The 72,089-nt window shown below is 40.3% G+C and overlaps 2 protein-coding genes and 1 long non-coding RNA gene across 4 annotated transcripts in view; 1 reads left to right on the top strand and 2 right to left on the bottom strand.

Moving 5' to 3' along the window:
- Positions 1–34,306: 34,306 nt before the first annotated feature.
- LOC116354500 (uncharacterized) lies at positions 34,307–36,288 on the bottom strand. 2 transcript variants are annotated; one of them, XR_004203803.1, is made up of 3 exons: positions 36,183–36,288; positions 35,402–35,511; positions 34,307–35,315 (listed from the first exon to the last, which is right to left on the bottom strand). It is a non-coding gene; the product is annotated as an uncharacterized LOC116354500 (long non-coding RNA). The 2 variants fall into 2 exon arrangements; XR_004203802.1 differs by lacking the exon at positions 36,183–36,288 and having other exon boundaries at positions 35,402–35,546.
- Positions 36,289–42,582: 6,294 nt separating this feature from the next.
- dus3l (dihydrouridine synthase 3-like (S. cerevisiae)) lies at positions 42,583–62,618 on the bottom strand. The gene is made up of 16 exons (XM_020505392.2): positions 62,542–62,618; positions 61,934–62,027; positions 54,575–54,845; positions 53,993–54,368; positions 53,472–53,554; positions 53,160–53,249; positions 52,934–52,975; positions 52,471–52,623; positions 51,551–51,667; positions 51,365–51,430; positions 51,101–51,211; positions 50,883–50,979; positions 45,012–45,087; positions 44,380–44,568; positions 43,974–44,102; positions 42,583–43,578 (listed from the first exon to the last, which is right to left on the bottom strand). Exons 2-16 carry the CDS (start codon positions 62,017–62,019, stop codon positions 43,506–43,508), a joined length of 1,959 nt encoding a protein of 652 aa, XP_020360981.1. The 5' UTR covers positions 62,020–62,027; positions 62,542–62,618; the 3' UTR covers positions 42,583–43,505.
- Positions 62,619–71,547: 8,929 nt separating this feature from the next.
- LOC116354386 (frizzled-1-like) overlaps positions 71,548–72,089 on the top strand; it is a 4,109-nt gene continuing 3,567 nt past the window's right edge. Inside the window, exon 1 of the mRNA XM_031793536.1 lies at positions 71,548–72,089. This exon is cut by the window's right edge and continues 3,567 nt beyond it. The gene's annotated coding sequence lies outside the window, so the exon portion shown is untranslated.

Below are 72,089 nucleotides of genomic sequence, written 5' to 3'. Positions count from 1 at the left end.
TGGTCTGCCAGCAATTAACTACATATTCCTATACATATTCTGTGACAGTTTAGTAGTTCATCAAAAGTCTATGGATGTTTACATATAACGTGTACATAATAACCATAATCTTCATTGTTTCAATGTTGTTGCTTTTACATTATCAATTTTGGATTTTGATCTTTTCTTGTAAGACCATTTTACCTTGTTATATTTGTATATGTATATATTTCTTTGTGCTGTGTGCAATTTATTTAAAAAAATATTTATCAAGTATTTTCCATTTACATATTCCATTATAGAGTAAAGGTTATTACTTACCTACAGCAAATACTTCAATGCCAGTCACCTATTTCTGTAATTTCTCCAAAAATCAATTGAGGAAGGTCTTGGTTAATGACAATTAACAATCACAATATCTAGCTTATATCTACTCTAAAATCTCATTATCTTTCTAGTTCTGCTAACCATTTCAAGCTTACAATTGAACTGTTCCTGTGTATACTGTCATGCCAATGTATTTCTAGTTTGTATTTATATTACTATAGGGCTGGTTTGATGCCACAAATTGTCTGTCTTTCAAGTGACGTAATATTTTGGGAGGCACCAAAGATAATAAGATAAAGGTGACGAAAAAGGGAGGGACATAGGAATGCAAGTGGGAAGTACTTAGCTTCAAAATGTTTTTGTTTTTTCCCCAGGTACTGACTGACGTGGTATGGAAAACTGGTTAGGTGTTCTGACAAAAATTGGGATGGACTAAAAATTATTGAAAAATGGGGAGAGGGAAAATAATCTGTTTGAGAGTATAATAACAGTTATGTACTGACCTTTTTTTTCTTGTAAACTGTTTAGGTCACAAATACATTTTTTAAAATGTTTTCTGTAGCCAGAATCTTGCTTAATTGTACTTAATTGACTTAACTTAACTTTGGAGCCATTAATTTAATTTAATCAGTGGCCTGAAGTAAGCAGTCAGCCTTTTTCTATGTAACAGTTCTACACTCTCAGTTCTACACTCTCACATGTGCTACTTCCCATATCTTTTTAAAAACATAGTTGTTTCTTTTAACAGTAGATTCAGTTTATGAATCTCTAACAAAAGTAATGTCAAGATTTGTTTTAATCAGCTGTTAAATATGATTGAGGGTCACAATGACCCCACATGGTGAGCCCAACAATTGAGGAATTCCTGATGGAGCATTTTCCAGATGCTAAAATCATTTTTAAATGATTGCTTACAATGAAGAATGACACCTAAACATTTGTTTGTACCTGCTGAAAAGAAAGAAAGAAATGTATAATAATATAACAAATTAATTTCGTATAAAATATTGTGTGCGAAATACCTTACATTTTTTGGACTTTACAGTTGATATATTTGGAGAAATTAATAAAAATCTGTATCTTGTGACTCGATAAAATAAATACATATTTAAAGACTTGTATCTCTCTATGATAATGAAATATGTTCAAGTAATTTTTTTATATTTTCTATTGAACATTAACATGACACTACAATAGTGTTTCAGTATTTTGAAGAGTGCCTTGGTCCTCACCATTTTGATATCATGGATGGTCAGTCCTTGCATCCATAGCTACATCTATGAATTTGAGAGTGGTTACGTTTACTAAAGTGGTGGGGTGTCAGCATTGTTGTTTGAATCCCAGATTTCCCCACTAAGGACTAAGGGACTAAGGACTAAAATCTTTAGTAAAGCTATCAAAAAGTAAATGTATAATAGTATTGACCTATTTCTGGGTGCACATTTTTCCTCTGCAAGGTTCATGGCAACACTAATGTGGATCTTTCCCTCTCCAGCTGACTGTCAGAATCACTTTATTTAGGGTTAAACCTTGATGATTCTGTCTTCCTCAGGGAGTTCCTCTCAACCAAAGGGAATATTCTGCATGCCAATGTTGCATTAGTTGATCTGAAACAAAGGTGGGTAATACATAACACCTTGATGAGTGTTCCAGTGTCATTCATAACTATTAGAACACATTTATTCAACATCATTCATGAGGAATTTGATAAATATTTGATTTATTCCGTCAAAGTACCCATCCCTCTGACATACTAATCACACAACATTCTGGGAGCACCAGGTAAGCCTCAGAGCAGTACCCAGGTAGCAGATTAGGGGTTATGTGACTTGCTCAAGGCCACAAGAGCAGAAGGGTTGGATCCAGACCTGTCTGTAAATAATATATTTCAAATAGTCTAACTGACTGTGGTCGGTGATTGAGCTTGCCTGGCACAATGGAACCATTGTAGTAGTCCCAAAAGAGCAAACCGCCATCGTTCTGGCACTCACTCCAGACAGGCTCAATAGTATTTGAACCCAGGTCAGAGCAATTGATGGCAATGTAACATGTTGAGTAACTTTGCCTGATATCTGAAAACTATTAGATCTAATCAATCAATCACATTTGCTGTAAAAAAAAAGGGCTTTATAAATTAGTGTTGGTCAGGAATTGCTTTACTGATACCGACCTAAACCCCATTGAGCCAGAAGCTTATGCCTTGGCTTTAGCTCAGCAAAGACTAATACAGGACTAACCCAGTCAGTAACACCAGCAACAATACTGTTCACTCAGACCAGACTATTTCAACTAAAACAATTTAACTTCATAATACCTTAATAACTTTCTGTAATGACAAAATCACAAATTTTGAAGGTTCCTTATAAATGATGTTAAAATATGACGGTTGTTATGCATGATACTTTTAACATTCACAAAGTGTTACCCAAACTACTTATTTAGCATTTTGGGTGAGGAGCTTCATTCTAACCAGCAACATGTGAGTATCACTTGTGAACATGGAGATTTGGAGTGTGATGCCTGACTCAACATGCCCTAGGACATCATCGAAATTAAGAATTTGTTCTTAACTGACTTGCCTAGTTAAATAATTTAAAAAAATGTCTAAATGTTACTATCTCATGCCGCCTTGACTAATAAGGACTGTTATAATACAGGATATACTGGATTTTTCCTAAAACTTAACCAGCCAGGCGCATTTATTGCCTTTTTATTTTTACTTTTGTACTATCAAAATTGGTCTGATGCGTTCCTTTATACCTCTGTGAAGTGAATTATTTCCATAGAACTCCATCCTGCTTATATAACGGCTACTTGCCACATTAAACTAAACTAACTACTGGTAGAACTGTATTCATCTTAAAGAAAATGTACTGTCATCTTGCAGAGAGCACGATCCCCAGTCCAAAAAGTGCCTCACTTGTCAGTGTTTTGACCCGTGATTTTTTTGGGCCACACATCCCAACTGTCACGTCTACACCCATTCCCCCTCTCCGGCGCTCGACGTCACCAGTATTCATTATTGTGCACACCTGCCACCTTCCTGATTACCTCAGCTATATCTGTCACTCCCTTTCGTTCTTTCCCCAGGTGTTTTTGATTCTGTTACTGTGTTTTGTGGCTTTACGCTACTTGTGTTTATTTTTTATTTTTCATTTATTATTAAATTAACTCCCTATATATACTTGCTTCCCGATTCATAGCGTCCACATTACACCAACTCACGATTTGTATTGAACCAATCATAAAAATGTATATTTATCAGATGTGAGTTGTACAACTTACACTTAACACAATTTGGATATTGATTTACTGTGATTTAATGTTTTCTAATGATTTATTGTTGTGTTAGGTGTTGCCGTCCATCAATAACTACACCGTTCTGTGACTTGCCACACCCTAAACAATCATTGATGATTAAACACTGGTTTAGCTTGTCATTAGATTACATATGATAAAAAGGAATGTTCTTTCAAGTGTTATATCACTCCCTGACGTCTTCCTGTCGTCTCCCATGACGTTGAAAGGTGTTTGAGTTTCTTGTAGAATCTGTTCTATTGAACATACCTCTACATCCATAACAAGGAACATCCTCCTTGTTTTATGTTTGAATGCTATGACATGGAAGATGGTGTTAGTGCTTAGTTTATGAAAACAGATCTAATCCAGTGTTGCCAACTTAGCAACTTTGTTGCTATATTTAGTGAGTATTCAGGCCCCTCTAGCAACACATTTTCAAAAAAGCAACTAGCAAAAAATCTAGTGATTTACATTAAAAAAAAACAATTAACCTGAATTAGGGCCAGACTAGTTACCATAATTTTCTCACATTGCCATTGACAGTATTTTATATTGTCTCTTTTTGGTCCATTTAGATTGTTAATGTAGATTGTATACAACAAAAATGTAAAAAATGTTATGGTTAAAAATGTTCATGTTTTACTGTGACTTGTTTTAGGCTCCTAAGTGGACCATAAGGTTAAAAAACAGACCAAATTAAGAAAACTAAAAAACAAACTAAAAAAATCAAGTAAAAAACATAGTAACTCCGCCAGAGGGTCACTTTTGCCAGTCCCAAGGCCGGATAAAGGAGGAGGGTTGGAAATAACAAGAATCGACAGAAGAAAGTTCATTTGTAGTTCTAAACATATTTCAGGTGTTTTTTACTCACTTTTTGTCTCTCCCATGACGTTATTCCTCTCTCCTACAGCATCCATCACAATTACATGGCCAATTATGCAAATTAGGTGATGATGTCATTTAGCGACTTTTAGGACAGCCAATAGCTACTTTCCTTACTGAGGAGTTGGCAACACTGGTATCATCCCAGATTAGGAACTATCAAAGCACAGGTCATGTTTGCCTAAATACAATGTAATTACTAGTTGTTACACAGGATTTAGCTGGTTAAAATTAAGTGTATCTTGAGGAGTACTTGTAATGAATATGCACTTATACAGTACATTACCCATCCTGAGAATCTGGCCCTCAATTTTAAAGCTTCTGGAAGTGCCATCCAAGTAGGAAAATAATCAAATCTAATTGTGGTCACATACACATGGTTAGCAGATGTTAATGTGAGTGTTCTAATTCCAACAGTGCAGTAATATCTAACAAATAATCTAACAATTCCCAACAACTACCTAATACACACAAATCTAACAAGTAATCTAACAATTCCCCAACACACAAATTTAAAGGAGTGAATGAGAAAATGTACATATAAATATATGGATAAGCGATGGCCGAGCGGCATAGGCAAGGTGCAGTAGATGGTATAAAATTCAGTATATACGTGTGATATGAGTAATGCAAGATATGTAAACATTATTAAAGTGGCATTGTTTAAAGTGACTAGTTATCCATTTATTAAAGTTTCCAGTGATTGGGTCTCAATATGGGCAGCAGCCTCTCTGAATTAGTGATTGCTACTTAGTAGTCTGATGGGCTTGAGATAGTATTAATCTTTTACCATCCGCGAACAGCTCAAACGTCATCAACCACCTGGTCCAGCGTGGACCTATTGTAAGAAGGCTCACTGTAGCAGTCAAACTTTGGCACTGTGATCTTGACGACACTGACATTTTCAGATTTAACTATCGTTTTCAAACGTTATCCTCGTCGCCATTGTTCAATCTTATACTCGTACTAAATTAAGCTATTATACTGAATTTAATCAACCAGACTCAGAGGTAAACTTCAATATAACTCCATCACTGTCTGTATCCCCTCACATTCCTTTACTGACGTGGTGACGTCCTATCTCAGTACGTCACATCAATACATGACAGCACTCCAGTCCCCTTTTCACCTCATTTAACACCTGATTTACCTGATTTACTGTGTTACTCAATCTGAATTGAGTAACACAGTATGAGTCATAATGCCCATAAAACCTAGCGGTTAAGCCTTTAAATGGTTCCAATGTTTTTTTTCCATATGGGATTTTAAAACTACATCATATACAGTGGGGCAAAAAAGTATTTAGTCAGCCACCAATTGTGCAAGTTCTCCCACTTAAAAAGATGAGAGGCCTGTAATTTTCACTTTTGGTTTCTACATGATTCCATGTGTGTTATTTCATGTCTTCACTATTATTCTACAATGTAGAAAACCCCAGGAATAAGGAGGTCTGTCTAAAATTCTGACTGGTACTATATATCCATTATTATAAAAAAACAAGTGCCATTGAAGATTCATTTAATGAAACTATAATATCAACTAGTTATATCCTGGAACAGAAAGGTAACCTCAGCAGTGTGGCGCCAGCTTGTAGAAGCCTACGGCTGTAAAATGTCTGCCTTGTTTTGTTAATTTAGCTCTTATTTACAGAGCCCTTATCACAGTCAAGATATCTATTTTATAGTAAAAACATGATGTAATATAAGGGAATAAAATGGAACAGAACAGTGTGAAGTGATTCACATCTCTCTTCTTGAACAGTTATTCTCAGAGTGATCATTTGAAACGGGGCTCAATTTGGCAACTTGAAAGACATATTTTTCAGGGTTACAAACCAAAATGTGTCTTTTCGATATACAGATGTTCAATTTAGTTTGGAATTTTGGAAATGGATTAATCAAATCTATGGTGAACACTGCATGGGGATGAATAATGGCCAACACACACCAATTCATCCGGGTCACGGCACTAAATGTTAGCAGTTGATGTTATTCTTCAATAACACAAACCCCCAAACAAATCAGAGGGAGGAAAATAGGTTTATTCAAAGAGGAATAATCATAGATGTTATGCTTGGAGGTAGATGTTCAGTCTCCCCTGTCCTTAGCCTTTCTCCACTGAACAAGGGAACAGCATGTGGTTTTATAACCCAGCCCTAACATGACAAATTAGAATTCCTTGCAATAAAACTAGCCAATTGTATCGAGTGTGCTGAGTCAGGAAGCAAGTTCAGGGAGTGAGTGTTTTAATAAATAAACATAACATAATCCAAGGGAGTGACATATATAGGGCAGGTAATCAAGGAGGTGATGAGTCCATTTCCCTTAATCCTTATTACTCTATTGACCTCTCGCCCTCTGTCTCCACGTTGTATTTATCTTCGACATATTCTTACATATTCTTACATACTGTTACAACTAAACTGGCAGACTGCCTAGATGCAATCAAGAGATGGATGCAGTTGAACTTCCTGAAACTTAATTGCATCAAAACATGTCTTGGCATATTGGCTCTAAGAGTGCATAGAGCTGGCTGAGGACATTCTCCCTTTCTCTGGATGACACCATCGCAGCTTCCCCACCACCAGAAACTTTTTTTATTTTTACTGTGACCTCTCATTTGAGCCACACATCCACATAACCAAGAAAGTATTGTTTCTCTACAGCTTTAGTTTGTAAGGCTCATATTGTCCAACCTATTCACATAGTGCAGTTAACTTCTTATGGGCAGGTGGGATGGTAGCGTTCCACCTGGCCAACATTAGGTGAAATTGCAGAGCGTGAAATTCAAACTACAGAATTATAAATATTTAACATTCATAAAATCACAAGTGTAATACATCAAAATAAAGCGTAACTTCTTGTTAATCCAGCCGCTGTGTCAGATTTCAAAAAGGCTTTACCACGAAAGCACACAATGCGATTATCTGAGGACAGCGCTCCGCATACAAAAGCATGAAAAACATATTTCATATTTCAAAAGTCAGAAATAGCGATATAATAAATGCCTTACCTTTGATCTTCTTCTGTTGGCACTCCAAAAGGTCCCAGATACATCACAAATGGTCCTTTTGTTAGATAATGTCCTTTTATCCATAAAAACTCAGTTTAGCTGGCGCGCTTCAGTCAATAATCCACCCATTTTCCCTCCATCAAAATGCAAACAAAATGAATCCCAAACATTACTAATAAACTTTTCCAATAAACGATAACATTTAAGACGGAGAATCGTTATTGTCTTTACCGGAGAAAAGTACCAAAGAATGCGCTCTCTTCCACGCGCTTGGAAACACTACAGCCAAAATGGGAGCCACTTAGAAAAACTACATTTTTCCAACACCAGCATGAAACTCTTTCTAAAGACTGTTGACATCTAGTGGAAGCGCTAGGAACTGCAATCTGGGAGGAAATCGCATTATCACAAAAGTGACAGCCGTTGAAAACAGTGGTAGGCTGACATGGTTTTTTTGGGGGGATGGTTTGTCCTCTGGGTTTCACCTGCCATATCAGTTCTGTTATACTCACAGACATTATTTTAACAGTTTTAGAAACTTTAGAGTGTTTTCTATCAAACTCTACCAATTATATGCATATCCTAGCTTAGTTTACCTTAGGCACGCTTTTCATCCGCACATGAAAATACTGCCCCCTACCCAAGAGAGATTAACAAATATCATTGTGTAATATGAAATGTCACATTCAACGAAATCTGAGATGTCCTAGTCTCAGATATCCCGGACCTTGGAGCATCGTAAGCTATTGCCTGGTTACCCATTCACATCGTTCCTGGCAACTGGTGTTTCTTCTCCTCTATGAGTCTGGATTTGCCTCCCTCCCTGATGATTTATAGAATGCAAACACATTCTGACCATTCTGATTGGTCCCAGATATCAATGGGTTGGGCCAGAGCCAGCCTAAATGATGATGTTATCAATTTTGATCCTCTGATTGGTTAGATTTGTTAAAGACCATTCAATCACTGATAAATTTGTTTTGTACAATGCCACTAATTTTGAAGTCACACAAACGACTTCTAGGATAGCAGGTTGTGACTGAATGTAGAATGTATGATGCAATCAATAGAGCAGCAGAAATTCATTTGGCGTGAGTCTTCAGCCAATGTAAGCTAGGTAACGGCAGAAGGACTGGGGAGGATGTCGGCTGCTCTCTGACAATCCGAAATGGGTAAAAAAAATATTATAGTGGAGGATCCTCTTCAGACAGATCTCTCAACAAATCAAGAGTTTGGGTAGGCAGGGTTCAAAATTCAGGCAGGAATTCTGCTCATGTTTAGCTAGGGCAAGAAGCGGCTCCGGCAGTGACCTTACCGGTGATGTGCTTCCCATTTCTGACTTGTCCTATTTTGTCCCAACTGATGCAGGAACATCTACACACGTGTTAAACTGTAGTGTTGGTACATTGCCGGAAGCAACCAGTCTGTATAGGGAGTCTAGAGATGACACAGTCCAGAGCCGAAGTTGCGCTAGCCCTGTAAGTGTCAATGGGTTTTGGTGTTGATCAATTAATAGTCCTGCATCATATTTTTTCCATCTTTTCAATGGGTTTTCATTGGGAATCCAGATTTCTAAGGGACCTTCTTGCAGTTCCTATCACTTCCACTGGATATCAACAGTCTTTAGAAATTGGTTGAGGTTTTTCCTTTGTGTAATGAAGAAGTACGGTCATCTTGAACGAGGACCACTTGAAGTGTACTGTTAGAGGCGCGTGACCAGAAAGCTAGCTAGTTTGTTTTCCTCCTGTATTGAACTCAGATCATCCCGTCTTCAATTTTATTGCTTTCGCCGAAAAGCCTTTTTGAAATCTGACATGTTGGCTGGATTCACAACAAGTGAAGCTTTAATTTGCTATCTTGCATGTGTGATTTAATGAAAGTTTGATTTTCATAGTAATTTATTTGAATTTTGCGCTCTGCATTTTCCCTTGCTTTTGGCCAGGTGGAACGCTAGCGTCCCACAAATCCCAGAGAGGTTAACCTCTCACAACCTATACTTCAAACATAGTCTGGCAATATGACAAAGGGAAAAGGCACAAAAAAGGGGGCGCTAAACAAGATAATTTGAATGAGATAGACAACAAACCAATTTCAACATCACCGACCCACGAGGAGTTAGCTGAAGATGCTAGCTCACAAGAGTTCCCCACAGAACCTACTCAAAGTGACCTACTGGCTGCTATAAACTCACTAAGCAAGAAGGTGGACACAAGGTTGGCTGATATCTCAAAGAGTATTGGGATATTGACTGAAACTGTGAAGGCAACTAAGGGCAGGGTGCATGAGGTAGAGCAGACGACAGTCGATCACAAGGCCAGGCTACAGGACATAGAGGTGACCAGTCGAGGGATCAACACGTACGTTTGACAACCCAAATGAGTCCGATCTGTTCTTGTCAAGCAAGCTCCCAGGCTGAGGATACAGAACGGCTGTCAACCGGCTAAATGGCTAAATACAGGCCAGGAATGTGTTTGAATGTCTTTTCGATCAGAAGATCAGAATTTGGGACTTATATGATGGGTGAGATGTTATGTTAAACAATGCTATATAAGCCATATCATTTTTTAGCGCCACTCACCCCCTAACTTGAGAGAAGGGTTATTTAATATTAGTTTGTATGTGGCATATCTAGATGATGAGTTAGTTCAAGCTAAGGTCTGTGTGGTAGTCAAGGAGTGCTTCGTTTGGGGAAGTCACTAAGTAATGGGACGGGAGGGGGGATGGGGTCTGTGTTTTATGTTCACATTTAATACAGGTGGTATGACAAGCTCCCACACGGCGGGACATTTTTCTTTTGGGTTTTGTATGACAGCAACAATTTGCTCTAAAATAAGAAATTCCACACAGTGACCGAGCACAGAGTAGACCTGGTGGAATAAAGATAGTCAGCTGGAACTGTAATGGCTTAGGGCATCTCATGAAACAAGCTAATGTTTTTTCTCATCTTAAATCACTGGGCACTGACATAGTGCTTCTTCAAGAAACTCATATTAAACGCTAGGCTCAGGTCAAGCTACAAGTCGATTGGATCGGTCAGATATACCAGTCTAATTTTGATGCAAAAGCGAGAGGGTTAGCAACATTTCTTTTGTTTACTCGATTTAAGATCCTAATGGTAGGTATATTATTGTGGCTGGTACACTGAATTCGAAATCAATAACCTTGGTCAATTTATATGGACCCAACTTCGATGATCTATTATTTTTTCAAAGGGTATTAAGGCCATACAAGTGTTATTGTTGGAGGTGACTTTAACTGTACGTTAGATCCTCTTTTAGATAAACAGCTATCAAGGTCACTTCAACAATCAAATGCTAGTGTCTGTATAAATACATTGATGACAAACCTTAACGTTGTCGATATTTGGGATTAGGGATTATTCTTTATTTTTGTCAGTTCATAAATCATATTCCAGAGTTAACATTTTTTTGTTGGACTCCAAACTAATTTCAGCAGCTGCGTCGGGTACCTATCACCCTATTCTAATTATGGACCACTCTCCTGTCCAACAGATTGCCTTTTTCCTCTGAGCTAACGACACGGGGGATGTTGACGACTCCACCCTTTGGGAATCTCTAAAGGCTGTGATTAGAGGTTACATTATTTCTTATACATCAGAGAGGAAGAAACGCGCCAATACTAGGATGAGAGAAATAAAAAAGAGTTAGGGGATTATAAGAACGTTTTTCAGACAACTTCCTTGAATGCAGTCCTTGAGAAGATCACAAAGTTAAAATTTTAATAAAATACCATCCTTTCGAAACGGATGGGCTCTTTACTTGCTAGAACGCAACAAAGTTGTTTTGAACTGGGTGACAAACCACATAAATTATTAGCAAGACAGCTCAGTCATGTACAGGCATCTAGAGCTTTTCACAAAATAAAAGACACAAAAGGGTAAAATAGTAACAGATCCGCAGAATATTAACCGCAGAATATTAATAAATGCTTTGCGTAGTTTTAATCAGAGCTATATCAATCAAAATGTGATGCTACTGATCCACAAACTATGGAACACTTTCTCACTGAATGTGAAATTTCTAAACTAGACAGGGGGGCAGCTACTGCACTCGATGCTGGGATAACTTTAGAGGAAATTAACACAGCGAAAACACAATTTCCAAACAGCAAGGCCCCCGGGCCCGATGGTTATGTAATAGAATTCTATAAGAAGTATTATGCCAGTCTAGCTCCACTTATGTTGCGAATGTTTAAACATTCCAAAGACAATGCCAAACTCCCGCAAACACTGTATGAGGCTACAATGGCACTGATTTTGAAAAAAAGATGGAGATTCCATGGAGATGTCATCTTATCACCACACTCTTTTGGAGAGATTGGAAACCCAAATTGGTCTACACGGACAAGTTCTGGCCCGGTTTAGATCTGATCTGTCGGAAAGATATCAGTTTGTCTCTCGGGATGGTTTGTCCTCAAATCAACTGTAAATTTCGGTGTTCCTCAGGACCACTATTGTTTTCACTATATATTTTACTTCTTGGTGAAGTCATTCGGAAACATAATGTTAACCTGGAAGCCTGTGTTTCAGACATAAGGAAGTGGATGGCGGCAAATGTTCTACTTTTAAACTCGGACAAAACAGAAATGAAATGAAATGCTTGTTCTAGGTCCCAAGAAACAAAGAGGGCCAGAAAAGCGAATTGATGCCGATATCACGGACTGTGGATATGCAATTTCTGCAATCTACCCCATTTAGAACAGTGATGGACAAGTTCACAAGCCTTGGCATTGTAGTGACAAGAGAACATGATCAGCTATTGAAAGTGAATTGGGATATGCAAATTTATCAGCTTAAATAAAATATCGATTTTTGGAAAACTCTGCCTATCTCCTTGGTTGGTCGTATAAACGTTATTAAAATGGTTGTCCTACCCAGGTTTCTTTACCTCTTCCAATGTCTACCCAATTTTATACCACAAAGCTATTTTAAGAAACTGGATTCAATAGTAATTCAATTTTTTTGGGATAACAAGGCAGCCAGAATTTCAAGGAAGCATTTATGCTTGGCCTTCCTCACTTTAAACTGTATTATTGGGCTGTTAATCTGAACATTGTGTCTTTCTGTTGCGAAAGTTTACCTGGGATGCGACACAATGATGGCTTTTGATTGAGCAGGCCTCCTGTCAACGTTCCTCACTCCCTGCACTTGTTAATAGTCCAGTATATGTGAAAAAAGCCACTTATGACTCTAAACCAGTCATTTGTCATACTCTTAGGATCTAGAAACATATCTAGAAGCAATTGTGGTTGTCGTAAGAGATGCAGTTGTAGTTGTCATAGTAGATGCTGCATTTGTAGCAGTATTAGGACCTACAGTTGTTGTAGTAAGAGATCGTCGTAGCAGCTGGTCGTAGCAGCTGTTGTGCTGGTTGTAGGAGCTACATTTATTGTAGTAAGAGCTGTAGTTGTTGTTGTAGGTACAGTAGATGTAGTGGTCGTAGGCACAACAGTTGACGTAGGAGCTACAGTTGTGTTAGTAGGAGCTGCAGTTGCGGTTGTCATAGGAGCTGAAATTGTTGTCAAAGGAGTTAGTTGTAGGTGCTGCAGTTGTAGTTGTCGTAGTATCTACAGTTGTTGTCGTAGGTGCTACAGTTGTAGTTGTTGTAGAAGCTTCAGTTGTAGTAGAAGCTTCAGTTGTAGTTGTTGTAGAAGCTTCAGTTGTAGTTTTCGTAGCAGGTGCGGCAGTTGTGGTTGTCGTAGGATTTTCACATGTAGATGTCATTGTAGGTCCTACTGTTAGGGTGGTCGTAGGAGCTGCAGTGGTTGTTGAAGTAGGTGCTGCAGTTGTAGTGGTCATAGGAGCTACAGTTGTTGTCGAATGAGCTACAGTTGTTGTTGTAGGTGCTTCTGTTTTCGTGGTCGTAGGATTTAAAGTTGTTGTAAAAGGAGCTGCAGTTGTGGTTGCCGTAGAAGCTGAAGTTGCAGTTGTCGTAGTAGGTGATTCAGTTGAAGAATTTGTAGGAGCTACAGTTGTCATTGTAGTAGTAAGAGCTACAGTTGTTGTTGTAGGTGCTGCAGTTGTAGTTGTTGAAGGAGTTACAGTTGTCATTGTAGTAGTAGGTGTTGTGGTTGTCATAGGAGCTTCAATTGTAGTTGTCGTAATAGCTGTTGTTGTAGTGGACTTTGAAGCTTCAGTTGTAGTTGTTGTAGCTGGTGCTGCAGGTGTGGTTGTCATACGAGTTTCACTTTTAGTTGTTGTAGTAGGTGCTGCAGGTGTGGTTGGCGTTGGAGTTTCAATTGTAGTTTCGTGAGCAACAGTTTTTGTAAGAGCTGCAGTTGTCGTAGGACCTGTAGTTATCGTTGTCGGTCCTGAAGATGTGCAGTTGTACTGGTCTTAGTAGGTGCTGCAGTTGTAGTTGTTTTAGGAGCTACTGTTGTCATTGTACCAGTAGATTATTCTGCTGTAGTGGTCTTAGAAGCTTCAGTTATAGTTTTCGTAGCAGATGTTGTGGTTGTCGTAGGACTTTCACTTGCAGTTTTGGTAGTAGGCGCTTCAGTCGTAGTGGTCGAAGGAAATACAGTTGTTGTAGGACGTGCAGTTGTCATTGTAGGACGTGCAGTTGTCATTGTAGGACCTGCAGTTGTCATTGTAGGACCTGCAGTTGTCATTGTAGGACCTGCAGTTGTCATTGTAGGACCTGCAGTTGTCATTGTAGGACCTGCAGTTGTCATTGTAGGCTCTGCAGTTGTCATTGTAGGTCCTGCAGTTGTCATTGTAGGTCCTGCAGTTTTTGTAGTAGGTACTGGATTCATAGTGGTCATTGGAGCTACCGTTGTTGTAGTAGGATGTAGGATCTGCAGTAGAAGGTGCTGTTGTGGTTGTCATAAGACCTATAGTTGTTGTAGTTGTAGCTATAGTTGACGTAGGAGCTTCAGTTGTGGTCGATGTTGTAGGAGCTGCAGTTGTGTGAACTGCAGTTGTGGTCAGAACTCCAAGGATAATCCACCATAAAAACACTGTGGTTTATGAGATGAATGGAGAATTTGTTTATTGTGCACAATATCATTATTTCCAAGATTACCCTTCATCAACATGGTGCAGTTTTTTACATCTTTATTATATACAATAAACAATTATAATTTATAGCTACATAAATTAAATACTGAAATGATTCCCTTGATTGTTAATAATATTACCTATAATACCTTATTGAGATTACCACACCTGAGTTGCATTTTTTTTACAGTAGGGTGGTAATATAATTCAACTAATAGATGTTACAGCAGTGTGATAATGTACATTTCTGTAGTCACTTTTCAATGGTTCATTAGAGAGAGAGCGTCATTGAAAGTGAAAAAAGGCAATTGCAAAGCTATTATTATTATTAATATTATTATTATTAAATATGTAATTTGAGTATAACTCTGACTGGTGTGTAGTTTGTAACTCTCCTCATTTGGTAAAGCAGAAAAATGCCACGACACATGTTAAGCAAATATATGCACTTGAACTCATTTTGTTGTGCCAGATCAAGAGGTGTGAATAACTATGGATGCAAGACATCTCATTGAATAAAGGTTTTCAAGGGTGTGAATAATTACACAATAGCCACTAAAACTGCTGTGAACATGGATTTATGCACCGTAGTGAAATTACAGAGTAAAATCCAGTAGCATTGCATTTTTTCCACGAGAAATCAGCCTATTACTGCATCACGTCAATCATGTTACTTCATAAAAGAGGAAAAGTCAATTCAAATGGTCTGCCAGCGCCCAGCAATTAGTTCTGAATTCTATACATATTATGTGAAAGTAATTGGTGTAGTTCATCAAAGTGGATGTATATTATAATCCACATTAGCGTTGCAATTTTTCAAGAGAAATCAGCATTTTACTGCTTAAAAAACATAAATAATCTTGGCTATCAAAAGTTTACCAATCCAATTTCTATATTCTTCAAAAGATGAGAAAAAATAAGAAACCCGCACACTGCTCTTGCTAATATCACTGCTCTGTATTAAGCTTTACATATCAGCCTCAAGGCCTTGATCAGAACTTTTTTAATTTGCTCCACCCACATCTGTTCAATGCATTGAATGGGATTGGAGTTTAAGGAAAACAAGCATGTTAGCAAACATAACAATGTGCATTTCACAAGTATTCTTATAATTCTAATAAAGTGTGTACATAAAATGTATTAAACAAGACTGTGAAACCACAATGAGGACATCGACCTATCAAGGAAGTTTTCATAAATCATTGGGTACTGTACAAGAAACACTGTCAGTGATCTGAAGTGGCGGCATTAACTCATGTTCACATTTACATAACATGCATGGGCATTTCATGTCTGTAGGGTGAAAATCCCAAAACATTCTCTTTTGCTCAGAGTATTATTCATATCAACTCCCAGGTCTGATATCTTGAATTTCTCTATGCCTCAAAATTTAAAGGTAGAAATGTCATGTTTTTGGTCATTATAATGTACTGTTGTTTCTCCTGATTGAATTTTTATGTTCACTAATTCTCTGTTTGAGAATGTTGTAAAATCTCTATTTAATCCATTTTGAATTCAGGCTGTAACACAACAAATGTGGAATAAGTCAAGAGGTATGAATGAATACCTTCTGAAGGCACTGTAAATCATGTAACTGTTACTTCAAAAGAGAGGAAGTAATTTAAAGTTTTCAAATGGTCTGCCAGCAACTCACTCTGAATCCTATCCATATTCTGTGACAGAATTGTAGGTGTAGTTCATCAAAAGTTCAATCAAATCAAATCAAATCAAATTGATTTATATAGCCCTTCGTACATCAGCTGATATCTCAAAGTGCTGTACAGAAACCCAGCCTAAAACCCCAAACAGCAAGCAATGCAGGTGTAGAAGCACGGTGGCTAGGAAAAGCTCCCTAGAAAGGCCAATACCTAGGAAGAAACCTAGAGAGGAACCAGGCTATGTGGGGTGGCCAGTCCTCTTCTGGCTGTGCCGGGTGGAGATTATAACAGAACATGGCCAAGATGTTCAAATGTTCATAAATGACCAGCATGGTCGAATAATAATAAGGCAGAACAGTTGAAACTGGAGCAGCAGCACAGTCAGGTGGAAGTTGAAACTGGAGCAGCAGCATGGCCAGGTGGACTGGGGACAGCAAGGAGTCATCATGTCAGGTAGTCCTGGGGCATGGTCCTAGGGCTCAGGTCAGTTGAAACTGGAACAGCAGCATGGCCAGGTGGACTGGGGACAGCAAGGAGTCATCATGTCAGGTAGTCCTGGGGCATTGTCCTAGGGCTCAGGTCCTCCGAGAGAGAGAAAGAAAGAGAGAAGGAGAGAATTAGAGAACGCACACTTAGATTCACAGGAGAATAGGACAGGAGAAGTACTCCAGATATAATAAACTGACCCCAGCCCCCCGACACAAACTACTGCAGCATAAATACTGGAGGCTGAGACAGGAGGGGTCAGGAGACACTGTGGCCCCATCCGAGGACACCCCCGGACAGGGCCAAACAGGAAGGATATAATGGTGTTATATGGTGTTCACATACATAATAACCATAATCTTGTTTTTGCTTTACATTATCAATTTGGGATTTTTATCCTTTCTTATAAGACCATTTTACCTTGATATATTTGTATGTATTTCTATGTTTTGTACAGTGTGCAATTTATTTTAAAAAATGTTATCAAACCTTTCCATTTATATATTCCATTATACAGTAAAGGTTATTACTTACCTACAGCAAACTTCACTGCCAGCCACCTATTTCTGTAATTTCTCCAAATATCAATTGAGGAAGGTCTCGTTTGTCTTTAACCAATCACAATATCTAGCTTATATCTACTCTAAAATCTCATTAACTAACTCGTTAACCATTTCAAGCTTTTTTAAATTTTTATTTCACCTTTATTTAACCAGGTAGGCCGATTGAGAACAAGTTCTCATTTACAACTGTGACCTGGTCAAGATAAAGCAAAGCAGTGCGACAAAAACAACACAGAGTTACACACGGGACAAACTTACAATCAATAACACAACACAAACAACACAATCAATAACACAACACAACCTTACAATCAATAATAGAAAAATGTATGTACAGTGTGCGCAAATGTAGTAAGATTAGGTAGGTAAGGCAATAAATAGGCCATAGAGGCGAAATAACTACAATGTAGCATTAGTGATAGAGGTGCAGATGATGATGTGCAAGTAGAGATAATGGGTGCAAAATAGCAACAAAAAATCAACAAAAAAAAAATATATATATATAAATAACAATATGGGGTTGAGGTAGCTTGCAATTGTTGATACAGTAGGCATACTGTCATGAAAATGTATTTCTAGTTTCTATTACTATAGGGCTGTCACGTTCTGACCTTTTATTTCCTTTGTTTTGTATTTATTTAGTATGGTCAGGGCGTGAGTTGGGTGGGCAGTCTATGTTTGTTTTTCTATAATTTGGGTATTTCTATGTTTCGGCCTAGTATGGTTCTCAATCAGAGGCAGGTGTCATTAGTTGTCTGGGTTTCACTGTGTGTTTGTGGGTGATTGTTCCTGTCTCTGTGTTTGCACCAGATAGGGCTGTTTAGTGTTTCACACGTTTCTTGTTTTTGTAATCAGTTGTTCATGTGTACGTTTACGTATTAAAAGAACCATGGACACTTACCACGCCGCATATTGGTCCTCTGATCCTTTTCGCCTCTCCTCTTCGGAAGAAGAGGAGGAAATCCCTGACACGGGCTGGTTAATTGCCACAAATTGTCTGTCTTTCAGGTGACATAATATTTTGGGAGGCACCAAAGATAATAAGATAAAGGTGACGAAAAAGGGAGGGACAGAGGAATGCATGTCAGAGTTACTTAGCTTAAAAAAATATATATCCCCAGGTACTGACGTGGTATGGAAAACTGGTTAGGTGTTCTGACAAAAAATGTGGGATGGACAAAAAATTATTGAAAGAAAGGGAGGGGTAAAGAATCTGTTTGAGAGTATAATAACAGTTATGTACTGACCTTGTTTTATTGTAAACGGTTTAGGTGACAAATACAATTAGCCAGAAATGTGCTTCATTGTACTTAATTGACTTAACTTTGGAGCCATTCATTTATTTTAGTCAATGGCCTAATGTAAGCAGTCATCCTTTTTCTATTTATCAGTCCTACACACACACATGTGCTACTTCCCATATCTTTTTACACAACATTTATTTTAAAGGTAGATTCAGTTTATAAATCTCTAACAAAAGTGATTGTTGTAATCAACTGGTAACTATGATTGAGGGTCACAATGACTCCACATGGTGAGCCCAACAATGGAGGAAATTATCTTGGATTTCTGATTTCTAGTTTTATGTGGAGTTGGACTTCATTAATTGTATTAATAAAAATAATATATTTGAATGGCACTTTTCCCAGATGTTCAAATAGCAGCAAGGTAGTATAAGGCACTAGATCTCAGTGCTAGAGATGTCACTACAGACACCCTGGCTCGAATCGAGGCTGTATCACAACCGGACATATTTGGGAGTTCCATGGGAAGGCGTACAATTGTCCCAGCATCGTCCGGGTTTAGCCGGTGTAGGCCGACGTTGTAAAGAAGAATTTGTTCTTAACTGACATGCCTAGTTAAATAAAGGTACAAATATATATATATACATTCATAACTATTATAACACATTTCATCAGCATAATTTATGAGTTATTTGTTAAACATAAGTCCCCTCGAAAAGCTCTTTTATATATCAGTACAAATAACATTTGTATTTCTTCTGTCACAGTACCCAACCCTCTGACATACGATCTGGAAGCGCCAGGTAAGTCTCAGAGCAGTACCCGGATAGCAGTTTAGGGGTTTATGTGCCTTGCTCAAGACCACAAAGGCAGAAGGGTTGGAACCAGACCTGGCTGTAAATAATATATTTCAAATACTCTAACTCACTGTGGTCGGTGATTGAGCTTGACCGGCACAATGGAAATATTGTAGTAGTCCCATAAGAGCAAACCCCATCTTTCTGGCACTCACTCCAGACAGGCTCAATACTATTTGAACCCAGGTCAGAGCAATTGATGTTATTGTAACGTGTTGAGTAACTTTGCCTGATACCTGAAGACATGTATTAGATCAAATCAATCACATTTAATTTATAAAACCCTTTTCACATCAGTGATGGTCAGGAATAACTTTACTAAACCCCATCGAGCCAGAAGCTTATGCCTTGGCTTTAGCTCAGCAAAGACTAATACAGCCTTGTGGTGCACAGGACTAACCCAGTCAGTAACACCAGCAACAATACTATTCACAATACTGATTTAAAATAATTTAACTTAACTTAATAATGACTTACTGGAATTAAAAAATAACTAATGAAGGTTCCTTGTGAATGATGTTAAAATATGAAGGTTGTTATGCATGATAGTTTAACATTCACAAAGTGTTACACAAACTATTTATTTACGCAATTTGGGCGAGGAGCTTCATTCTAACCAGCAGCATGTGGGTATCACTTGTGAACATGTACATTCCTGGGTGTGATGCCTGACTCAACATGTCTAATTGTTACTGTCTCAAGCCTTCTTGAATAATAAGGACTGACTGCCATGAATGTATGCATGTGTTTTTCAGTTATACCTGCTAGGTGTAAACACATCACAGTTTTAGAGAGTATGTTTATCGTCAAAGGTGTGATTTTCTTTTTTAGGGTGTGACTAGCTTTAAGACTCATTTTCCACCAGCCTATTCACGGAGACAGTGCTGTGAGTGCAGCTCTGTTCAGCTCAGCAATGTGAAAAGCCCTTTATCGGTTTTACAACTTTTGCCCATCCAGAGTTGGAGTCAGAATCATATACAAATATATGATATATACAGGATATACAAGATGTGTCCTTAATAAACTTAACCAGTCAGGTGCATATATAACCTTTATTTATACTATTCAACTAATGATATTGGCCTGATGCATTCCTTTACACCTCTGTGAAGTGGATTCTTTTCATATAACTCCAACCTGTTAATACAATGGCTACTTGCTATAGTAAACTAAACTAACACATGTACTGGTATAAATGTATTCAGTTTAGAGAAAACGTATTGTCATCATGCAGAGGGCAAAATCCCCAGTCAGAGCGTGTTGGCAAGTTGCTTCGTGGTTCAGTGTTTAGATCAGTGATTTTTTGGGGCAAATATCCCAACTAATGATTTGCATTGACCCAATCGTAACAACTTATATTATAAGATGTGAATTGTACAACTTACTCTTACACTTAACCCTATTTGGATGTTTGAACTGTGATTTCCGGTTTATGATGATTGATTGTTGTTTTAGGCGTCCACCAATAACTACACTGTTCTGTGACTAGCGACGCCCTAAGAAATCATGGTTGATTAAACCCTGGTCTGGTTTGTCATTCGATGACATATCATAAGATGGCATGTTTTTTTAGGAGTTGTATCACTCCCTGACGTCTCGTATGACGTTTAAAGGTGTTTGAGTTTCTTTTAGAATCTGCTCTATTGAACATACCTCTACATCCATAACAAGCAACATCCTCCTTGTTTCGAAGATGATTTCGAAGATAATTTAGAAGATGCTTTTATCGAAAGCAATGTACAGTAGAGCACGCATACATTTTTGCGTGGCTGACCCCAGCGGGAACCAAAACCACTACTGTGGAATTGCAATCGCTACACTCTACATAATGGTACACAATGCCCCTTTGAAAACTTTTAATGCTAGCTTCCATCAATTCAGACATGCAAGAATGCATTTTCTAAGTATTTGGTCCTGGGCCTATACACTGAGTATTTTTATTTTTATTTCACCTTTATTTAACCAGGTAGGCCAGTTGAGAACAAGTTCTCATTTACAACTGCAACCTGTCCAAGAAAAGGAAAGCAGTGCGACACAAACAAGACAGAGTTACACATGGAATAAACAAACATACAGTCAATAACACAATAGAAAAGTCTATATACAGTGTGTGCAAATGAGGTAAGATAAGGGAGGTAAGGCTATAAATATGCCATAGTGGCAAAATAATTACAATGTATAAATTAAACACTGGAGTGATAGATGTGCAGAAGATGAATGCAAGTAGAGATACTGGGGCGCAAAGGAGAAAAAAATAATATAACAGTATGGGGATGAGGTAGTTGGATGGGCTATTTACAGATGGGCTATGTACAGGTGCAGTGATCTGTGAGCTGCTCTGACAGCTGGTGCTTAAAGTTAGAGAGGGAGATATGAGTCTCAAGCTTCTATGATTTTTGCAATTCATTCCAGTCATTGGAATCAGAGAACTGGAAGGAAAGGCGGCCAAAGGAGGAATTGGCTTTGGGGGTGACCAGTGAAATATACCTTCTGAAGCGAGTGCTATGGGTGGGTACTGCTATGGTGATCAGTGAGCTGAGATAAGGCGGGGCTTTACCTAGCAAAGACTTATATAGGACAAGGAGCCAGTGATTTTTTAAATGTTTTTATTTCACCTTTATTTAACCAGGTAGGCTAGTTGAGAACAAGTTCTCATTTGCAACTGCGACCTGGCCAAGATAAAGCATAGCAGTGTGAACACGACAACAACACAGAGTTACACGTGGAGTAAACAATAAACAAGTCAATAACATAGTAGAAAAAAAAGAATCTATATACATTGTGTGCAAAAGACATGAGGAGTTAGGCAATAAATAGGCCATAGGAGTGAATAATTACAATTTAGCAGATTAACACTGGAGTGATAAATTATCAGATGAACATGTGCAGGTAGAGATACTGGTGTGCAAAAGAGCAGAAAAGTAAATAAAATAAAAACAGTATGGGGATGAGGTAGGTAAATTGGGTGGGCTATATACCGATGGACTATGTACAGCTGCAGCGATCGGTTAGCTGCTCAGATAGCAGATGTTTAAAGTTGGTGAGGGAGATAAAAGTCTCCAACTTCAGAGATTTTTGCAATTCGTTCCAGTCGCAGGCAGCAGAGAACTGGAAGGAAAGATGGCCAAATGAGGTTTTGGCTTTAGGGATGATCAGTGCGATACACCTGATGGAGCGAGTGCTACGGGTGGGTGTTGCCATTGTGACCAGTGAACTGAGATAAGGCGGAGCTTTACCTAGCATAGACTTGTAGATGACCTGGAGCCTGTGAGTCTGGCGACGAACATGTAGCGAGGGCCAGCCGACTAGAGCATACATACACTTAGGTTGGAGTCATTAAAACATGTTTTTCAACCACTCCACAAATTTCCTGTTAACAAACTATAGTTTTGGCAAGTCAATTAGGACATCTACATCAACTAAGTAATTTTTCCAACAATTGTTTACAGACAGATTATTTAACTTATAATTCACTGTATCACAATTCCAGTGGGTCAGAAGTTAACATACACTAAGTTGACTGTGCCTTGAACAGCTTGGAAAATTCGAGAAAATTATGTCATGGCTTTAGAAGCTTCTGATAGGCTAATTGCCATCATTTGAGTCAATTTCAGGTGTACCTATGGAGTTATTTCAAGGCCTACCTTCAAACTCAGTGCCTCTTTGCTTGACATCATGGGAAAATCAAAAGAAGTCAGCCAAGACCTCAGAAAAACATTGTAGACCTCCACAAGTCTGGTTCATCCTTGCGAGCAATTTCCAAATGCCTGAAGGTACCACTTTCATCTGTAGAAACAATAGTATGCAAGTATAAACACCATGGGACCACGCAGCCATCATACCGCTCAGGACAGAGACGTGTTCTGTCTCCTAGAGATTAATGTACTTTGGTGCGAAAAGTGCAAATCAATCCCAGAACAACTGCAAAGGACCTTATGAACATGCTGGGAGGAAACAGGTACAAAAGTATCTATATCCACGGTAAAATGAGTCCTATATCAACGTAACATGAAAGGCTGCTCAGCAAGGAAGAAGCTACTGCTCCAAAACTGCCATAAAAAAGCCAGTCTACAGTTTGCAACTACACATGGGGGCAAATATCGTACTTTTTGAAGAAATGTCCTCTGGTCTGATGAAACAAGAATATAACTGTTTGGCCATTGTTATGTTTGGAGGAAAAAGGGGGATGCTTGCAAGCCGAAGAACACATCCCAACCGTGAAGCCCGGGGGTGGCAGCATCATGTTGTGGGGGTGCTTTGCTGCAGGAGGGACTGGTGCACTTCGCAAAATAGATGGCATCATGAGGCAGGAACATTATGTGGATATATTGAAGCAACATCTCCAGACATCAGTCAGGAAGTTAAAGCTTGGTCGCAAATGGGTCTTCCAAATGGACAATGACCCCAAGCATACTTCCAAAGTTGTGGCAAAATGGTTTAAGGACAACAAAGTCAAGGGATTGGAGTGACCATCTCAAAGCCCTGACATCAATCCTATAGAAAATTTGTGGGCAGAACTGAAAAGCCTACAAACCTGACTCAGTTACACCAACTCTATCAGGAGGAATGGGCCGGAATTCGCCCAACTTATTGTGGGAAGGTTGTGGAAGGCTACCCAAAACATTTGACCCAAGTTAAACAATTTAAAGGCAATGCTGCCAAATACGAATTGAGTGTATGTAAACTTCTGACCCACTGGGAATGTGATGAAAGAAATAAAAGCTGAAATAAATCATTCCCTCTACTATTATTCTGACAATTCACATTCTTAAAATAAAGTGGTTATCCTAACTGACATAAAACAGGGAATTTGTATTCGGCTTAAATGTCAGGAATGGTGAAAAACGGAGTTTCAATGTACTTGGCTAAGGTGTATGTAAACTTCCGACTTCAACTGTATAAGTATAAAATATAAATGATGAGCAGTGACAGAGTGGCTAAGATGCAAAAGATAGTTAAGAATAGATAGTAAAGGATACAGTATACGGTATATACATATGAGATGAGTAATGCGAGATATGTAAACATTCTTAAAGTGGCATTATTAAAGTGACTAGTGTTCAATTTATTAAAGTGGCCAATGATATCAAGTCTGTAGGTAGGGAGCTGCCTCTCTGTGCTAGTGGCGGCTGTTTAACAATCTGATGGCCTTGAGATAGAAGCTGTTTTTCAATCTCTCTGTACCAGCTTTGATGCACCTGTACTGACCTCGCCTTCTGGGTGGAAGCGGGGTGAACATGTAGTGGTTCGGGTGGTTATTGTCATTGATTATCCTTTTTGCCTTCCTGTGACATCTGTTGTTGTAGGTCTCCTGGAGGGCAGGTATTTTGCCCCTGGTGATGCGTTATACAGACCGCACCACCCTCTGGAGAGCCCTGTGGTTGTGGGCGGTGCAGTTGCCGTACCAGGCGGTGATGTAGCCTGCACCTGTAAAAGTTAATGAGTGTTTTCGGTGACAAGCTACATGTTTTCAGCGTCCTGAGGTTGAAGAAGCGCTGTTGTGCCTTCTTCACCACACTGTCTGTGTGTGTGGACCATTTCAGTTTGTCGGTGATATGTAGGCCGAGGAACTTAACTTTCCACCTACTCAACTCCTGTCCCGTCGATGTGGATGGGGGGGGGGTGTTCCCTTTGCTGTTTCCTGAAGTCCACGATCATCTATTTTGTTTTGCTGACATTGAGTGAGAGGTCATTTTCCTGACACCACACTCCGGGGGCCCTCACCTCCTCCCTGTAGGCTGTCTCGTCATTGTTGGTAATCAAGCCTACCAGTGTAGTGTTGTCTGCAAACTTAATGATTGAGTTGGAGGCGTGCATGGCCACGCAGTCGCGGGTGAACAAGGAATACAGGAGAGGGCTGAGAACACACCCTTGTGGGGCTCCAGTGTTGAGGATCAGTGGAGTGGAGATGTTGTTTCCTACCTTCACCACCTGGGGGCGGCCTCTCAAAGTCCAGGACCCAGTTGCAGAGGGTGGGGTCGAGACCCAGGGTCTCAAGCTTAATGATGAGTTTGGAGGGTACTATGGTGTTGAATGCTGAGCTGTAGTCAATGAACCACATTATTACATAGGTATTCCTCTTGTCCAGATGGGATAGGGCAGTGTGATTGCGATTGCGTCATCTGTGGACCTATTGGGGCGGTAAGCAAATTGGAATGGGTCTAGGGTAACAGGTAGGGTGGAGGTGATACGATCATGACTAGTCTCTCAAAGCACTTCATGATGACAGATGTGAGTGCTACAGGGCAATAGTCATTTAGTTCAGGTACCTTAGCATGTAGGGACAGCCTACCGGGATAGGCATTGATTGAATATGTCCTGAAGCACACTAGCCAGCTGGTCTGCACATGCTCTGAGGACGTGGCTAGGGATGCCGTCTGGGCAGGCAGCCATGCGAGGGTTAACACATTAACATTTTTTTTTTTACGTTGGCCACAGAAGAGAGCCAACAATCTTGAGTAGCGGCCCCTGTCGGTGGCGCTGTTTCGTCCACAAAGCGGGTAAAGAAGTTGCTTAATTTATCTGGGAGCATGACATCGATGTCTGCAACAGGGCTGGTTTTCTTTTTTGCAATCCGTGATTGTCTGTAGACACTGCCACATACGTCTCGTCTTTGAGCCGTTGAATTGTTACTCCATTTTGTTTCTATAATGACACTTTGCTTGTTTGATTGCCTTACGGAGGGAATAACTATACTGTTTGTATTCGGTCATGTTTCCAGTCACCTTGCCATGATTAAATGTGATGGTTCATGCATTCAGTTTTGCGTGAATGCTGCCATCAATCCACGGTTTCTGGTTAAGGAAGATTTTAATTTTCACAGTGGGTACAACATCTCCTATACACTTCCTTATGAACTTGCTCACCGAGTTAGCGTATACGTCAACGTTATTATTGCTACCCGGAACATATCCCAGTCCACATGTTCGATGCACTGAAAATCCAGTTGGCTGTACGGACTCCGACAGCATGTCCCCAGCTAGCCATGTCTCCGTGAAACAGAGTATGTTACAATCCCAGATATCTCTTTGGAAGCAACTCTTGCCTTAATTTTGTTGACTTTGTTAACTAGGGACTGGACATTAGCGAGTAATATACTCAAAAGCGGAGGGTGGTGTGCGTACATCCGAAGCCTCACTAGAAGACTCTTCCGGCACCCTCTCCTACAACGGTGTTGTTTTTGGTCGGCCTCTGGAATCACTTCAAGTGCCCTGGGAGATGTAGACAAAGGATCCGCTTTGGGAAAGTCGTATTCCTGGTCGTAGTGCTGGTTGTGCTGGTAAGTTGTCGTCTCTCTGATATCCAATAGTTCTTCCCAGCTGTATGTAATAACACTTAAGGTTTTCTGGATTAACAATGTACTGCACAGTTTCCTAAGGACTTGAAGCGAAGCTGGCATCTCTATCGGCGCCGTATTCCTTTGATTAGTTTGCAGTCTTTCCAGCTTCAGTTTGAAGTGATTGTGTTAGCTGTGTTGTTGGCTAGCTCCTCTGAACAACAATGTCCTGACAAGTGAGCACATTTTCTATGCCAGGCAAAACCGCGCCTCATTAACTCATTGCTATGGATGTTTCCAAATAAATGTCACTAGAAAACAGCTTAAACAAATGCAAATGCAGCTAATTTAGGGTTATTCTGGCTGCTTTTTGCTTTTTAACGTGACTGTAAGTTAGCTGTAGTTGGCTAGCTAGCAAATCAAGGGATAAGAACGTTGCCAGCCAGTTTGGCAATGAAACATTTACAACAAATGACTGGGTCGCATCCATAGATATAGAACAAAAAGACCAAACTGATAGAACAAATGACCAGCTGACATGGGTAGCAACCTTAGATTTGTGTTGGGCCTATATCTTGTGAAAGGATGAAATAGTACGAATAAGTTAATAAAAATAACGATTTTAAAGGTTTGGCGACCCAAGATGAACCCGTGCCAATATATCCTCCAAACGCTGGTTCTCGGGCATTATCTCTTAAAGAACAACTCATAGTTACAGTGTAATAACAACATGTTAGTAATTGCTGTCTGTAATTACAGAAGTGTAACAACAAGTGCTTCTTACCATGCTTGTTACAAATGGGCAGGTTTCCACTAAATTTCCCAATTTATTGTTTTGTTTCTTCTCAACCACATCTGATTCATTAACAACACTGAAAAAGGTTGGGGTCCCTTGTGGATGCGCTGGGTGTCTGAGAGATTATAGCCTATGCTCAAGAGGCTCTAATTACTCAACCATGAATGTGCACTGTTTAAAATATATCTCCAGAATATGTTGTTGCGTACCATCTGGACTTGGTTTAGTTTACGAAAACAGATTTAATACGAGTGCCATTCCAGATGAGGAATAAGACACTATTTCAAAGCACATGTAATGTTTGCCTAAGTACAATGGAATGACTAGTTTAGCTACTTAAAAGGATGTGAGGAGTACTTAATGTGTACTTATACAGTATACTACCCATCCTGAGAACCTGGCCCTCAATTTAAAGCTTCTGGAAGTGAGAGAATAAGAACACTAGTACACCATAGAATACATGTAATATTCACATAAAAAGTACAATGTAATTACTAGTTGTTACTCTTAATTTTATCTAGCTAAATCCTGTGTATCTTGAGGGGTACTTACCTGTAATTATAGTGTACCTACAAATACATTACGCATCCTGACAATCTAATCAACAGCTTCTGAAAGCTCCATTCAAGTGGGAAATAAACACACTAGTTCACCACAGAGAACATGTAATAAGTGCATAAATACAATGTAGTTATGAGGTGTTTCCCCGGATTTAGCCATTTCTATATAATTACTTAGGCCTACTACTCATTAGCAAGTGAAAATATCTACAAACAATAGACGATCTTCTACTTTAGTCAACTTTATTGCAACATGTACAAATACCTTATATTTCTTAAAAATAATAAAGATTTATACTGTTAGATTAAACAAAAATACAACTATAATAACTATAATAATTATTCCTAGTAGTGACTCAAATCTGTAGCCTATAGAATGGGGAATAGCCGAGATAGTTAATTTGGAAAAACGGTATTGTCTTTTTCTCCCCTTTTTAACATGACAAGTAACAATGGAAATCAACAACTGTCTCTGTCTTCATGTTTCTTTCTTGTAAGCATTTTCCCATCCTGGAGTATGAGACCTTGTGGAAATCTGTGGTAGGGAAGAAGATTGTATGACAATTTAGCAGTAGACACTATGTTACCCTATACTAGTTATTATCATCATGGTTTCTATAGTTTAGGCCTATAGCTAGCTAGGCCTAGCTAGCTACCTGTGTTATCCAGCTAGCTATAAAGGTGCATGTTAACACCAACAATTTTTATAAATAACCCAAGATAGACCACACCCTGTTGTTTCCAATGAGAAGTTAATGAGTCGAGTGGGCAGAACAAGAAACGAGGTGGGAAGAGCCAAGCACGAGCTTGCAAGATCCTATTGGCACATTCGAGCATGTATTTGCATATTTCCGTAAGGGAATGCATAGTCTGTGAAGTGTGCATGTGCAACAACTTAATTTGCCCTTGCACTCCTTCTAAACATCGCAATTATTTTAGAAATGTAAGCAAAGGGAGTCCAATCTGTTCATAAAATATTCTAGTATTGGGAAAAGACTCTCCCACTGCCAGCTACTTAGCTTCCTTCCCCACCATATTTGGCGGGGAGAGGAAGCTCCAACTGGATGCTTCACATTTATGCTTCCGGTGAAACATCTGAGTCATTGTTCTATCTGTGTTGACTCTAATAAGTTAGCTGGTGTTTAGTCACGGTACCTCTGTGCATTCAAATTGCCAATGATGAAATTCAATAGTTTCCATTTTCCGTAGCTTATGCCTTCCCATTCCATAACCCCACCGCCACCTAGGTTCACTTTGTTCACAACGTTGACTTCAGCAAACCGCTCATCCACACAAAGCCATACACACTGTCTGCCATCTGCCTTGTACAGTTGAAACCCGAATTCATCCGTGAAGAGCACACTTCTCCAGCATGCCAGTGGCCATCGAAGTTGAGCATTTGCCTACTGAAGTCGGTTACGACACCGAACTGCAGTCAGGTCAACACCCTGGTGGGCACCACGAGCACGCAGATGAGCTTCCCTTAGATGGTTTGTGCATAAATTCTTCGGTTGTGCAAACCCACAGTTTCATCAGCTGGCCAGGTGGCTGGTCTCAGATGATGCCGCAGGTGAAGAAGCCGGATGTGGCGGTAATGGGCTGTCGTGGTTACACAAGGTCTGCGGTTATGAGGACAGTTGAAGGTACTGCCAAATACTCTAAAATGACGTTGGAGTCGGCTTATGGTCGAACATTCAATTCTCTGGCAACAGCTCTGGTGGACATTCCTGCAGTCAGCATGGCAATTGCACGCTCCCTCATAACTTGAGACATATGTGGCATTGAATTGCGTGACAAAACTGCACATATTAGAGTAGCCCTTTATTGTCCCCAGCACTAGGAGCACCTGTTAAATGGTCGTGCTGTTTTATCAGCTTCTTGGTATGCCACACCTGTCATTTGAGAGCAATAAGCTTTTTGTGCGTATGGAACATTTCTGGAATCTTTCATTTCAGCTCATGAAAAATGGGACCAACACTTTACATGTTATGTTTATATTTTTGTTCAGTGTAGTTAGCTAGCTGGCCTAGTTGGTAGGCCTAACAAAAACACCAGTCAACATTTGCTACCTTTCATTTTATTATTCTACTAGGCAAGTCAGTTAAGAACAAATTCTTATTTTCAATGACGGCCTAGGAACAGTGGGTTAACTGCCTGTTCAGGGGCAGAACGACAGATTTTGTACCTTGTCAGCTTGGGGATTTGAACTTGCAACCTTTTGATTACTAGTCCAATGCTCTAACCACTAGGCTACCCTGTCTCCCCAGCTAGCTATGGCTCTGCAGTTAGCTAGTTTGCTAGTTGACACTTAGCCAGGTGGCTCGCAAATGCTAGCTAGATAGCTAACTTCCTATGCTAAATCGTCCAGCAGAATTCAAAAATCCCCTCCCAAAAAATAAACAAATTGCATAGAAAACACACATTCTCTCGACTGCCTTGACATTTTTGTCTCGTCTACGACACTTTTTGTCTTTTGCAGAAATCTATGATGTCTGGATTTTGCACATTGACCATCTTCTCAACCCTGTTCCTCTTCAAAAGGATACGTTCGAAGTTATCGTTATTCTCGAGTGTGGGACATTGAGCCTGCATTCCTGTGATAAATACGGTGCATTCGTAAATTATTCATAACCATTAACTTTTTCCACATTTTGTTATGTTAGTCTTATTCTAAAATAATTACTTTCCCCCCTCATCAATCTACACACAACCCCATAATGACATAGCGAAAACAGGTTTTTTAAATATTTTGCAAATTTATAAAAACATTTAAACTGAAATATTACATTTACATAAGTATTCAGACCCTTTACTCAGTACTTTGTTGAATCACCTTTGGCAGCGTTTATAGCCTCGAGTCTTTCTGGGTATGAGACTACACGCTTGGCAGACCTGTATTTGGAGAGTTTCTCCCATTCTTCTCTGCAGATCCTCTCAAGCTCTCTCAGGATGGATGAGGAACATCGCTGCACAGCTATTTTCAGGTCTCTCCAGAGATGTTCGAACAATGCATCACATCCAAAAGTGAAAAGGTTCTTCAACAATGCAAGGTTACATGATGGTATAAGAGTTTTTCTTATGACCATTTTAAGTGCATTTATAAACCATTATTAAACCAAGATTACCATTTGCCAAGCACAAATGACTTTACTACAATTTGAACCATAAATGTTTAATTCATGGTTATAGCAATTGACCCGTTGTCGAATACACCGTTAAATTATTTAACAATTTATACTTTTTTTGATGTGAGCCATTTGTGAACCTGTTTTTGCTATTGCGCTCATAAGCTTTCCTTTATAGCTTTTTGTTGGAGGAAATTATAGTTGAAATGATTAATTATGTATACATTAATCTAAGAACCATTTATTCTAATGCAATTATGTTATGGTATGAAATGTATGGGTTCTTGGTTAAGCTGTTACTGAAAATGTAAGTAAAACAAATTAATTGTCTGTACCTTGCGGGAAGTTTAAGGGAGAGGAATGACGTATATTTTCTGACAGATAAGAATGGTCCTTGATGTACCATTTGTGGAGGAGAAGATATCTTTTAGACAGATTGGAATGTCTGGTTTATGAGGGGAGTAGAAAACATCTCCGGACCTAAAAACACTGGGCTATTGTGAGAATCGGAGAGAGGGTGGGAAACTGATGATGTCATTTTCAGTTTATAACCTGTGGAAATATGTGTATGTGGTTAGTACTCACTTGAATTAAACGCTGTTTACCTGGCTTTTAAGACTGGTCTCGATCTACTTCATGCATAATTAATGAACTTACACCTCATTAATGAACTAGAGCGAGTGCGAATTTGATTTTGGCTATAAAACATATAGGAATTTAGAAATTCCACTAACACTTTTGCAGAACGTAAACAGTACCCACTATTTTTAAGGACACATCCTATGTAACAACTATGTAACATTGTACTTCTGTGAATATTACATGTACTCTATGGTGTACTAGTGTGTTTATTCTCCCACTTAGATAGCACTTCCAGAAGCTCCAAAATGAGGGCCAGGTTGTCAGAATGGGCAATGTACTGTATAATTACACATTAGTTACAAGTAAGTACCCTTCAAGATCAATTTATTTTTAACTAGCTAAATCCTGTGTTACAACTAGTAATTTCATTGTACATAGGCAAATACGACATTTGCTTTGAAATAGTGTCTTATTCCTCATCTGGGATGACACTCGTATTAAATTTGTTTTCGTGAGCTCAACCAAGTTAACCCAGATGGTACGCTTTATTTTGGAGGAAAGTGCTGGCAACAATGTTGACTGGAGAAATATTTTGAACAGTTCACATTCATGGTTAAGTAATTAGAGTTTATTGAGCATTGGCTATAATCTCTCAGACACCCAGCGAATCCACAAAATATCCAAACCTTTGTCACAGCTGTTAATGAATCGGATGCAGCTGAGAAGAAGCAAAACACTAAGTTGGTGAATTTAGTGGAACACTGCCCATTTGTAACAAGCATGGTAACAAGCAATCTTTGTTACACTTCTGTAATTGCAGACTGCAATTGCTACTAGGTACATATGGTTCTTACATTGTAACTATGAGTCACAGTAAGTACCAATGCAATTACACTGTAATAAGGAACTTCCTTAAAGGGAAGTTTTACCGTGAATTTGTCCCAATACTTTTGGTCCCCTAAAGTGGGGGGACTATGAACAAAAAGTGCTGTAATTTGTAAACCCGATATGGATGAAAATACCCTTAAATTACAGCTGACACTTTCACCTCATAGACATAGAATAATTTCAAATCCAAGGTGATGTAGTATAGAGTAAAAACAACAAAACATTTGTCACTGTCCCAATACTTTTGAAACTCACTGTATGTTGAACAATAACTAACCAGCCACTGATTATTTGACGCCCTCTTGCTGTCGAGATAAAATATGACTGCAATAGTGAAATATTTTCTATTGTCAGACTGATGGAGGCGGTCTTTGTCCATTCATAACTTCTTTACATAAAGTTAAAGTGGCACTCCAGTCTCATTTTCACCTCATTTAACACCTGATTTACTGAACAAAAAGCACATCTCAAATGAGTATCACAGTATGAGTCATATTACCTGTTGGTAAAACTCGGAAATTGTATAAATATTTTTTTTTAAACATTATTTTTTCCGTAGTGGTTTTAGAACTACTTCGTAAAGTCTGTGATTCAGTGTTGGGGGTAACACGTAACATAGTAATTTAACGCCTTTGTTTTTTCAATTTAAGTTACTTTGTTACTTTTGCAAAACGCAAATCGTTACTTTTAAATATGATACAACTTTTACATTTTTATTTTATTTTTACCTCCACTAAAATGTTAATCCCTTCCTCTATATTCATGCCCTTCTTGTTTCTTGAAGAACGTTGTGGCGGGAAGCAAACTGCCTAAAATGTAAAATGGCAGAGACAACAGCCTTTACATCATGGAATATCAAATATCAAGAAGCACCTTCAGGCCAAGCACGGCTCCACAAGACTGGTGGAGAAAGACCCAAACCAGCCGATTGCCTTTGACGCTGAGGATTACGGCGCTTCTGCTCCAAAACAGCAAACGTTAGATTTCTGTTCCGCTAATCCTGTCACCCCGATATATAACTAAATGAACATGTATGCGTCTTTGATGATTGTATGTAATTCCTTTGATTGCATGCCATTTATTTCAATGCATTATGTTTAGGATTTATTTGACAGTTTGCGTTCGTGGTCAGCAGTTTAATGAGCAGGTTATTTTAATTGTCCATACAATTGTATGGACAATTGTCCTTTGATGCGTTGGATTTGTCAATATTTATTTCGTTGTGATACAACACTTTTCATTGCATTCAGACATTTCGATAGTTTAATGTGGAATTCTGATAGAACACTTGGACAAAGACTTATTTATACATTTCTCCTACATCACACATTTTTTTGTGGAACAGTTACATTTCAATATAGACTGCTGAACTAAAGGCCAAATAATGCGATAAAAAGATAAGACATGTTTATTGCAAAAAAAAACAACTAAAACAGCTATTAGGAAATCTGACAGAGATCTCAGTCTTGAGCTCTCCGGTGATGCCCGATGACATCAGTGCTGTCTATAGTGTGACGCATTGACAACTCTAGGTGATTATCGGAACGTTCCACTTTGAATGTCCTTTGAGTAGCCTACTAATTAGGCAGTGGCGATTTTAGCATGTTTACCTTTGTGGGGAAACAAAAACATTTTTTTTTGTAGAGGCATGTCACATGCGCCGAATACAGAAGGTGTCGACCTTACCGTGAAATGCTTACTTACAAGCCCTTAACCAACAATGCAGTTCAAGAAATAGAGTTACTAAAATATGTACCAAATAAAACATTATTATTTTTATTTTTTTTATAATCAAAAAGTAACAATGAATTTACATAATAACGAGGCTATATACATGGGGTACTGAGTCAATGTCCGGGGTACAAGTGTTTTGGTACTAGTACTGGAGAGCTCTCCTATGTCTACACCCATTCAGCATTGTTCACACCCTCTTAAGCCAGCCCCTCCTGTCTCTTTAAGGATTCACATGTGAGGTCATGTGCTAAACAGTGAGTCTTGTAGTAAAGATTAAGACTGGAAGTGTTAAAAGTAGTAGCCTACAATAAGGAAAAATTCCAGGTAAACAAAGTGCCCAGATAAAAATATATTAAATGATGCTTACCCAGACACATTTTTCTATATTGATGGGTTACGTGAAAGAAAGTTATAATCCCCAGCCACATCTTGCTAAGTGGATGGGTCTCTACAGAAGGTGTAAACGGTACAGCCAAATGGTTACTTGCACAGTAGCAATATCAGAAATAGATAGTGTCAATATAAATCAAATATACAGTATGGACAATATCAATAATGATATCAGTGATAGATAAGGTAGTTGTATGCATACAATCAGGGGTAAAGTGGCTGAGCAGTGGGATAAAATAAAATAGTAGCAGCAACGTATGGTGTGTGTGTGTGTTAGGAGAGAGGCATGTGAATAGAGGCACTGCAGATAGTGGTGATGACTGGGACTCGCCCCCAGTGATCAACTGGTCCGTCTGAACCACGCATGAACAATGGAATCTATATTCGGAGAGCCGGTTTCTGTCCTGCCCTTGACTTTGGTGCAGGGCATGTGATGTCCAGAGCCTCTTTGTTGCATAAGCTCCCTGATCTTCTCAAAAAGATAGATAAACTTGTCTGTGTCCAGTCAGTGCTTGTATTGTACAGGCAGACCATCTATGGGAGGAAGGATGTCAGCGTTACGCAGCAGCTGAAACTTGGTCCCGACTGAGTACAAACCCTCCTTGGCGACAACAACACTAGGGTCCAGAGCGTCGAAGCTGTAAAACAGGAAATAACAAAAAATATGACAACCACCTCCCACATATAGATAAAAATAACCTCATGCAATGTAAATTATATTCACCTGAATTACTGGTACTACTTGATCTGTGGCAGCGGCCTGAAGTACAGAGTCAGGTGTTGTTGCCAACCATAGCTTTCCACCAGCACCGTACCATCCTCCAGTCCAACCAGCTGTGGGATGTTCAAAGTTTCTGATATTTTAACTCTGATCTGTAATTCTCCACAACTTTGTCCCTGACCTGTTTGGAGAGCGTCTTGGTCCCGCTTGCTTGGTGGTGCCCCTTGCTTAGTTGTGTTGCAGCATCTGGGGCCTTTCAGAACAGGTGTATATATACTGAGATCATGTGACACTTAGATTGCACACAGGTGGACTTTATTTAACTAATTATTTAACTTCTGAAGGTAATTGGTTGCACCAGATCTTATTTAGGGGCTTCATAGCAAAGGGGCAAATTATTTTTTATATATTTTTTAAACAAGTAATTTTTGTTCATTTCATTTCACCAATTTAGAATATTTTGTGTATGTCTATTACATGACATCCAAATTAAAATCCATTTAAATTACAGGTTGTAATTACAACAAAATAGGAAAAACACAAAAGGGGGATGAAATCTTTTGCAAGCCACTGTACGGGGCAATAGTCATTTAGTTCAATTACCTTCACTTTCTTGGGTACAGGAACAATGATGGACATCATGAAGCAAGTGGGGTAGGGAGAGATTGAATATGTCTGTAAACATTCCAGCCAGTTGGTCTGCGCATGCTCTGAGAACGCTGCTAGGGATGCCAACTGGGCCAGCAGCCTTGCGAGGGTTAATACACTTAAATGTCTTACTCACTTCGACCATGGAGAATGAGAGCTCACAGTCCTTGTGTCACGACTTCCGCCGAGGTTGGCTCTCCTGCCCGTTCAGGCGGTGCTCGGCGGTCGTCGTCACCGTCCTACTAGCCACTACCGATCCCTTTTCGTGTATCTGTTGGTTTTGTCTGATTGGTTTCACCTGTGTGTTGTTTAGTTAATTAGTGTCTGTATATAATGTAGGTTGTCCCACCCTTGTTTTGTGCGGGATTGTTTATTTTGTCATTCATATTATTGCTCTCTGCGCCTGATTCCACCCACCTTGATTAGACGTGACACCTTGGGAGTGGTGGTGGCCTGCGTCAGTGCCACTGTGATCAAAAAAAAATTGAAGCATGGATTCCAATTAGTCAGACCAGCGTTGAACAATCCTTACCACTGGTACTTCCGGTTTGAGTTTTTCTCTATAGGAAGGGGCGAGCAGAAATTAGGTGTGATCTGATTTGCCAAAGGGAGGGTGGAGGTGGGTATTGTATCCGTCCTGGAAGGGAGAGTAGCAATGGTCAAGAGTTTTGATGAGCGTGTAGCGCAGGCAATGTGTAATACTTTGGTTGCGTTTTCCTCAGATTTGCTTTATTGAAGTCCCCAGCTACAATAAATGCGGCCTCAGGATATGCGGTTTCTAGTTTGCACAAAGTCCAGTGTAGTTCCTTGAAAGCCGTCGTACTTGAGGGGGAATATACACAGCTGTGATGATGACCAAAGAGAATTCTCTCGGGAGGTAAAATGGTCAGCATTTGATTCTAGGTCGGGTGAACAAAATCACTTGAGTTCCGATACCATACCACAATTACACAATGAGTAGTTATGATTATCATGAAACATACACCTCCATCTTTTTTCCCCCATGGAGTTCTTTATTCCTGTCTGCGTGATGTACTGAGACCCCAGTCCCTAATGTCTCCCTGGAAGGAAATCCTCTCCCTGAGCTCATCTACTTTATTGTCCAGGGACCAAACATTAACGGGTAATATACTCAGAAGCAGTGGATGGTATGCACGCCTCCTGAGTCGGGCTAAAAGTCCACTCTGAATACCTCTTATCTGCCAGCGGCGTCTTGGAGCAGTCTCTGGGATAAGTGAAATCCCCTTGGGGGATACAAACAAAGGATCCAATTCAGGAAAGTCATATTTCTAGGTGAAATGCTGGTGAGTTAACACTGCTCAAATAATCAAAAGGTATTTCTGGCTGTATGAAACAATGCAAAGAAAAACAGGCGACCATGACTATCGGCACCATCTTGTAAACCAAGTTCAACACTTTCTTCAATTAATTTTAAAACAGCACATGAATTCATCATGGATTGGGCAAAGGTCTCTGATTGTGCTGGTGAACTGCAGCTGACGTGTAGGAGCTTCCTGCAGGAATGTCTAGTCTTGCTGAGGTCTTCTCTGTTGCTAATTAGCATTTAGAAGTTTTTACAGTAAATCGAGGCGAAAATATATTTTTTAGGGGGTATATCACCTTTATTGAAGATAGATTGTGGCTTCCATCAATGTAATTGTCTGCATCATTTCCAATCCTCCATATATATTTGTTTTGTAAATATATGTACCGTGCATTTGGGAAAGTATTCAGACCCCTTGACTTTTTCCACATTTTGTTACGTTACAGCCTTAGTCTAAAATGGATTAAATATTTTTTTTACACACAATACCGAATCATGACAAAGCAAAAGCAGGTTTCTAGAATTTTTGGCAAATTTATAAAAAATACAAAAATACAAAATACTTAAATTTACATAAGTATTCAGACCCTTTACTTTACTTTGTTGAAGCGCCTTTAGCAGCGATTACAGTCTCAAGTCTCCTTGGGTATGACGCTACAAGCTTGGCACACCTGTATTTGTGGCTGTTTCTACCATTTTTCTCTGCAGATCCTCTCAAGTTCTGTCAAGTTGGATGGGGAGCGTTGCTGCACAGCTATTCAAGTCCGGGCCACTCAAGGACATCCAGAGACTTGTCCCGAAGCCACTCCTGATTTGTCTTGGCTGTGTGCTTAGGGTTGTTGTCCTGTTGGAAGGTGAACCGTCAGCTTAGTCTGAGGTCTTGAGCACTCAAGAGCAGGTTTTCATCAAGGATCTCTATTTACTTCGCTCTGTTCATCTTTCCCTCGATCCTGACCAGTCTCCCAGTCCCTGCCGCTGAAAAACAACCCCACAGCATGATACTGTCACAACCATGCTTCACCGTAGGGATGGGGCAAGATTTCCTCTTGACGTGAAACTTGGCATTCAGGCCAAAGAGTTCAATATTGGTTTCATCAGACCAGAGAATCTTGTTTATTATGGTCTGAGTCCTTTGGGTGCCTTTTGGCAAACTCCAAGCGGGCTGTCATGTGCCTTTTACTGAGGAGTAGCTTCTGTCTGGCCACTCTACCATAAATGTTTCTCCCACCTCCACAGAGGAACTCTGGAGCTCTGTTAGAGTAACAATCAGATTCTTGGTCACCCCTCTGACCAAGGCCCTTCTCCTCTGATTGCTCAGTTTGGCCGGGTGGCCAGCTCTAGGAAGAGTTGGTCGTTCTAAACCTCTTCTAAATAAGAATGATCGAGGCCACTGTATTCTTGGGACCTTCAATGCTGCAGGCATTTTTTGGTACCCATCTCCAGATCTGTGCCTCGACACAATCCTGTCTCTGAGTTCTACGAACAATTCCTTCAACCTCGTGGCTTGGTTTTAATTCTGAAATGCACTGTCTGTCAACTGTGGGACATTATATAGACAGTTGTGTGCCTTTCCAAATCATGACAAATCATTTGACTTTACCACAGGTGGACTCCAATTAAGTTGTAGAAACTTCTCAAGGATGATCGACAGAAACAGGATGCACCTGAGCTCATAGCAAAGGGTTTGAATACTTATGTAAATAAGGTATTTCTGTTTTTTTATTATATAAATGTGCAAAGATTTCAAGAAAACCTTTTTTCACTATTTAATTGACATATTGTGTGTAGATTGATGAGGAGAAATATAATTTAATCAATTTTAAGAATAAGGCTGTAATCAAAGGGTCTGAGAACTCTCTGAATGTACTGTGTATATATATATTCAGTTGAAGTCGGAAGTTTCCATGCACTTAGGTTGGAGTCATAAAAACTTGATTGCTTGTTTTTCAGATTTCTTGTTAACTACTTTGTGCATGACACAAGTAATTTATCCAACAATTGTTTACAGACAGATTATTTCACGTATAATTCACTGTATCACAATTCCAGTGGGTCAGAGGGTCACATACACTAGGTTGACTGTGCCTTTAAAATTCCAGAAAATGATGTGATGGCTTTAGGAGTAAAATAAGAATTTGAATTTGAAAATAAAAATTTGTTCTTAACTGACTTGCCTAGTTAAATAAAGGTAAAATACAATTAAAAATAATCTTCTGATAGGCTAACTGACATCATTTGAGTCAATTGGAGGTGTACCTGTTGATGAATTTCAAGGCCTACCTTCAAACTCATTACCTCTTTGCTTGACATCATGGGAAAATCAAAAGAAATCAGCCAAGATCTCAGAAGAAAAACTGTAGACCTCCACAAGTCTGGCTCATCCCAGGGAGCAATTTCCAGACACCTGAAGGTACCACGTTCATCTGTAGAAACAATAGTACGTAAGTATAAACGACATCGGACCACAAACCCGTCATACCGTTCAGGAAGGAGACGTGTTCTGTCTCTTTGAGATTAACATACTTTGGTGCGAAAAGTGCAAATCAATCCCAGAACAACAGCAAAGGACCTTGTGAAGATGCTGGAGGAAAAAGGTACAAAAGTATCTATATCCACAGTAAAACGAGTCCTTTATTGACATAACCTGAAAGGCCGCTCAGTAAGGAAGAAGCCACTGCTACAAAACCGCAATACAAAAGCCAGACTATGGTTTGCAACTGTACATGGGGACAAAGACGGTACTTTTTGGAGAAATCCTCTGGTCTGATGAAAAAAATATATAACTGTTTGGCCATAATGACCATCGTTATGTTTGGAGGAAAAAGGGGTGGGCTTGCAGCCGAAGACCACCATCCCAACCACAGGGGTGGCAGCATCATGTTGTGGGGGTGCTTTGCTGCAAGAGGGACTGGTGCACTTCACAAAATTGATGGCATCATGAGGTAGGAAAATTATGTGGATATATTGAAGAAACATCTCAAGACATCAGTTTACAGAAGTTAAAGCTTGGTCGCAAATGTGTCTTCCAAATGGACAATGACCCCAAGCATACTTCCAAAGTTGTGGCAATTAAGGACAACAAAGTCACGATATTGGAGTGGTCACCACAAAGCCCTGAACTCAATCCTATAGAAGATTTGTGGGTAGAACTGAAAAAGCGTGTGCGAGCAAGGAGGCCTACAAACCTGACTCAGTTACACCAGCTCTGTCAGGAGGAATGGGCCAAAATTCACCCAACTTATTGTGGGAAGCTTGTGGAAGGCTACCAAAAACATTTGACCCAAGTTAAACAATTTAAAGGCAATACTACCAAATCTTAATTGAGTGTATGTAAACTTCTGACACACTGGGAATGTGATGAAAGAAATCAAATCTGAAATAAATCATTCTCTCTACTATTATTCTGACATTTCACATTCTTTAAATAAAGTGGTGATCCTATCTGACCTAAGACATGGAATTTTTATTGTTAAAAACTGAGTTTAAATGTATTTCGCTAAGGTATACGTAAAAGTCAGACTACATCTGTATATTTATACCCTCCTACTAGGCGGAGTGAAATCCTTGCACATCTATATAGCCAATGCATCTCTGTTGCTAGTCAGGAGCTTAACTGGTTCCTCTCATTGGTGTAGACTCCTGCTAGAATCGTCATGGGTGAGTAAATATGTGTGTGTGATAGGAGAGACTGTTCCTCCTCAGTAATCTAGTATGGTACTGTAACGGTACAGCGCATTCGTTAAGTATTCAGACACCTTGACTTTTTCCACATTTTGTTACGTTACATCCTTACTCTATAATTTTTTTTATTTTCTTTTTTTATCCTCATCAATCTACATCCAATACCCCATAATGACAAAGCAAAAGCAGGCTTTTAAAAATGTGTATAAATGTAAAAATATATAAATATATATTAAAAAACAGAAACCTTATTTACAATTGCTGTGAGACACAAAATTCAGCTCAGGTGCATCCTGTTTCCATTGATCATCCTTGAGTTGTTTCTACAACTTGATTAGAGTTCACCTGTGATAAATTCAGTTGATTGGACATGATTTGGAAAGGCACACAACTGTATATAAGGTCCCAGTTGACAGTATATGTCATAGCAAAAACCATGCCATTAGATCTAACAAATTAACCGTAGAGAGTACCAAAAAATGTCTGCAGCATTGAAGGTCCCAAGAACACAGTGGCCTCCATCATTCTTAAATGGAAAAAATATGGAATGACCAAAACTCTTCCTAGAGGGGCCTTAGTCAGAGAGGTGACCAAGAACCCGATGGTCACTCTGACAGAGCTCCAGAAATCCTCTGTGGAGATGGGAGAACCTTGCAGAAGGACAACCATCTCTGCAGCACTCCACCAATCAGGCTTTTGTGATAGGGTGGCCAGATAGAAGCCAGTCCTCAGTAAACGGCAGTGGTGGAAAAAGTACCCAATTGTCATACTTGAGTAAAAGTAAAGATAGTTTAATAGAAAATGACGAGTAAAAGTCTAAAAGTATTTGGTTTTAAATATCAAAAGTAAATGTAAAAATATGGTGTCCTGGGTCTTGGTCAACTGTGGGTCAACTGCCTGTTCAGGGGCAGAATGACAGATTTGTACCTTGTCATCTCGGGGGTTTGAACTTGCAACCTTTCGATTACTAGTCCAGCGCTCTAACCACCAGGCTACCCTTCCGCCTGGTTTTGGTCTTGGTCTTGTCTTGGTCTTGGTCTTGTTCTTGGTCTGGTCTTGTTCTTGGTCTTGGTCTTGGTCTAAAATATACTTAAGTATCAAATGTAAAAGTAGGAATCATTTAAAATTCCTTATATTAAGTAAACGAGACATCACAATTGTGTTTTTTTTATATGTATGGATAGCCAGGGGTATACTCCAACACTCAGACAATATACAAACAAAGTATTTGTGTTGAGTCAGTCTGCCAGATCAGAAGCATTAGGGATGACCAGGAATGTTCTTTTGATAAATGTGTGAAATGTCCCACTTTCTGTCCTGCGACGCATTTCAAATTTAACTTTTGGGTGTCAGGGAAAATGTATGGAGTAAAAAGTACATAACTTATACTTCTCTACATTCCTAATATAAATAGTAAAGTACAGATACCCCAAAAAAACGACTTAAGAGATGGCGGAGTTCTGATAAATTAGAAAATCAGATTTTACGTGTCCATTTAAATGCTTTGTAAATACACTCCACAAATGGTCAATCAACTTGAAACGGTTTATTCATCAAATACATTACAATAATGAACCATGTTCCGTTTTGCGTTGATATCTTTTTAAAAAATCTAACAATTAACTGTTTTGACTATGTAACACTAATGCTTAAAATAAATCATATCAAATCTTCTCATGGACTAAAATTCAGATTCACTCCAAATTTGGTCCCTGGACTAGTCACAATAGTCCCTAAAGATAAAATAACGTTGATACATTCAAAGATGGCCACTCTATACCAGGAGATGCATATTAGCACATACGCCAAAATATTCTCCCGAACCATACGACCAAATTGGAAAGTCTAAATTAACTTAGTTTGAGAAAAGCAAAAGGGATTGGTCAAAAGATGACTGAGTTATTGACAAAATTCTGACTATCTGTCCATTTAAACCACTGTATATCCACTACACAGTGGCCTACCAATTTGAAACTTGTCATAGCCATTATGAACATCCGTAACATGAACCACACTGCATTTGGTATTGATATCTCAAAAAACAAAACTATTAACAACTCATTCTTTGCAAATGTAATGCTAATATTCAAAGTCATCTGCAATCCTCTTCTCATGACTCATGTCAGATTCACACTAAGACAGTTGTATGTTAAACGAGAGAATCAAAACTCAAACAAACAAACATACTAATCTTCAGAAAAGATCAAAGTTGTATTTTAGATGTATTTTATTCCATATACAGTATTTATTTGGTGCAATGGTAAAACAAATACATCTCCAAGTAAAAGAAACACACCACTCCAAACAAAGTTGAAATAAATCATTTACGTAATTTTTTTATTACTTGTGTATTACTCATGTAATAGGTATATTCAGGACTGCTGACTTGAATGGAAATAAAATTGACAAAAGCTTTGCCTTCATAACTTTTTGTTGAGCATTCATACACAAAATTCATTTGTAAGCATTTGCCTTATGCTTGGGCAGAAAGTTGAAATTCTTGGGTACAGGTCCAAGCAGCATTTCACTGTGGAGAAGGGGAAAAAGACCATTATTAAAACCACTTTTTCCATGAAACTATTCAGCATGCTGTGTGTAATTGGAACAGATATTCAGCCTGTATAAATACATTAGTATAGAGGTAGTCTATACTAATTCAAACCAACAGATGCTAATGGGACTATTTTTTTAAGTGCATTAACACACTCATCTTATTGGCTGGTTAAGCTAAAAGCCACCATATAAAAGCCCTCAAGAATATGTATTGAGACACGAGACATTGCTCTTGCAACCTCCTACTATGCTATTTTTAATTGGAAGCTTCAACTACTGAGAATGATTCAAGAGGTCAGTGTGAATGAAAACCAGCATACACTGGCAGCCATAAGAACCTAGGTTAGGATAAGCAATAGTGATCTTCACCTGATCTTGATCCAGTCCCCTACGTGTTGACTGGCCATGAGAGACTCCAGGTAGTCCCTGCCCATGTAGTAGGGTGGTCGCTCGTTGATCCTCTGGGGCACTTGTTCCAGCAGCCCAACTGGTATGTACCTATAAAGGAGAGAGGGTAAGATTGACATGTCCACATTAAATGTGTTACGGTGTTAATGTTTAATAAAGAACATTTTGAATTGGTTGAATTCTAGGTTTGTGAAAGACGGTAAATAAGGAGAAAAAAAGTTTGGCAGCCCTGCAGGTTCTCGTTTGTCTTCACCTACATCAACATATTGATCAACCTATAAAGCACTAAAACAACTATTGTGTATGTTTCTAAGCATTATTACAGTGTGAATACCACCTGATACTTCATGCCTATACGAGTACCCACCTGCACATGAAGGACAGCCATTCCAGCAAGAAGTTCCTGGTCTTCTCCAGGCCTTGGGTGTCCGAGCCCCAGTGCTCCAGGCCGTAGTGGGTGAAGTCCCTAAGGACATCCAGCCGCTCGCTGGACGAGATGTCCCAGTCCCGCCTCTCCTTGATCTCGGTGAAAACCCAGGGCTTGATGAGCGCGCCCCTGCCCGAGAGAAAAAGTATTACAACTAGAGCTGGAGTCGATTAAGGCACGGGTTCTCAAACCTCCTCGGAGACTCCCAGCTGTTCCATGTATTTGAATTATTCACTGCTAACACACCTGATTCAAATGGTCAACTAATTATCAGCCCTTGACTAGATGAATCAGGTGAGTTAAGGGCTACAACAAGATTGTGAAATGTCATGGGGGTCCCTGAGGAGAGGTTTGAGAACCACTGAGATAAGAGACTGAATCTAAGGTGCTTCCCATCTCAAATCAACCCATAGCCCTTCATCAAGCCTCCCTATGCTCTTCATTAGATCTGAAAGGGTTGGATAAAAAGTAAGCTATATGTTATCCACTCTTCCTATCAGAGCGCACTACTCTGATCAGTCAAATTGTGTGAAATCAAAAGCATGTCTATTCTTTTCCATTAAGATACCAACCTTGCCAGCATTATACCCGAAACTTCAGTCTCTCTAGCCTTCATGGCGTCATAATAAGACAAAATGTCTCCATTACCTGCATATAAGAGAGATGAGGTTTAACAGGTGCACACACACACAGAAAAACACGCACGAACACACTAACTTTGTGAGATTGAGACGCCACGCGACCCATCCTCCATTACCAAGCATACTACTTGCCAATGTTCAATCATTATAGAATTAACTTAGTGAACTTAAGATCGAGGACCTCCTTCCAAATGGACATCAGATTCTACAACATACTTTGCTTTCCTCCGGCATTCAAACTGATTATATACAACCAGTGGGTTTTACAGTTCATTGAGGAGATAGGGAGCGGGTTCTCTCTGGCAAGAACAAAGGCTTTATGACCAATAACAAGTGGTCCCACGGGGGAAACGTACAGGAACTTCCGAGCTTCTGCTCTCCCGACTTGTAATACATGTCGCCCTGTTTAGATTCTGAGAGAGTTCTCCGGGATTATAGCCATGTATGTGTAAGTCCCACCCCAAGCAGACACCAAAAATGCTCTCAAAGATCTTCATTGGACCCTGAAAAAGATGGCGACCACATGACCGGAGGCAGCATTTGTCGCAGTGGACATGAACTAAATCAAATCAATGTTTGTCACATGCGCCAAATACAACAGTATAGTGTATTGATTACGTACAGGCCCTAACCAAGTGTGATTTTTAAGTTAAAAAAATAGGTATTAGGTTAACAACAGATGAGTAAAAAAATAAATACAACAGTAAAAAGAGTGAAAAATAACAGTAGCGAGGCAATAACAGTAGCGAGGCAATAACAGTAGCGAGGCAATAACAGTAGCGAGGATATATACAGGCACCGGTTAGTCAGGCTAATTTAGGTATTATGTACATGTACAGTGGGGAGAACAAGTATTTGATACACTGCCGATTTCGCAGGAATTCCTACTTACAAAGCATGTAGAGGTCTGTCATTTTTTATCATAGGTACACTAACTGTGAGAGACGCAATCTAAAACAAAAATCCAGAAAATCACATTGTATGGTCATTAATTTGCATTTTATTGCATGACATAAGTATTTGATCACCTACCAACCAGTAAGAATTCCAGCTCTCACAGACCTGTTAGTTTTTCTTTAAGAAGCCCTGTTTTCCACTCGTTACCTGTATAAAAGACACCTGTCCACACACTCAAACAGACTCCAACCTCTCCACAATGGCCAAGACCAGAGAGCTGTGTAAGGACATCAGGGATACAATTGTAGACCTGCACAAGGCTGGGATGGGCTACAGGAAAATAGGCAAGCAGCTTGGTGAGAAGGCAACAACTGTTGGCGCAATTATTAGAAAAATGGAAGAAGATCAAGATGGCAGTCAATCACCCTCAGTCTGGGGCTCCATGCAAGATCTCACCTCGTGGGGCATCAATGATCATGAGGAAGGTGAGGGATCAGCCCAGAACTACACGGAAGGACCTGGTCAATGACCTGAGGAGAGCTGGGACCACAGTCTCAAAGAAAACCACTAGTAACACACTACGCCGTCATGGATTAAAATCCTGCAGCGCACGCAAGGTCCCCCTGCTCAAGCCAGCGCATGTCCAGGCCCATCTGAAGTTTGCCAGTGACCATCTGGATGATCCAGAGGAGGAATGGGAGAAGGTCATGTGGTCTGATGAGACAAAAATAGAGCTTTTTGGTCTAAACTCCACTCGCCGTGTTTGGAGGAAGAAGAAGGATGATTACAACCCCAAGAACACCATCCCAACCGTGAAGCATGGAGGTGGAAACATCATTCTTTGGGGATGCTTTTCTGCAAAGGGGACAGGACGACTGCACCGTATTGAGGGGAGGATGGATGGGGCCATGTATCGCAAGATCTGGGCCAACAACCTCCTTCCCTCAGTAAGAGCATTGAAGATGGGTCGTGGCTGGGTCTTCCAGCATGACAATGACCCGAAACACACAGCCCGGGCAACTAAGGAGTGGCTCCGTAAGAAGCATCTCATGGTCCTGGAGTGGCCTAGCCAGTCTCCAGACCTGAACCCAATAGAACATCTTTGGAGGGAGCTGAAAGTCCGTATTGCCCAGCGACAGCCCCGAAAGGATCTGGAGAAGGTCTGTATGGAGGAGTGGGCCAAAATCCCTGCTGCAGTGTGTGCAAACCTGGTCAAGAACTACAGGAAACTTATGATCTCTGTAATTGCAAACAAAGGTTTCTGTACCAAATATTAAATTCTGTTTTTCTGATGTATGAAATACTTATGTCATGCAATAAAATGCTAATTAATTACTTAAAAATCATACAATGTGATTTTCTGGATTTTTGTTTTAGATTCCGTCTCTCACAGTTTAAGTGTACCTACGATAACAATTGATAGAAACCTCTACATGCTTTGTAAGTAGGAAAACCTGCAAAATCAGCAGTGTATTAAATACTTGTTCTCCCCACTGTAGGTATGGTTAGAATGCCCACGCATATATGATAAACAGAGAGTAGCATAAAGGAGGGGGTTGGCAGGTGATGGGTGGCGGGACACAATGCAAATAGCCCGGGTAGCCAATGTGCGAGGGCACCAGTTAGTCGGGCTAATTGAGGTAGTGTGTACATTAAAGTATAGTTAAAGTGACTACGCATATCTGATAAACAGAGCAGCAGCAGTGTAAAAGATGGGTTGAGGGAGGGACAATGCAAATGGTCCAGGTAGCCATTTGATTACTTGTTCAGGAGTATTATGGCTTGGGGGTAAAAACTGTTGAGAAGCCTTTTGGTCCTAGACTTGGCGCTCCAGTACCGCTTGCCATGCGGTAGTAGAGAGGACATTCTATGACTGGGGTGGCTGGGGTCTTTGATACATTTTAGGGCCTTCCTCTGACACCGCCTGGTGTAGAGGTCCTGGATGGCAGGCAGCTTAGCTCCAGTGATGTACTGGGCCATACGCACTACCCTCTGCAGTGCCTTGCGGTCGAAGGCCGAGCAGTTACCGTACCTGTCAGTGATGCAACCAGCTCTTGATGTTGCAGCTGTAGAACCTTTTGAGGATCTGAGTACCCATGCCAAATCTTTTTAGTTTCCTGAGGGGGAATAGGCTTTGTCGTGCCCTCTTCACGACTGTCTTGGTGTGTTCGGACTATTCTATTTGTTGGTGATGTGGACGCCATGGAACTTGAAGCTCTCAACCTGCTCCACTACAGCCCCGTCGATAAGAATGGGGGCGTGCCCGGTCCTCCTTTTCCTGTAGTCCACAATCATCTCCTAAATCTTGGTCATGTTGAGGAATAGGTTGTTATTCTGGCACCACCCGGTAGGGTCTCTGACATGCTCCCTATAGGCTGTCTCGTCGTTGTCGGTGATCAGGCCTACCACTGTTGTGTCGACTTTTGGAGTCGTGCCTGGCCATGCAGTCGTGGGTGAACAGGGAGTACAGGAGAGGACTGAGCACACACCCCTGTGGGGCTCCAGTATTGAGGATCAGGGTGTCAGATGTGTTGCTACCTTCCCTCACCACCTGGGGGCGGCCTGTAAGGAAGTTCAGGATCCAGTTGCAGAGTGAGGTGTTTAGTCCCAGGATCCTTAGCTTAGTGATGAGCTTTGTGGGCACTATGGTGTTGAACACTGAGCTGTAGTCAATGAATAGCATTCTCACGTAGCTGCAAATAGTGTGGTCTTCAGCTTATCATAAGATACTCTACTTCAGGCGAGCAAAATCTAGAGACTTTAGATTTTGTGCACCAGCTGTTGTTTACAAATATGCACAGACCGCTCCCCCTCGTCTTACCGGAGTGTGATTTTCTATCTAGCCGTTGCAGCGTATATCCCTTTTGCTGAATATCCATGTCATCATTCAGCCACGATTCCGTGAAACATAAGATGTTACAGTTTCTGATGTTCTGTTGGTAAGATATTCGTGATCGTACCTTGTCTAATTTATTGTCCAATGATTGCACGTAGGCAAGTAATATTGACTAACGGCAGCTTTCTCACTCGCCTTCTGCGGAATCTTACGAGGCACCCCGCTCTGTGTCCTCTGTACCTGCACCTCTTTCTCTTGCAAATGGCGGATGTCAGCCTTGTCGGGTGTTAGAAGTACATCCTGCTTGTTGAAGAAAAAAAGTCTGTCTAATCCAAGGTGAGTGATTGCTCTCCTGATATCCAGAAGCTCTTTTTTTGCCGTAAGATACGGTGGCAGAAAATGATGTACAAAATTTGTTACAAACACCACACAAAAAAACAATCGCACAATTGGTTAGGCGCCCGTAAAACTGCTGCCATTTCTTCCTGCGCCATTTTCAATTTTTTAAGTAATTTGAAGTCCGTGCTCCTGAATAATCAACACATTGACGGTCCAACACGTGCAAATTCCACACTTGACCACTGCTACACCACTTTTCGACATGGGTATTAGGCTCTATTCCATCCTCAAATCTGACCACGACTCCATTTTGCTCCTACCCGCCTACATACAAAGACTCAAGAGGGATGTTCCAGTGGTCAGGTCTGTACAACACTGGTCCGATCAATTAGAATCCATGCTCCAAGACCGTTTTGATAACGTGAACCAACGTGAACCAATATGTTCCAGATTGCCTCTGGGGATAAAATTAATGAATACACTGACTAGAAATGTGATACCAACGATGTCTTTCAAAACTTATCCAAATTAAACAGTGGATAGATGACACCCGTGTCAGGAAACTGAAGAATGGCCATTTATCGTGTTACAGTTGTCAATATGTATATATAATGTAAGGGATAATTAACGAGGGGCTATGCATTCACTGGAAAATAATGACATGGAAGGTGTATTATTTCCCAGAGAACGCATAGAGCCCCAAGATGATTACCCCTTTATACCATGGCTATAATTGAACACATTTACAGCTAGAAATTCATTAATTTGCAGGTAGAAATGTGTTCAACATCCAATGAAGTAGCTAACAAGTTTACGAGTGTTGGATTCTGGGTAAACTTTGAACACTGATTTTCTATAGACATGATAGATCAGAAGTATGGCATCTGAGGGATGATAATGGTTTTTACATCAGAAGTTAATGGTTATCTGTAGGAGTTAGATGGCTTTGGGAATGTGTAGGGGAGACGGGTGGAGATCTTAGAAACTAACAAGGTCACTGAGGGAGAGAGGGTGATGTTACATTATGTCAGGATATGTTATTGTTAGCCATCAGGGATCCTCTGTGAAGAGAAGAGACAGTCTGGTATCATTAACCATGACAGCCTTGAGTTGGGTAGCAGTGAGCACTTTTGGGTAGAGGTCAGGTTAGATGAAGTGAGGAATAACAGATATAATTAAGGTTCTGTCTATCAACAGAGGTGCATTGGCTGTTCAGTGTGGAGGAGGAGACTCAACCTAGGAGAAAGTGTTAAATATCAGTGCTTGTGTGAATTGTGATGTCTGAATACAGCTGTGTCGACCCTTTGGGAAGAATTAAACTTGGTTAAGCTTCTCTAGTGTCCTCGAGTTATTTACTCTGAAAAATAAGAACCTAACACTAGATAGCGACAGTAGTTGCCTTAGTAACCAAACCATCAGTCCTAGCTTGCCATTACGAAAATCTAATTCAACAACGCCAATGTTTTCAATTAGACATCTTCTTTCAAAAGCAGCTCAAACATGTAAGAACTATAAGCCACTGAATTCTACCTTGCAAATACACTGTGCTTTATATAGAAATAATGCATGCTCTAGAATGACCTTCAAGCCAATCAGAAATTAGTATTCAACAATGCCAGTTTTTATTGTTTCATTCAGTTCACTTTTACCTGCACTGTTGAATTTCCCTGTACCTTGCTAGATTTCCAACCCTGTGCATGTGACTAATAAACTCTCTAAATCCTACTTACCAAAGAGTGGGATGGGGCTGGCGAGTTGGGAGCAGGTATTGATGTAGTCCCAGTCAGCTGACTTAGTATAGCGCTGTTCCCTGGACCTGCCATGCAACTGCATAGAGACTTGAAATTACTCTTATGCTACACATCCCTGCCTGTGACGAAACCAACACAGAACAGTTAACTTAGGCTAGATCGATTTAGGATCCAGCATTACATTCTGACAGACGTACCGTGATCATGGACACCCCCCACTTCTTCATCTCTGGGATGAGTTTATGTGCGATGTTGGCCTTCTCCTGAACGCCGGTACGAATCTTGACAGTCAAAGGGACATCCAGAACCTGAGGAAAGAACAACAAAGTCCCTTTACATACCAGACCTGAGTTCAAGTAATATTTGTTTTCTTTCAAATGCTTTGAGGGTTTTATTGAGCCTGCATTAGTGCAACATCTCCAATACCATAGCTGAGCAAATAAGGAATTCGCATCACTTACAGAGTTCATTCCTCGAATGATTTGCTCAAACTTGTTGGTGCGCGTCATCAGCCCACATCCTCCGCCCTAAAGAAAGGGAAAGGAAGATCATACTAATCATGTTTTAGAGGGCTGGTTTCCCAGACACATTAAGACAAATCCTGGACTAAAAAGTAAGCTCAATGGAGAATGTCCAGAAGATTACACCTTCTTGTATACAAGGTCAATAGGACACCCAGAGTTGATGTCCACAAAGTCCACGTCGATTTTGTTGTTGAGTAGCTCTGCACATCTGGTCATTGTGTCAGGAAAGCATCCCTCCACCTAAAAATGTAAATTATCAGACTTCAAGTACGGACCAAGCTAGAATCCTTAGTTTCTATATATATATACACTGTATATATTTTCTTATAAATGAATGATAAACCATTGATTCTTAAATAATATAAATTGTAAAGGCGTCATGAGTTTAGTTCAACTGTCGCACCCCATCAGAACCCAAAATATAAGCTTGTGTTACTCCAACGTTTGTAAACCATGTAAATTTAAACAAACACTGTATAGCCCTAAAACATGGTTAAAACTATAAAGATATTATTTTATAATAATTTTGACATCATGGATGGTCAGTGCTTCCATCCATAGCTCTGTCTATGAATTTAGACCCATTCCTCAGCATTTTTACCAAACATAGGTGGGGTGATGCTTTGTTAAGGATTCCAATTAAGGATTCTACCTTTAAAATTGAACCGTTTCAAAGATCTTTACTTTGGGCTCAAATACCCTGGATGTTCAATCTAAAATGATGGACTAAGATAATCCCCATCTTCCCCATTAATTCAGGATTGAGGCAAATAGCTAGATCTACGCAAATGAGGGACATAGGACTAAACTCATAGGAATAAAAAAAAATGGCTGACAAATTTAGGAGTGATCTACTACCACTTCTATCACTTTTAAAACCGCCATGGGGTGGAACAAGCTCAAGCACACTGCCCAGAACAGAGTACAATGAAGTGGAGATATCCCTGGGGAGCAATGGGCATAAGTATGTATTCAGATGTAAAAAAAATATATATAATTAAATTAAATTTTAAAAAATCCTAGCACTTTCAGCCTGTTCTAACCTGCACGCCGAAAAGGTCCTCGCTCTCATGTCTCTTGAGGAGCGCCCATTCGGACGACTGGCCCTGCAGCAGGTTGGTACACATGGCCATCTCTCCACATGTAATGTCGGCGCCGAATCGTTTGCATATACGACGGAAAGGCAGGTTTCCACACTGAGACAAATGTATTCATTTTATTAGATCATTCTAAAATACATAATGCAGAAAACAACAATACACACATAAAAAATCATAGATTATATCTAACAAAGTCACTTATTTTCATTCTGGTCCTCTTTGGTGTATGAAATATCAAGCCATTAGTGTGTGCACATTGGGTCACTTTCCCAAACCCAAAACAAGCTTATTCCTGGACTAAGAAACCCTATTAAAAATAGATTTTCAGTTGATCATGGGTTTCAGTCCAGGAGTAGGATTAATCAGTCTGGGAAAGTGACCAATTCTGTTCCAAGGACCGATTTACCGTTGTTAAGGGAGCAAGATACAGCTTGTCTTTGAAGTCCACCTTTAGGAAGAATAAAAACAATTATATCTATTCATAACGTTACTATTTGGTTTATACAATGTCTTAATATTAAAAATGGGCAGTTAATATTTAAATGAGCTTAATATACAAAGTGCCACTCAGATGCCCGACATGCAAGACAAAATACCTAGCACTGTGTTTAAGTCCAGCGGCTCAAACATACCTGCTTCTTTTCACATTGTCGTAACTTTATAACATCAGCATCAGTCAACGGCCCAATGGTTTTCACTAGAGCCAGGTTCTCCTGGCTAACCTGCAATTTTCCAAAAGGTAAACAACTTGAGGAAAAACTTCTAGCCACCATACAGTAAATCCCAAAATAGCATAGATCGATTTATTATATTTCCCAGCCAGGCAGTTTTTCCCTTGTCACTGTCAACTCAAATTACTTTTTGAAGATTAAGATCCAGGTTGCTGTTAAGCGCTTTGTGACAAATGTAATAGTAGTTGTAGAGTAATAGTGTTGCTACAGTACCTCAGTTCCCTCGTTGTCTGTTGTTTGTGGTTTCTCCCCTTCAGAACACTGAGAGTGCACCACCGCTGAACAACAGTTATCAACTAAGGGAGATAAAACATTGAACTATCAGAATAATTATCATCAACACCTGATTAGGGTGAAAATCAGATTATATAATAGCTGAATTAATCAATTTAATGTATTCTAACACCATCTCTGCACCTGACAAGTCTTTACAAACAGTAAAGCCACATGAAATGCAGTTTGGCTTTGAGAGTGGTACACAAAGAAAACTGTCCAAACTAAAATATGGCCAATTCTGCAAGTAAAAACAGTGAAATTCCTGTGATTATCAGTCGCAAAACCACCAGGGATGTATTCACTAGTAACCAAACAGAAGCAAATAGGGAGGGACCTACTGGAATTTGCTAATATAAACTCTTGTTTCGTTGCAAAACATTTTGCTACGGTGTATGATTAATGAATATAACCCAGGCGACATATTACTTCCACAAAATGGCAGACCCGCCGAGCCTTACCGTTCTCTGCTGTTGCAGCTTTTTTCCAGCCCTCTCCTGCTTTGTGTCCGCCTTTGAAAACGGTCTTCATGTAGGCGTCAGACGCTGTAAAGGGGACCACCTTCTTGCGGAGGCGCCACTGCAGGTCCTTGTCCAGGCTATTCCTCACGGGTGTTCTCCCCTCCATGGCTTTCACACGCTCCTCGTTAGCCAGGTTTTTTAGGTCAGCACTGATGTGGGCCCGGGCGAATCGGCAGCTCAAGCCGTAGTGGCACTTCCCGAAGGTGTCATAGAGGTAGCAGTGCTCTCCAACGTCAGCGGGCTTTAAGGCCATGTACTCAGCAACATCATGGATGAACTTGCATTTGTCGCCGTAGACACATTTGGTCTCACGCTCCTGGGGGAGTTCAATGAGAAAATAGAAAAAACAATTTGGTGTTGATAAACAATTAGGTCTACAGGAAACTCAATTGAGCATGTTCCTGATAGGTAAAGGAAAAACATATTATTGAAATGACTTGGGGGGATTTCAAACATGGCAAGTCCCAGGTTGCATGAAAAGTAGTTGGCCCTTTCATCTAGTCGCTAAAGTGACAGTCCTACCTGAATTATGGAAGGACACAGTCGTCTGTTGTCGTAGCTTGTGGGTTTCATATGCGGCCTAGACTTGTTCTGTCCTCGTATTCGCTTGCTGTTCTGTTTCTTCCTCCTCTCCTGCTCATCCGGGTCCACTTTAAATTTTTTCTCTTGAGGCTCTTCCAGAGAGTCCTCTGCTGTCTCTTTTGGTGCTGCATCGTCACTGGCCTTGTCATCGTTAGGACCCTTCCCTCCAGAGTCCAGTAACTCATGGAACTTTTCTTTGGTTGTGAGAAACCTGAAAAACGAGAATGCTGATCACATTCATATATAATTGATACAATTCAACAAGTAGGCCTAATACGTATAAATTAGGGCTTTCCCCGAATACAAAAAATATTGGTCGGCCGAGAGTAATCTGTTCTTTTGGTCTAAATGTTTAAACGTGAATTTTTCCATATACAGACACATCCTATGTGTTTTAAATCAAATCAACTATACTGAACAAAAATATAAACTCAATATGAAGGTGTTAGACCAATTTTTTGGAGTTGTGTTGTATTCTAGCTTGAAATATATACGGTGGGGAGATAACCTGCAAAATCGGCAGTGTTTCCTACTTACAAAGCATGTAGAGGTCTGTAATTTTTATCATAGGTACACTTCAACTGTGAGAGACGGAATCTAAAACAACAATCCAGAAAATCACATTGTATGATTTTTAAGTAATTAATTTGCATTTTATTGTATGATATAAGTATTTGATACATCAGAAAAGCAGAACTTAATATTTGGTACAGAAACCTTTGTTTGCAATTACAGAGATCATACGTTTCCTGTAGTTCCTTGACCAGGTTTGCACACACTGCAGCAGGGATTTTGGCCTACACCTCCATACAGACCTTCTCCAGATCCTTCAGGTTTCGGGGCTGTCCCTGGGCAATATGGACTTTCAGCTCCCTCCAAAGATTTTCTATTGGGTTCAGGTCTGGAGACTGATCCCACTCCATGACCTTGAGATGCTTCTTACGGAGCCACTCCTTAGTTGCCCTGGCTGTGTGTTTTGGGTCGTTGTCACGCTGGAAGACCCAGCCACAACCCATCTTCAATGCTCTTACTGAGGGAAGGAGGTTGTTGGCCAAGATCTCGCGATACATGGCCCCATTCATCCTCCCCTCAATACGACGCAGTCGTCCTGTCCCCTTTGCAGAAAAGCATCCCCAAAGAATGATGTTTCCACCTCCATGCTTCACGGTTGGGATGGTGTTTTTGGGGTTGTACTCATCCTACTTCTTCCTCCAAACACGGCGAGTGGAGTTTAGACCAAAAAGCTAAATTTTTGTCTCATCAGACCACATGACCTTCTCCCATTCCTCCTCTGGATCATCCAGATGGTCATTGGCAAACTTCAGACGGGCCTGGACATGCTCTGGCTTGAGCAGGGGGACCTTGCGTGCGCTGCAGGATTTTAATCCATGACGGCGTAGTGTGTTACTAATGGTTTTCTTTGAGACTGTGGTCCCAGCTCTCTTCAGGTCATTGACCAGGTCCTGCCGTGTAGTTCTGGGCTGATCCCTCACCTTCCTCATGATCATTGATGCCCCACGAGGTGAGATCTTGCATGGAGCCCCAGACCGAGGGTGATGGACCGTCATCTTGAACTTCTTCCATTTTCTAATAATTGCGCCAACAGTTGTTGCCTTCTCACCAAGCTGCTTGCCTATTGTCCTGTAGCCCATCCCAGCCTTGTGCAGGTCTACAATTTTATCCCTGATGTCCTTACACAGCTCTGGTCTTGGCCATTGTGGAGAGGTTGGAGTCTGTTTGATTGAGTGTGTGGACAGGTGTCTTTTATACAGGTAAGGAGTTCAAACAGGTGCAGTTAATACAGGTAATGAGTGGAGAGCAGGAGGGCTTCTTAAATAAAAACTAACAGGTCTGTGAGAGCCGGAATTCTTACTGGTTGGTAGGTGATCAAATACTTATGTCATGCAATAAAATGCAAATTAATGACTTAAAAATCATACAATGTGATTTTCTGGATTTTTGTTTTAGATTCCGTCTCTCACAGTTGAAGTGTACCAATGAGAAAAATGACGGACCTCTACATGCTTTGTAAGTAGGAAAACCTGCAAAATCGGCAGTGTATCAAATACTTGTTCTCCCCACTGTACTTATTCATTTTACCATACTAGAACTACTTTACATGTATAATGTTATTGTTAAATCTCATGAATCCTATTGAGAGGGCCAAAGGGTAAAAGTTTGGTTTCAGTCACTGATAAGGTTGGATAGCCGTGGATTAGGGAGGAGTGAGGAATGTTGGCCGAGGTCAGGTCAGATGAAGTGACAAGAAACCGTTCTATTACGCACACACCACCTACGTTCCTGCCTAGCAATAGAGATGTATTGGCTGTCTGGATGTCAAATCAAATCACATGCGCCGAATACAACATCTGTAGATGTAACAGTATACCTTCCGTCCTTCTCCTCGCCCCTACCTGGGCTCGAACCAGGGACCATCTGCACGCATCGACAACAGCCACCCTTGAAGCATCATTAACCACCCTCCTTTGTGGCCCTTTGAGAGCAAGGGGAACAACTACTTCAAGGTCTCAGAGCGAGTGACGTCACCGATTGAAACGCTATTAGCGCGCACCCCGCTAACCATTTCACATCGGTTACATAGACCTTACCGTGAAATGCTTACTTAAAAGCCCTTTATTTCTTGAACTGCATTGTTGGTTCAGAAAATATTTACTAAATAAAGTGAAGTAGAAAATTAAATATAAAGTAACAATAAAGAGGCTATATACAGGGGATACCGGTACCGAGTTAATGCGTGGGGGTATAGGTTAAACAAGGTCATTTGTAGATGTACAGTACCAGTCAAAAGTTTGGACACACCTACTCATTCCAGGGTTTTTCATTTTTTCTACATTGTAGAATAATAGTGAAGATATCAAAACTATGCAATAACACATATAGAATCATGTAGCAACCCAAAAAATTGTTTAACAAACCAAAATATATTTAATATTTGAGATTCTTCCAAGTAGCCACCCTTTGCCTTGACAGCTTTGCACACTCTTGGAATTCTCTCAACAAGCTTCATGAGGTAGTCACCTGGAATGCATTTCAATTAACAGGTGTGCCTTGTTAAAAGTTAATTTGTGGAATTTCTTACCTTAATGTGTTTGTGCCTATCAGTTGTGTTGCGACAAGGTAGGGGTGGTATAAAGAAGATTACTTATTTGAGCCATTTTGCCAAATAGGGCAAAGAGAAATGACAGTCCATGAAGGTCAGTTAATCCTGAACATTTCAAGAACTTTGAAAGTTTCTTCAAGTGCCTTCGCAAACACCATCAAGCGCTATGATGAAAATGGTTCTCATGGGTACCGCCACAGGAAAGTAAGACCCAGAGTTACCTCTGCTACAGAGGATAAGTTCATTAGAGTTAACAGCCTCAGAAATTGCTGCCCAAATAAATGCTGCAGAGTTCAAGTAACAGACATCAACATCAACTGTTCAGAAGAGACTGTGTGAATCAGGCCTTCATGCTTGAATTTCTGCAAAGAAACTACTACTAAAGGACCCCAATAAGAAGAAGGGACTTGATTGGGCCAAGAAACACGAGCAATGGACATGAGACCGATGGAAATATGTCCTTTGGTCTGATGAGTCCAAATATGAGATTTTTGGTTCCAAACGCCGTGTCTTTGTGAGATGCAGAGTTGGTGAATGGACGATGTCCGCATGTGCGGTACCCACCGTGAAGCATGGAGGAGGTGGTGTGATGGTGCTTTGCTGGTGACACTGTCAGTGGTTTATTTATAATTCAACTCACACTTAACCAGCATGGCTACCACAGCATTCTGCAGCAAAATTCCACCCCATCTGGTTTGCGCTTAGTGGGACTATCATTTGTTTTTCAACAGGACAATGACCCAACACACCTCCAAGATGTGTAAGGGCTATTTGACCAAGAAGGAGAGTGAGGAGTGCTGCATCCAGATGAAATGGCCTCCACAATCACCCAACCTCAACCCAATTGAGATGGTTTGGGATGAGTTGGACTGCAGAGTGAACGAAAAGCAGCCAACAATATGCTCAGCATATGTGGGACCTCCTTCAAGACTGTTGGAAATTCATTCCAGGTGAAGCTGGTTGAGAGAATGCCAAGAGTGTGCAAAGCAGCCATCAAGGCAAAGGGTGGCTACTTTGAAGAATTTCAAATATAAAATATATTTGAGGATCTGGGGGTTCATGCCAAATCTTTTCATTCTCCAGAGGGGGAAAAGGTGTAGTCATATCCTCTTCACGACTGTCTTGGGGGTGTTTGGACCATGATAGTTTGTTGGTGAAGTGGACATCAAGGAATTTGAAACACTCAACCCACTCCACTACAGCCCCGTCGATGTGAATGAGAGCATGTTCTGCACCCCTTTTCCTGTAGTCCACTATCAGCTCCTTTGTCTTGCTCACGTTGAGGGTGAGGTTGTTGTCCTTAGCACTACACTCCCAGGGCTCAGACCTCTTCCCTATAGGCGGTCTCATCATTGTCAGTGATCTGGCCTACCACTGTTGTGTTGTCAGCAAACTTAATGATGGTTAAGAGTTGTGCTTGGCCAAGCAGTCGTGGGTGAACAGGGAATACAGAAGGGGATTAAGTACGCACCCCTGAGGGGTACCTCGAGACTTCTGTAATATTAGACATCGCGCACCAGCAGTTATTGACAAAAAGACACCACCACCCCTTGTCTTACCAGTCATAGCTGTTCTGTCGATGCACGGAAAACCCAGCCAACTGTACATTTTCCGTGTTGTCGTTCAGCCACGACTCGGTGAAACAGAAGATATTACAGCTTTTAATGTCCCGTTGGTAGGACAGTCTTGAATGCCGATCATCCAGTTTATTCTCCAGTGATTGCACTTTGGCCAATAGAACTGATGGTAGAGGAGATTCATTAAAGTCAGATTCATTAAAGAAAAAAATCTTCATCCAGTTTGAGGTGAGTAATCACTGTTCTGATATCCAGAAGCTCTTTTAGGTCATAAGAGATGGTAGCAGCAACACTATGTACAAAATAAGTAACAAAAAATTTGAAAAAAACAAAATAGCACAGTTGGTTAGGAGCCTGTAAAACAGCAGCCATCCCCTCTGGCATCATTCCTTTATTAGACAGGAGACTCTATATATAAATACTTGCTGGTGCTGGTGGAAATGTCTTTGTCTTCTCAGCTCTTTGACCCAGTGGGTGAATAAACTTGGTTTGAGCTTTGACTAATTGTCCATTAGGTTCTGACACAGAGTGAAAAACTAACAGCTGAAATAAAAGGCCTCAGACATTTTCAATACGCACAAAAAAAAAATTCTCTAATTTTATGCACAAATTGTTGTTTCTATCACTGTCAGTGGCCATTTCTCCGTGGTCAAGATAACCCATCCAGCTGACAAGTGTGGCATATCAAGACGCTGATTAAACCAATTGATCATTACCCAGGTGTACCTTGTGCTTTCTGTGGGTATACCTTGTGCTGCTTTTAAAGAATTTGGCAGTACAACCTACTGGCCTCACAACTGCAGACCACGTTTAACCACGCCAGCCCAGGACCTCCACATCTGAGGCATCATTTGAGGATGGGGTGCTCAGTTGTAGTTCTGTCTGTAATAAAGTCATTTTGTGGGGAGAAACTAATTCTGATTGGCTGGGCCTGGCTCCCAGTGGGTGGACCTGGCTCCCAAGTGGGTGGACCTATGCCCTCCCATGGCTGCGTCCCTGCCCAGTCATGCGAAATCCATAGATTAGGGCCTAATGAATGATTTCATTCTATTAACTGTTACTCAATAAAATCTTCTAAATTGTTGCATGTTACGTTTATATTTTTGTTCAGTATATACAGTGCCTTGCGAAAGTATTCGGCCCCCTTGAACTTTGCGACCTTTTGCCACATTTCAGGCTTCAAACATAAAGATATAAAACTGTATTTTTTTGTGTCAACACATCGTTTGTGGCTGGTGTTTGCAAACTTTTTGTACAGATTTGACAGTGCTACTGTATTTATTTTGACACGCAAAGACCCAAAAGGCGTTCCATAGTATGTATGTCGTGAAGCTAATATCAGTGACGCTATTACTGTGTAACTCCGGTAGGGCAACATCTGAAAAATAGAGCACTTGGTAGTGTGCAGCGGTGCTCGACCAGTTGGCAAAAGCCAACATCACCCACGACCGAGAACAGTTGATTGTCAAGGGAAATGAATTCCATGATCTTGGCTTTAATGGATTTTGCCTTTAGAGTTGTCTCGCTGAAATGTTCTTACTCTTTCAAATGACTGCTCGACTTTTTTGACTGCTCGATCCACACAGCAGACATTGTGGGTTAGGTTAGGAATGCTGTGCTGCATATGTAGCGCAAAATTTTGTGTGGTGTCATTACGTCATGTACCTATGTTATATAGGTTAGCAAGTCTGCTTTGACATTAGTTTTGCACATCGGTGTTATACTAGATATCGGTCGATGCCGATGTTGGCATTTTTAGCTAATATTGTCCAATTCCGATATGTTCAAAGATATATCATGCCCCTAAAACTAACACTCAAACAGGCAACACAAGCAGGACCTGTCTTATTTCTGTAGCTAAATATATATGGATGATTTATAGGTCGGGCAAAATTAACAGTTAGGCTGTTGATTATAGATCTATTTAAGTTGGTGTTTCCTCTCTCCTCACTTTTCTTAGACAATTAAAGGCAAGGGCTGTTTTCATATATCATAACTCCACTGCTGCCTCAGCCGCATTGTTGTCAACACAAATATGCTGGGTGACTTTGCTATTCAACATGCTCTTGGAAAAGGCACCAATTTAACAGCGCACTGATGTTTCAGAAGCGCAACCGCTATCAAACGTGGGAAGAAGCGCATTTGTTATAAAATAATATTTGTATTAGTAGTGCACCATTTGTTCTTATGTAAAATAACTATTTACAATTTCAGTAGCACGTCTTAATGGGAGGGTTTCCCAAACTCAGTCCCAGGGCCTATCCTGGGTGCACGTTAAGTTTTTTGCCCTAGCACTACACAGCTGATTCAAATGATCAAAGCTTGATGATGAGTTGGTTATTTGAGTCAGCTGTGTAGTACTATGGCAAAAACCAAAACATGCACCCAGGGGTGGGGCCAGGTCAGGGTTTGGGAAAACCTTTATTAAGAGTGATCCCCACAGCCACCACAATGGATTAGGCCACTCAGACAAGCGCAAATCAAACTGCTCGACCAACAGCCTATCGACCAGTCTGGTGATGGTCTGGGGCAGCCAATTGTATCCACAGTTGTGTGTGCAGGATTTTTTTCCAGCCAAGTAGCAACAGGAAGCACACTTACTGGGTTTTAATGGCAGCTCTGCCTTTATCAGTCCCATTCATCCCATGGCTTTCTGTGGGTATATTTGGGGATGTCTCGGTCTCCATAACTCCCTCTGAAATAAACATTGCAACATTAGTTGGTAAGTTAGCTAGCTTGAACACTTAACGTTAGTCGACACTGGACTCGGATTTTGGCTGGCTTGAACAAGGGTGGTAACTTTACTTAATGCATTATGGCTACTGTAGCTAGCTAGAAAACAACGTCAGCAACAAAATACTACTGCAATGTTGCAGTAGCACATTAGGAAAAGCAACACTCATAGCTATTATGATTAAATGATACACTTAGAGATAAATCCATGGAAACGTCATGACAAGTAAAATTAAGCAAGCAAAGCTACGAAGCTACACTTGGCGAGCTGCATTTCATGACAACCCATGCATGACAGCTAGCCGTGCACTGCAGCTAACTAGCAAATCAAGTTAAGCTGCCCGTAACGTTAGTTAACCATGTCGCTCTCGAATAATTATGCGTTGATTAAGTGGAAGAATGTCATTATACAAAAGTAAAATATCACTAAAACTATGGTAATATGCTGAGGAGTACTGAACTGAACTGAAGAGTACCTGATAATCCAAAACAAACTAACTACCGCGGCAAGACAATCGACCCGTGCAACACCTTATATCGGTCCGTGTGACGCATTTTCTAAATATTTGGATCCAGGCAAATAAATAATTCCGTTAGAGGTTCAGTTGTCTTCAATCTTGCATATTTATTCATTGATACTATAATGTAAAAAATATATTTAAAAAATAGTACTGATTTGATTATTAAAACCAACTGTCAATCACTTAGATCATGTAATTTCAGGTAGAGATACCTTACAAAGCAACTACTGTCCTATCGATTTTGCCTGCTTCTATTTCTTTTATGTTGCAGGCTTGACTTGATTTATCTCTAGGAAACTGTGCATTGAGTCAACAATGCAGTTTTAAGAAAAAAGAGATAAGAATAACAAATAAGTAAAGAGCAGCAGTAAATAACAATAGGGGGGCTAAATACAGGGTGTACCGGTACAGAGTCAATGTGCAGGGCGCACTGGTGTCTAGGTACTTATGTACATGTAGGTAGAGTTTTTAAAGTGACCATGCATAGATAATAACAGAGAGTAATAGCAGCATAGAAGAGGGTGGGGGGTGGGGTGCAATGCAAACAGTCTCGGTTGCCATTTGATTAGTTGTTCAGGAGACTTATGGCTTGGGGGTAGAAGCTGTTTAGAAGCCTCTTGGACCTAGACTTGGCGTAAAGTCACACACTGTGCTGGCTACTGTAAAGGCACACACACACACTATAGCTAGCTCCTGTAAAGTCACACATACACTATAGCTGGCTGCTGTAAAGTCACACAAACACACTACACCTGGCTACTGTAAAGTCACACACACACACTTCAGCTGGCTACTGTAAAGTCACACACAAACTATAGCTGGCCGCTGTAAAGTCACACACAAACTATAGCTGGCCTCTGGAAAGGCCCACACACAATATAGCTGGCTACTGTAAAGTCACCCACACACTATAGCTGACTACTGTAAAGTCACACCCACACACTATAGCTGGCTACTGTAAAGTCACACACACACACACACATACACACTATAGCTGGGTACTGTAAAGTCTTACATTCACTATAGCTGGCTATTGTAAAGTCACACACTATAGTTGGCTACTGTAAAATCACACACACACACTATAGCTGGCTACTGTAAAGTCACTTACACACACAGACACACGCACACACACACGCACATGCACACACACACACAGCGTTTTCCTGTTTGCTTATGGCGGAATACAGCTCATTCAGTGCGGTCTTAGTGCCAGCATCAGTCTGTGGTGGAATGTAGACAGCTATGAAAAATACAGATGAAAACTCTCTAGGTAGATGTTGTGGTCTACAGCTTATCATGAGATACTCTACCTCAAGCAAGTAAAACCTCAAGACTTCCTTAGATATCGTGCACCAGCGGTTATTTACAAAAATACATAGATCATTGTTTTTATTTTCCAAAGATTGCACGTTTGCTATCAGAATTGGAAGGAAGTGGGGGTTTATTCGATCGCCGACAAATTCTCTCCAGTCCGTGGTGGGTAATCGCAGTTCTGATGCACAGAAGTTATTTTCGGTCATAAAAGACAATAGCAGCAACACTATGTACAAAATAAGTTATAAAGAGAATTGCCCTATAACGGTGACAAACGGTGCCCACAACCTGTTATGGCCTACATAAAGCTGTCCAAATGGCAGAGTCCCAACAGCAGTCCCAAAACCTTACCACTGCTAAACCTGGCTATCAGAGGAACTGTGTCTGGCAGAGAAACAATTCTTTCAGCCTCATTTCCTGCCTTTAAAAAACAGCAAAGCTGATATGACTGACTTGCTTAAACACATGTAGTGTCTAGAGACAATTGACAAACTATGGCATAAGGGGACGACGAGCGCATAAGAGGCAATCCGTAATTTTACGGATTGCCTCGCACATTAATGTGCTAGCGAGGAAAGATGTAGTCAATAAAACTATTAGTTCAGCACTTTTGAACAGGACACTATGTACAGCACAGTATAGTACAGTATTCTCCCTGTTCACCAAGTCAGAACAGTAGGATAAATAAAAGGGTTATGTAAGCAGACATTGAAAGTTCTTACAACATTTTGATGATGACATTTCTTTAAAACAGACTATAGGCTACATGTAGACCACCAAGTCAGAACAGTAGTTAGAATTATGAGGGAAAAGGGATCAAATTATTAGGGTGAGGCTAACAGCTTACTACACAACATACACTTGATATTACTTTCTTAGTTACAGTATACATATCTCCCTGGCATATAACTTCATTTACGCAGCAGCATGCAATACATTTTTGGACTCACCTTGTTGTGCTGTGCTCACTTGAACAGGAAGGTTGTGTGGCTGTCCTTTGAGAGCAAATTTTGTCATCAAACTTTGTCATCAAAGTCTGGCATTCTCTAGATTTATGGTACTTTCAAGACAACAAAGTTGACTCATGATGACATCAGTGACCTTCAGGCCCAAGTTCCCAACTTGAAATTCCAATTTGGATGACCATTCAAAACCTATTTTCCCAATCAGAGCAAAAAAAATTGAGTTCCCAGTTGTCTTGAACTTACTGAAGTCTGAGATTTCCCAGTTCCGAGGTTCCATTTTTTTTGAGCAAGGCAGAAGTCCTGCTGGATTGACAGTATGAGCACCGATTTGTTTTATCTATCATTTCTCTTCTTATTTTCTCTTCATATGACAAGGATTGAAAAGGATTTTCCAGTAGATTGTCGACTTGATTAATGATGATGACTGCTAGCTTGCTAGTTAACATTTTGAAAATATGATGGTGACATGATCAGTCCAATCAGAGCTACTGTAGATATAACGTAATTAGATTTTGTTTTGCCTTCTTGGACGGGCACTTCTAATGTAACTATGGCAGCACCTAAGTAGCTTGAATATTCAAGCTCTACCTGTAGATTTTGTGGTGACGTAGTGTCCCTATGAGTGACAGAACACTGAGCCAATCGTGGCACAACTAGAGAACATTACCAGCCCCTATGCTCTGTATTTTCAGCTGGCTGCCCAACCACCACAGAAAGCACTGAGCTAAGCTGAAACACCTGCATTTTGGAGCTGCCTTACTCTACCCACCATTGCGACCTGTACGCTCTCGTTGGCTGGCCCTCGCTTCATACTCGTCGCCAAACCCACTGGCTCCATGTCATCTACAAGACCCTGCTAGGTAAAGTCCCCCCTTATCTCAGCTCGCTGGTCACCATAGCATCTCCCACCTGTAGCACACGCTCCAGCAGGTATATCTCTCTAGTCACCCCCAAAACCAATTCTTTCTTTGGCCGCCTCTCCTTCCAGTTCTCTGCTGCCAATGACTGGAACGAACTACAAAAATCTCTGAAACTGGAAACACTTATCTCCCTCACTAGCTTTAAGCACCAACTGTCAGAGCAGCTCACAGATTACTGCACCTGTACATAGCCCACCTATAATTTAGCCCAAACAACTACCTCTTTCCCAACTGTATTTAATTTTTATTTATTTATTTATTTTGCTCCTTTGCAACCCATTATTTTTTATTTCTACTTTGCACATTCTTCCATTGCAAAACTACCATTCCAGTATTTTACTTGCTATATTGTATTTACTTTGCCATCATGGCCTTTTTTGCCTTTACCTCCCTTCTCACCTCATTTGCTCACATTGTATATAGACTTGTTTATACTGCATTATTGACTGTATGTTTGTTTTTACTCCATGTGTAACTCTGTGTCGTTTTATCTGTCGAACTGCTTTGCTTTATCTTGGCCAGGTCGCAATTGTAAATGAGAACTTGTTCTCAACTTGCCTACCTGGTTAAATAAAGGTAAAATAAAATAAATAAATAAAATAAATAAAGGAAAAAAAGAGACAAAATTTGTATGCGACTTTATTAACTCAATTATTTAGCTCTTTTTTTTTACATTGTTTGCAAACTGATATGTCACAAGTATTAATGCCAAAATAACATGCAAAACAGGCAAACATATTTCTTTTTTTTAAGTATAAATGAGTGGGGTTAACCCCCACTGAAGAGAATACACAGTGAATGGCACAAAAAAAGTGTTTTGGACAGAATTGACAACATTTGAAGTATGCATACATTGTGTTTACACAATGACATCGATCAAGTTTTTCTATCCTTACAAAATATTTATTGCTTTTTATAATATTTTTATTTAAAAATCTTAAATGATTTCAGAATCCCCTTTCAACACAGCCAGCCAGAACTTAAAAAGAACAGGAGATGCATTTCTTGCTTATAAAAAAAATTAAAGACAGAAACTCCCAGTATGATCTGCAATGTTTTTCTCTACAAACTGGTGTGTGTGTTCACCGACAGTCCTTCAGGTGACATCCTTTAAAAAAAAAAAATGTTTTGAGATCGATTGACTCATCATGCCGGCATAGAAGGGTGGCAATTTTACGCTTGGTTGTTGGCTAACAAGACTCCATGCACAAGCAATTCTCAATTAAATTCTGTCTGATTTGCAAGAGCTACTGGCTAAAATGAGGCAACTAAGGTTGCCGCAGAGACCGCCTGAATGCCCCATTGGTTAGGGGGATTGTTTCCTCCCAGCAGGTGAAGGACAGATCTGGTTAGGGGGATTGTTTCCTCCCAGCAGGTGAAGGACAGATCTGAAATGAGGACTAAACCCACTATTCACATGGCGAATAGGTTATACCAACATGGAGCAAGGCAAACTTATAGGGGCCACATACTGCTAACTTGTTAACCCAGTCCTGATTCAAGGATGGTGTGTGTGGGATTTTGATGATACATCCCTGTAAGAAGACTTACTGTGAGGGTCTGAGGGAACCGACGTTCAACAAACCGCATGCTCCCGACACGGATCATTAGACAATGAATTTCCAGGCCCTAAAAATATACCCTAATTGTTTGGCTAAGGAGATCTGCTTGGCAGTGAGGCTGTGGATCCAGATTGGGATCAGGAAAAGGAGGAAAGAGGCGCTGTTCCATCCCAGTCTGATCCACGGATTACTCAGTTTGGAGCCCCATGGTTGCGTGGCATAGATATCAGGAACATAAGTCATGGAGAAGAGTGAGAGGAAAAGTGAGGGATGTAAAACGTGTCCGGAGTAATTAGGTTTTAATTTGAAACATGGGGGTTCAGTGAAGGCCCGCAAACAAAAAGCATGCATACAAATGCACACTCACAAACATCTTTTCTCTTTTTCTCTCAACTATCTCTCACACACACACACACACACACACACACACACACACACACACACACACACACACACACACACACACACACACACACACTGTGTGTGCACACCACTACATGTTTTACTTAATTTTCCACCTGGAATGAGAGAAGTAGCCAACTTAAAACCAAGTATTTTGGCAACTTACCACAAGAATACTAAATTAATATATATTTCCAATCGTAGCCTATTTCCATCCTGTCTCAGTGGTCTGTAAATGCATGCAAGCACATTTCAGAGCTGATATACTTTTCAAGTCTCCTCTTTAATTGTTATGCACACACATACATTCATTAAACTGACTGGGTAATTAGACAAGCACTGAGTAACCTAATTTATACACTAGAGACAATTTATAAATGTACGGTACTCTTGTCTCCAATGGAGGCTGGTGGGAGGAGCTATAGGAGGACGGGTTCATTTCAATGGCTGGGACAGAATTAATGGAACATACCGTCCCATTAATACCACATACTGTTCCATTAATACCACAGTGTTTGACTTCATTCCATTAATTCCATTCCAGTCATTACAATGAGGCCATCCTCCTATAACTCATTCCACCAGCCTCCTCTGCTAGAGTCATAGTAGTATTAACTAAAGGTTGACTACGAAATAAATAATATATTTTTCTTCCTAGTTCCAACAATAGGGTGAATGAACTGTTTGTTACTTTAAATAAACCCATGGTTTATACCTCGGCTACTGTAACACACTCAATTCAACTGCACCTGCATTGCAGTATCTATTCTATGGTGTTTGACAACGTCTGATTTCATCTAAATCTCACAGCTGAGGTATAAGGATACAAGGAGTAAAATGTATCCTTAACTTCAAACCAAGGCACAAACATAAACATATGATACTTTGCATAGGCAACAGTAATTGCTACCATCTATCATGGCATTTTAAATTTGACCAGAAAAATATCCCCTCTTCCAATGAATCTCTGGGTCCTTTTCCTACCTTCTCCCCCAGGACATGACCTAGTTGAATATAAGGGGAGGCTTCGAAGCAAACCTTTCATGAACCCTCTCTCATAATTCCATATGCTTGGAGTCTGAGTTGGCACTATATTTTTTCTGAAAATATGGCAATTCTTCATTGTAAATATTTCTCAGTTAGAACTGCAGTACATCTCCTCTACAGGGTATGAGATACAGTAGTTACAGTATTCCCATTGCCTTTCTGACATAGTCAAGAGGTGAAACCAGAAACAGTAGATTGTCTCAAACACTTTTCTGTACACTAGTTAGTAGACTGAACAGGGGTACATTCAAAAATACACTGCCAGCTCAAAACCTTATATACAATACACTGATGAAAACTACTATGCTCTTGTTCACAATCATTAACTCTGATTTAGAACAGCAACCCCATGAGTCTGCTGTGCTGCAGCTCTCCTTAACCAGCGTCCTCAAAGACCTGAGGAGATTCAACTTGATACGCTGTGTTCTTTAGAGCTCTTTGTTGAAAATATCTGCAATGGGGGAGAGGAGAGGAGGGAGGGGAGAGTTTTCATTCTTGTCTGTCAGCTTGTTGCTCCAGGTATGAATGAGCTAAAATACCTTTCCCATGCAGCGTTGGTGGAAGTGGCGCTCACTGGTGGACTACACTTCACACGCAGAATGCAGACTGGGAGACTACATGGTTGTGTTCAATAGGCAGCAAACAGAATAAAACTGAGTAAAATGGGGAATTACCTGGACTTGTCCAATGACAAATGCAAACGTTCTTATTATGTTGAATGCACCCTAATGAACACGCCCCTGAATTACCCCTGACCTTTAACCCCTACATGGGCAATGACCCAACAGGTTCAATAGCACAGATGGTATATGGGGGGGGAGCACTGTTCCCCGTGCGCCGAAGACGTGGATATCGATTAAGGAAGCCCTCCGCACCACTCTTATTCAGAGGGGTTGGGTTAAATGCGGAAGACACATTTCAGTTGAAGGCATTCAGTTGTACAACTGACTAGGTTTCCCCCTTTCCCTTTCCCTTGCAGCAACCTAAAATAGTATGGAGGGGAGCTTGCCAATCAGAGTAACTGTTAGAATTTTATATTTGGTTTGGTACCACCACCAACGTAGCTATGAAAATGTATTCAAACATTCCCTACAGGCACCCAAATAATGATTCTCAACATTTTACCAGCATGTACCCTCTAATTTTGAAATGCCATTCTCTCTGCATTTCAACTCAAATTTAATTAGGAACTAATCCTTTCACAGCAGAAAATGCCAGGAGCTGAACCTGTGTTAATTTCCTTAGTTTGTGGCATTTTTTTTGCTTGCCGGGTCATGCCGATAGCCGGGACAAGCTGTGTTTGCACACTGGCATTGCCAGTGCAGCGGGACTAACCTGTACCCCCGCACATTGACTCGGTACAGGTGTCCCCTGTATATACTGTAGCCTCGTTATTGTTATGCAGTTTTCTTGTGTTACTTTTTTATTTTATTTTATTACTTTAGTTAATTCAGTAAATATTTTCTTAACTCTAACTCTTGAACTGCATTGTTGGTTAAGGGCTTGTAAGTAATCATTTCACTGTATAGTCTACACCTGTTTTATTCGGCACATGTGACAAATACAATTTAGATTTTATTTGGTTGGTGTAATTAAAAGATACTGTTGCTTAGTGTGGAGGCCGAGTATAATGTGTCCATTTCAGAGTGAGTTCAAGAAACACAAGATACAAGTCTAGTTTTTGCTCCTCTCTCACGAGGAGTGAGCTTTTGAATGGTCACCCATGAGGAACACTGAGGATAAACAATGTTCGTCAAAAGTGGGGTTAATAGGACATGAAGTAGGCTTACTGGGCATTGATACTTAGTAGTCAAGTCTGGAGATGTACTGCAGTAGCAATGACGCAATCATAATCAAGACAGTTGTTTTCATAAACATTATGATACACTGTGAAATCCTATTTGAGTAATATGCTAGTGGTAAAGGTGAACAGTATGACATAATTGCACAATGAAGCTGTGAGGTTTGAAAATGGTTAATTAAAATATCACCTTTAGCAAAAAAGCAGCATTCGAAGTACTGCCTGTACATTATCCGTTTTACACTGCTGCCCATTACAAAACAAAAGATTTGTTCTTTTCTGTAGTGCAGAAAATTACTCATTGTTAAAAAAGTACACATTTAGGGCTTTTTAAGACCCACATCTGTTGGGAAGTGCTGACTTCCAAAGCCAGGACTGGGAGGGGGGACTGGAAACTATGCATAATTCAGTAGGAGGAGCCATGAGCTCAGCCCATTAAGGCAAGATAATGTGGCCAGATCCGGACTGCTGCTGGGACTGCAGTGACAAACATAGAAGGATAGTGCTTTTTTGCTAATATTCATTAGTGTGTGCTTTTGGTGTGTGTGTGTGCGTGCGTGTTAACGTGTATGCTAACATGTGCTGTAATATTTCGCTTTCTCCACTTTTAATATTCCTTGGCTGGCATAGCTAAAGTCTCCCTAAACCTCCCTTCCACCAAGGCCACAGCAGCCTGCAGGGTTACTGGGGCCAGCTGTGAATCTGTCACTCCACAATCGGCTTTAATTTCACACCTTCTCTCCATCAGACGTTAATCCGACCAGGGACAGTGGCGTGGTGCACAGCAGTTTACTCTCCCAGCCTCCGTGGAAGAGGGAGGGTGCAACTTTCAGTACCCATATGATACGATAATGACATGGTGATGGTAGAGTAGATACGTAGATATAGTTTTCTCTCGAAAAATGCCAAATAAAATAGAATAGACCAAAAGAATATGCACATTTTTGGACCAAATATTAACAATCTTGTAAGATTGAGATTATTCTAAAAAGTAACCTACAGTCTGTTTCAAGGCTCCTCCCTCCGTGAATAGTGGGGGACTGTAGAACCCGGACCGCAACCCTCACAGACAGTTGGAGGAGACAGATAATGGCTACACACTGACAACAGATGGATTTAAAACCTCTTCCGAGTACACGCAAGGATATAAAGTAATGTATGTAGCCTGTCAGAAAAGTCTTGTCGTTTATGATTTTGTTTTATCCGGGAAAATAATCCCGTGGTCTCGAGCCTGCGTGTTTACGCGCGGACATAAAGTCGCGTGTTAGAATTAATTTGGAATGGGGAACAACCAAGTTTGTATAATATCTTCCCAGTTGCTGGTTCTGATTATTCTTTCACTTCTACGGGGAGCAAATGGTCAGCATGGCCTCCGTGGAATGTACGTTCCTGAACATGGCTTTTGCCAACCTATTTCCATTCCTCTCTGTATGGATATTGCCTATAACGAGACTATCATGCCAAATGTATTAGGGCACATGAACCAAGA

The sequence above is a fragment of the Oncorhynchus kisutch genome, linkage group LG17 (assembly GCF_002021735.2).
Source record: "Oncorhynchus kisutch isolate 150728-3 linkage group LG17, Okis_V2, whole genome shotgun sequence".
NCBI lineage: Eukaryota > Metazoa > Chordata > Actinopteri > Salmoniformes > Salmonidae > Oncorhynchus > Oncorhynchus kisutch.
The sequence above is the reverse complement of the archived record's forward strand: the minus strand, read 5'-3'. Positions and strand labels throughout refer to the sequence as shown.

What these genes read in the sequence shown, in the direction of transcription:
- dus3l (XM_020505392.2), bottom strand. Translation starts at nt 62,019, where the DNA reads ATGGAGACCGAGACATCCCCAAATATACCCACAGAAAGCCATGGGATG. An exon ending in TGTGTCCTTCCATAATTCAG is followed by an intron (nt 54,369 to 54,574) that starts GTAGGACTGTCA and finishes GAACTCCCCCAG; the next exon opens with GAGCGTGAGACCAAATGTGT. An exon ending in CAGCCCCATCCCACTCTTTG is followed by an intron (nt 45,088 to 50,882) that starts GTAAGTAGGATT and finishes TCTTATATGCAG; the next exon opens with GTAATGGAGACATTTTGTCT.